This window comes from Opisthocomus hoazin, chromosome 6 (genome assembly GCF_030867145.1).
Source record: "Opisthocomus hoazin isolate bOpiHoa1 chromosome 6, bOpiHoa1.hap1, whole genome shotgun sequence".
In the NCBI taxonomy this organism is placed as follows: Eukaryota; Metazoa; Chordata; class Aves; order Opisthocomiformes; family Opisthocomidae; genus Opisthocomus; species Opisthocomus hoazin.
In genome coordinates, this window is record NC_134419.1 from 44,786,650 (window position 1) to 44,858,516 (window position 71,867).

The 71,867-nt window shown below is 40.7% G+C and overlaps 1 protein-coding gene across 2 annotated transcripts; it reads left to right on the forward strand.

Annotated features, from left to right (window-relative positions):
• The first annotated feature begins 682 nt into the window (after positions 1-682).
• BMS1 (BMS1 ribosome biogenesis factor) lies at positions 683-24,215 on the forward strand. 2 transcript variants are annotated; one of them, XM_075422965.1, is made up of 23 exons: positions 683-702; positions 1,599-1,835; positions 2,292-2,482; positions 3,815-3,894; positions 5,107-5,295; positions 5,808-5,950; positions 7,269-7,390; positions 8,088-8,284; positions 9,007-9,143; positions 9,709-10,526; positions 11,350-11,451; positions 12,608-12,765; positions 13,284-13,365; positions 14,363-14,439; positions 15,479-15,661; positions 17,365-17,553; positions 18,163-18,343; positions 18,872-18,930; positions 19,926-20,048; positions 21,142-21,289; positions 22,183-22,358; positions 22,831-22,992; positions 23,691-24,215. In XM_075422965.1, exons 2-23 carry the CDS (start codon positions 1,660-1,662, stop codon positions 23,925-23,927), a joined length of 3,930 nt encoding a protein of 1,309 aa, XP_075279080.1. In that variant the 5' UTR covers positions 683-702; positions 1,599-1,659; the 3' UTR covers positions 23,928-24,215. The 2 variants fall into 2 exon arrangements, with proteins under 2 accessions (XP_075279080.1, XP_075279079.1); XM_075422964.1 differs by lacking the exon at positions 683-702 and adding an exon at positions 1,173-1,218.
• Positions 24,216-71,867: the final 47,652 nt, after the last annotated feature.

Here is a 71,867-nt window from a genome sequence, read left to right on the forward strand (position 1 = left end):
TTCCCTTGGACTTGCATGCCAAAAGCATCTCTGCTGTGATAGGAGCAGGTGATGCTGAGGAAGAGGTGGGGCAGGAACCAAGTGTGTTCAGTGCCGGACTGTTTGTAAAATGCTCCTGTTTATAGAAGAAAGGAGGACTTCTGCATGCTGAATATTGAAAACTACCCCACTGCTAGGCGTCCTCGAGTTCCCCATTGCATGGGAGCCTGCAAAGCGCATTCCTTTCTCCTCAGCCACCTCCTCCAGCAGCAGCAGGACTAGAGTGACAGCCACGGCCCCTGCAGCTGCGAGTCCTGGCTGGAAGCCCAGCAGGATCAGGCCAGCGTCACGGAGACCCCAGTTCACGACCTGGACATCCCTTTGGCAGCTCTGCTCCTCGCTGTTCCTCAGCATGAGGCAAATTACCCTGGAGAAAGGGGCTCTTCGCTTAATTAAGCAGGGCCTGTACCCATAAATAACTTCAGGAGGACTCGCCTTAAGGTGTAGCCTGAGATAAACAACTCCTCCTCACTTCTTGCCTAGGGTACCTTGACTCCTGCATGCCGTCATGCCCTTAAGGGCGCGGGGGGGGGGGGGGGGGGGGGGCACAGACTCTGGCTGAAGAAAGACCCCATCCAAGTACTTTTCGTCCGCTTTCACAGCACTGGAAGGCCCTTCGCAGGTTTTTACCCTCCGACTTGTTTGCCCTCCCGTAGTCCTTTGGTAAGGATTTTTTTTTTTTTTTAAGAGAAAAAGACTGATTTCTGTGGGGAACAGCAGCCAGCCCGTAGAGGGCCAGCCCTGAGGGCTGCGCGGCAGCAGGCGGGAAGCCCTGACCCCTGCGAGAGACCCCGAGCCCTCAGAGGGACCCCGATCCCTCTGAGAGAGCCCCAAGCCCTCAGAGGGACCCCGACCCCTCAGTGGCCCGGGTCGGCGGGGCTCGGGGCCGCGCCCCTCCTCAGCCCCCGGTGCTGCGGAGCAGGCACCTCCGGGCAGCTACCGCGGACCCTCACAAGCGCTTGAGGGACCGCTATTCACTCCCAAACCGGGCGCGGCCGCGGGCAGCGTCTCACACTGCGGGCCCGCCCGGCCCCGCTGAGGGAGCGGACATCCCCGCCGACTGTGCGCCGGAAATAGCGCTCCGCTGCGGCCGCTTCTCCCGGAACTCCGTGCGCAGCCGCTGTTTCCGGGGGGGCCGCCTTAGCGGGCAGGTCGGTGCGGGCCCACGCGGCGGGCCGGGTGAGTGGCAGTGGCGGTGCTGGGCGGTGGGAGCAGCCCCCCGGGGGGATCCTCTCCTCCTCCTCCTCCTCCTCCTCCTCCTGGGGCGTGGGGCCGGCCTGCGGCGTGCTCCCTGCCGCGGGGGCGATGGGGGTCGGCTTTCCGTGGGGTCCGGTGGCGGCCCGCCCGGGGACCCGCGTCCTGCCGGGCCCTGCGGCCGCGGAGGCCCCGGCCAGCGCGCAGGGCCTGGGCTCAGCCCAGGCGCTGCTGTACCCCGGGCAGGCCGTGAATTAGCTGCTCTCGGAGGTGGTTGGGTCGCGTTTACGCGGTGCGGTTGTTCTCTCGCAGGTGTGCTGTGGACGTGTGCTGTACGTGCTAACTGCGCTTTCTTCCTATGTCAGCTGGGCACAGCGTCACGCAATCTACGTCCTATTGGTTGTAAGCGGTTGTTGAAAGAGCGAGATGGAGGAAAAAGAGAAGAAGAAGCATCGCGCAAAGCATAGTGGCCCAAAGGCAGAGAAGAAAAGGAAACGTTATCTCAGTGATCTCGGAATAGGAGACGAGGAGAATGCACGGAAGAGAAACCCCAAAGCCTTTACGGTACAGTCTGCTATGCGGATGGCCAGAACTTTCCATAGGTAAGCAGTGGGAATTGCTGACAGAGCACGCAAGGTCGGCTGGGTGGATAGACGTTGGCTGGGGTTTCTTTGTTAGTTTGTGTAGGCACGTACATGGTGTAATGCTTGCTGGTGTACTCAGATAGCTTTCATAGAATAGTTGGGGTTGGAAGGGACTGTTACAGGTCATCTAATACAGCCCCCCTGCAATGAGCAGGGACATCTTCAGCTCAGCCCGTGTTGTATTTTATGCGTGTGTCAGCAGTGTGTTACTTTGTACAGTTGTGTTGGTCTTAATGGAAATAATTGTGTATAGCTGTAGCTCCTTAGACTTGGTGGGAGTGCCGCATACGTGTTAATATCTGGGCTCTTGGTGAACCTGTGTGTCCAAACCCTTGAAATTACTGAAGACTTTCAAAGAATGAATGTCACTGTTTTTTAAGTTCTTGTATCTATTTACTGCAAATTTCTTCTCAGAACTCAGGATTTGAAGACTAAAAAGCATCACATTCCTGTGGTTGACCGTACTCCTTTGGAGCCACCTCCTGTGGTGGTGGTTGTAGTCGGCCCTCCCAAGGTTGGGAAGAGCACCGTGATAAAATGTCTCATTAAGAACTTCACAAGGCAAAAACTGGTTGAAATCCGGGGTCCTGTTACAATTGTTTCAGGTGAGAGCAAAGATATGAGAAATGGAAATGCCTGTCTTGCACTCGTATTTGTTTTGCTTTTAGAGCTGGGACATGTTCATGGTCTCATAATTAGTGGTCATTTTTAAGGAATCATTTGGATGTGTTGCGAGGCATACATATTAACAGTAAGACAATAGTGAGATTTAGGCTCTTGGGGGACTTGTCCCTCTAAACTTGTTTTCCACCCTGCTGGGAGCCAAATTCTGGAGTTGTTTTCCTTTCTGGCTTTTTTTCCCCAGTTTCTTCCATCCTCCAGACTTTTCCCAAGTTTTCCTTTTCCACTGGGTTCTGTTTTCCCTTTTGAACTGTTTTTCTCTGGCCTCATCCTAACCGCTACACGTGTTTCTCATTCTTTCACGTTCCTTGTCATATAATCCCATCTTTGTGTCCCTTTCTTTCTTAAGCCAAGAATTAATTTGCCTAGCCATTTCCAATTATGTTTTCCACCTCACCCCCTGGTCAGTTCCTTTTCTTTTTTGTTAAGTTTTCAGTCCCAGTTTCCACTTGTCTTCAGTCTTTTCCCTTCATACTTTTCCCTGAATATTGACAGGAGGTTCATTGAGGTTCTAGTGGGAGCACAGCCCACAGCAGCTCAAGGAACTGGTTTGTAAGGGCAATCTTGCCTGGATGCAGACAACTGTATGTTTGGTGCAGGTAGGCTCTTCAGAGACTTCAACTAATAGATCTTTCTGCAAGGAATAGCTGACAAATATGGGAAAGAAAAAATGAAAAGCACAATTCGTGTGTTAAATTTGATTTCCTGATTGGTCTGCTGGGACTCAAGGGTTGAATTTTCCAGTTAATAACCTGAAAAAAACCCCCACATGATACCTGTTTCTATAGTTTAAATTTAAAGTTGTTATTTCTGATGTGTGAAGCTCAGTTAGCTAACTCAAGTTAATCAAGCCAAGTTAACAGTGGGTACTTTTTTCTCATTTGGATGCATGTTACAAAATTTTTTGATATGTAAATCTACTCCCTTTTTTTTTTTAAAGGCTAGAACAGGATGTATTTTTCCTAATAATAACAAAGAACAAAAATGTGTGGTAAAATAAAATCCCCAAACATTCCCTTGGAAAACATGTACTCAACCTGATAATTTTAAACCAAACAGTTAAAATGTAGCAGAATTATAAATATATGAAAACAGGCACTTCTGCCATGGTGCGTATTGGATGATCTATATGCTAGACAAGGATTTGAGTCCCGGATACTCTTTAGGAACTTCAGGAATGTGACCTGAAAACAAAACAGTGGACCAATTAGTTTACTCCCTCTGTTTCAGTTTTTGATTCTTAATTCTGTTTTCAGGTAAAAAACGCAGACTAACTATTATTGAATGTGGATGTGACATTAACACAATGATTGACCTGGCTAAAGTTGCTGACTTGGTGAGTTAATAATGGCATGTGATTTCTACTATGATTTATCTTGGAAATACTGCGTTTGACTGGACTGCACCAATGTCTGATTTCTCTACCCATTGCTATCAAAGGCAAAACTGTCTTCGGTTTCAGAGAGAACAGGACTAAGCTCAAAAATAGGAATATGTATTAGTTTACTGGTTGGTTTTATTTGATGCACTCTGATGTCTCCATATTTGAAGATCGCTGTGTAGTAATGTGAGTGATTTCAGCGGAGTGTGGTCACTGTCATAGTTTGCTTGTAACTTTTGGTTCAGTGGATTGTGTCAAATGATCTTGAGGACCTAACGTGTGATCCATTTGTCTATTCAGATTTTTACTTCACATATGGGTTTGGAGTATATTATTCCTAGCTGATTGGAGTTTGGGATCCTTATCTAAATTTTAACTGTTTAAATACCTACATACATGTGTGCAATAATCCAGATATTGTTCTGCTTACATGCTTTGGGCATGAGGAAGGAAGTTGTATTAAAAAATGCAAAGATTTTCTGTTAGTAGATGTGACGGATGTTTGAGATTCTGCATGCATGTGATGCTGAGAATCTGTTTGGTTTTACTGATAGGAGGCTGGGATTACCTAATCTCTTGCAGATCTCTGTCATCAGTTGCCCTGCATTTCAAGTTCTGAATTGCCGAGGCCCTGATATGACTTTGCTTCTATTTTCGTGTGACCGTTGGGTGCTGTTTTCCTGTGTCAGTGCATTTTAGTGATGCATAACAGTAGTTGCAATGTGTGAAGTAAGTTTGTCTCATTTCACCAAAAGACTTGGCATTAGAGGCATTAGTGCCTCCAAGACAAAGATATAAAAACTTTATTTTCTCAGGCATTCCTGCCAATACTGGAAGATACTGAATTTTGCAGATTTTAAATTCACGAAGTAAACGCCTGTTCAGACCTGATTTTGATACTGTAGGTTATTGCATTCACAGGGCAGCCTTGTTCTTCTATAGTTTTCTCAGAGACAACAAGCAAATTGAAACCCCACTAACTTCTAAAGCAGCTAAGATCAATACTTTAGTTAGAAAGCCAAAGTTGATTTTCAGGTTGTGTGAAAGCAAAGAATAAATTTTTTTGCAAGATTTTGGTTCCCAAGAAGCTTAAAGTGTGGTCTTTGAAATTAGCTCCTGTGGGCACCGTGGTATTGTTATAGTGAAATGCTGATGTTGTGTTTTCAGGTTCTGATGCTTATTGATGCCAGCTTTGGATTTGAGATGGAAACATTTGAATTCCTGAACATTTGTCAGGTACATGGCTTTCCCAAAATTATGGGAGTTCTTACCCACCTGGATACATTCAAGAACAACAAACAATTAAGGAAAACTAAAAAAAAGTTAAAGCACAGATTCTGGACTGAAGTGTATCCGGTATGACATTCAACTTTCGTTTTTCCATATATTTTGCATGATGGAAGCTAGATTATAAGTGGAGCAATACTTACGTATTTATTATGTTCTTACATCTTGTGAATAATACCATAAATGGACAATGTTGATGTTGTATCAGATTATGTAATCTTTCTTCTATTTGCTAAATTGCTTGTGTAATTATTCTCTATCCCAGTGTGACTACCTACTAAATGTGTGATACCAGTAAAAAGGTCTGTTATGCAGGTGCTATGCAAGGAGGGTCTGCTTGTAGGTCGGAGAGACAAATTAACCTTTGTATGAGGTTTTCTGGATGTGAATTGTTTTCCCCCAGGATTTAGGGGGCAATTTTCACGTTGAAGGAAACTAGTTAGTTTGATCTTTTGGAGCCAGTTGTAACCTGCAATTTCCAATCATGATTTACACATTGGAATTGCATTGTTGGTTTTTTTTTTAGTTTTGTTGGTATTAAATTGATTTTTAAAGTTTTTATGTCTTTTTAATGCATTTAGGGTGCTAAGCTGTTCTATCTGTCTGGGATGGTTCATGGAGAATATCAAAAGCAGGAAATTCACAATTTGGGGCGTTTCATCTCAGTTATGAAATTCCGACCTCTTACTTGGCAAACGTCTCACCCGTATGTTCTCGCAGACAGGTGTGTACTTTTCTCTCTTGTTCAGTCTCAGCAGAGGTAGCACCTTGCTGTTTTAAAAACAATGTAATATTGGAGCCAGTCAGCTCTGTGTGTGAATGGGTATTTAGTGTTACCTAGATGGCTTTGGGGAAAGGAAAGCTTGCTCTTGAGGTTTGTGCCAGAAACTTCAGCCATTCAGCTTTCACTTGTATCACATCATGTAGGCCTTTGGTATATTGCAAATACTTTTGAAACACAGAAGAAAAAATCCTGCTTGTTGACGATAATATTGAATTTCTGTGGGGGGAAAAAACCAAACAAACTAGAATTCCAGCATTTTTAACAACAGCTGTTGAATTAGTTCTCTGAGTTCCCTGGAACATCCCTTCCGCTCCGTCTCCACATACAGGATTTGATTCATGGTCTCTGTGGAGTGCGAAAGCAATCTTGATGGTGGCTGTGCCTACCTGAGAAATTACCTCACCTTTCATATTTTATTGCCAAAATGCTTACGGTTACGACTAAGCTCCCACAAGAATCCAAGGTGCCTCAAACAAGTCTCTTTCAAAGCTCTAGTTCTTTAGAAAAAATTGTCAGAGAAGCAGGTAAGCATTGTGCAAAGTCCTGCAAAATACAGAAAGCAGAGAGAGGAGAAAATGAGAAAAAATATTCTGTAGTCTTTCAGTAACATTGATTTAGGCTGCTAGAAATGTTACAATTATTTTGGATTTGGGTCAGTTCTACGCTGATCTGCAGCTAGAAAGTGTGTCCCGTCCTCTTCCTTCACTGCATGTTTGTGTTGCCTCCCTTGTGCAGTGTAGAAGGGAGTTTGGGAAGGAGTTTCCCCTTCATCTGCCTGAGAACAGCCAATCTTTCCCCTTTCCTGTGGTCATATTTGTGTTGCTCACTGTTGTTATTAGGGAAAAGAAGGTATTGTGTGGCTGCAGGGATTGCGTCTTTCAGCTTTCTTAGGGTGGGTGTCTGCTTTCCCTCTAGTGGAAAGATTGATTTGAGGAGGGTTGTGTGTGGAAAGTGTATGAACAGTAAATAAAATGTGCTGACAGCAGTACTTGTTTAGTGAAATGCCAGTAAGTCTTCTGGAAATATGTTGATGAACCTGATTATATGAGTTTTAAAATAGAATTTAAAAATATTTCTGAAAGATCTTTTTTTCCACAGATTTTTTTCTTGTGATAGTTTTGTTTTGATTATTAGAGTCTGCAGAGCACGCAATGGCAGCCGTGATGCCGCAATCTTCTCTTCTTGAATTACTTTTTTTCAAAAGTTACTGTTGGGACTGCTGGATATATTCATACTTTTCTTTTTGACTGTTGGATAGAATGGAAGAGTTGACAAACCCAGAAGATGTTCGCATCAATCCCAAATGTGACAGGAAGATATCGCTTTATGGATACTTGAGAGGAGCACACCTGAAAAATAAAAGTCAAATTCATATGCCAGGTAATTTGTCAGATGCTTAAAACTGTTTTTGTACTGATCTATGAATAACGACATTGCTGTTGCTATTTTTGTTGTGCAGTGATGTGTATCTTTAAACGGTAGGTTGTAAAATAGATCTTTCACCTCTCTACGTCATGCTTTTGGAACTTACTTTTCATGTTTTTATAAAAATAAATCCTTGTAAATAGTTTTGCTTTTAATTATGCAGTTTTATTACAGTGTTAAACACGATATTGGCAGTGTCTGAAGTTTGTTTCAAAGATGTTTCTCTTTAAAAGGTGCTTGAAGTGCAAAACATACGAGCCCTAACAGTGAAAAGTAAATTTGGCTTATGTAAAATTTCTCATATTCATTGAATAAATTTAATATTTTAAGGGAATGATTTAAAAGCTTAAATTCAGAAATATTTTAATAATAAATTTACAGACTTAGTCAGAAAAGTGATATGCTGATTTTCTCATTTAAAAAGAAGCAAACAAACCCAAAGCTTTTCAGTGTTCTGGTGAACTTACGTACACTTTTCTAAGTTCAGTGGTAAGGCAGAACAATTAGGTATTTGATACAGATCTCGCTGTTGATGAATTACTGAATGCTACAGTGTTTGTTTGTTTGTTTTTTTCTCTTCATGATGAATTGTACAAATTCCAGAATGCAAACTTTGTGAAAACTTTATTGCTTCCCTTGTCTCTCATGCCAGGTGTCGGAGACTTTACTGTGAGTGATGTGAGTTTCCTACCAGACCCCTGTGCTCTACCCGAACAGCAGAAGAAGCGTTCGTTAAATGAGAAAGAGAAACTAGTCTATGCTCCTCTGTCAGGAGTTGGGGGAATTGTATATGATAAAGATGCTGTTTATATTGACCTTGGTGGAAGTCATGCTCATGAAAAAGAAGAGGTAAGGGAATGCTGTTGGTGATTTGAATTCTCTTGCAAAATGTAGTTTTTATCCTCAAAGTCAAAATAAGTGTTTAAAAATAAGCTTCTTTAAAACAACCAATCCTTATATATCTCTGGTGGATAATTTCTTTTTCTCCTCCAGTAATTTCAGATGAGGCATATTTTTATTATCTCTGTGTAAAAATATTGTGCAAAATATTCGAAGGATCAGTTATTAATAAGTACCTAAAGTTAGTTTCATAAACTTTACAAATATTGACTTAAAATTTATAAAAGCTCCTGGTACTGGGGTATTATCACTCTTATTTTGCAGGGCAGGGTGATTGTGGGAGAACACTTAACATTTGACTGGTCAAAGGGACCTGTGGAAATAATTTGCATATGAACAGATTGAATTCAGCTGTTTTCCCCTGTGTTGTGCTAAATGTTAAATACATTTGGGTCTGTGATTGCGTGCTTGCACTTATTTACGGTAGTGGTTGCATACTGCGAAGGAGGCCCTCTGATTTTCTGTGGGTGAATATTGTACGCATTTGGGAGATGTGAAGAGGGGAAGGGAGACCTTGCTATTCTGAGAAAATGTTTATTTAAAATGTTTTGGATTTTTTTCTTGCATATGCGTATTTCTTCTGTTTTAGGCAGATCAATGGCTCTGTTAGCTGTTCATTAAACATTTGTTTATTCATTTTAATTGAAAAGTGAAAAATCTTGGCTTTCCAGGAGGAAGTGAGACCAAATCATGAACTAGTTCAGAGCCTCATCTCCACACATTCGGCCATTGATGTTAAGATGGCGTCAAGCAAGGTCTCTGTCTTCATGGACTCTAACCCCTTAGGTTCGGAAGATGTAGGACAAGAGTAAGTTTTGAATGCTGAGCAGTGTTTGATCATGAATGAATTTCTGATTTCAGGCTCTAATTTAAGAAAAATTCTCAGTAGAGCACCGTTAGTGGAATGGCTTATTGCCCAATTCTTCCACTTCTGAGACTACTCCTATGCCACGTGGGTATTTTGAGATAGGAATAATTGATATTAGAAAAGTTTTTCAAGCAGTGTAGTCCTGCCTTCCAGGAATTCCTTGCTGATATAGCCCTAAGTAACATGTTTCTGTTTTTCTTCAGAGTTTTGGAGAATGGCAGTCATAATCTTCAGTAAAATTCATTGTACAACCTATTTTCATTCCATGAAAAATGAAGAATATTTTTGAATGATTTGTGGCTGTACCATAAGATGTATTCTTGAATCAAGAGGCATTCCATACTGAAAGAACTCGATTGCCTTTTTAATGTTCTCCATAACCTTACTCTGAAAATATGTTTTTAATTTTTTTTTTTTAAGAAATATTAACACGAAGCTTAATTGTTGCATTAAAATTTCCTTGTACTTTACCATCTTACTCCAGTTGTGATCTTTGGGAAAACAGGTTTGTGATGCCAAAAGAAGAGAGACAGATTGATTCCAAGACTGGAAGAGTACGTCGCAAGGCATTATTTGAAGAAGAGGAGAAAGAAAATGATGATGCAGTAAGTGATGAGGACGATGACCAAGATGAGGAAGAAGCAGCAATGTCCGAGGATGGAAGCAATGGTGATGCTGAGGAAGAAAGTGACAGAGAGCTATTAGGGGAAGAGGTGGCTCTTGGGAGAGCCAAACATCTGAAAGCAGAGGTTGCTAAAGAGGAAGCTGTGAATGAACTGCCAGCATTTGCAGACAGTGATGATGATCTTGAGATGAGTTCTGAAGGAGAAGAAGGAAAAACTGCCCTTGAAGAGAATGAGATGGAGGAAGATGATGACGATGAGGAGGAGGAGCAAAGGACTTATGAAAATGAAAGCTCAGATAGTGAATTTGAGGCTGCAAGCAAAAGAGTAGCTGAATCTAAGCCATATGAAATAAATAGTGAAAAGAGATCGCAAGACTTGGATCACAGTCTGAAAAGAAAAGCAGCACTCACGACAGATTCGGGAAACTGCACAGCAGAAGAGGCATCAGAAGAGGCATCAGAATCCGAGGTTGAAAACTCCTCCCTCGATGAGGGCGATGGTGAAGAAGGATCGCATGATGAATTAGATGTTGAAGAGTCAGACAGGAAGGGATTTCAGCACACTCAAACGAAGGAAGCTGATAGTAATAGACAGACTAAACTTAAAGCTGTAGAAGCTGAGGATGACGATGTGGAGAATCTACTGAGAGAGGAAGAGGACTATGAAGAAAAAATAGATTTTTCTGCTGACACGACAGGTAGACTATGAATGTTACAAACTTTTACTGTCCATTTTTAATTGGGTTCATTGTTAAAGGATATTATAATTAGTAAACATTATATAATGTTGTTTCTCAAATATATACATACAGTTGTTACATGGCACCTTCAAGTTAGGAGACCTGGGATTATGTGCTATTAAGCCTTTGATTTGCAATGTAGTATGCAGGTCTCAGGTTTCCTTCCTCTAAAATGGAGATGATTCATTTTATGAACTGCATTGATTCTGCATACATTTCTCTTTAATCTTTATGGCTACATGTGTAAAACAAATTATGATGCTCTATTACGTTTAGAAAGAATAAAACATTCTTGGGGGGAATGTTACTAAAATTTATGAACTACTTGCTGAGTGCTGGAACAGGTTGCCCAGAGAAGCTGTGGAATCTCAATCCTTGGAGATACTCAAAAGACATCTGGACATAGCGCTGGGCAACCTGCTCTAGGTCACCTTCCTTGAGCAGTGGGGCTGGACAAGATGACCTCCAGAAGTCCCTTCCAACCTCAACCATTCTGCGAGTCTGTGAGGAGGATGTGTATCGTCATGGAGATAATCAAATCTGTTACTATTGCTAATAATCTCTTATAATTTTGTCCTAATACAAGGAGTCATCAGAAAAAAAATCAATGATATGTTTTGTTAGCCACAATTTATATTTCTGGAGTATGAAAAAAAGAAAATGTGGGTTGTGTCTACACTTCTTAAGGCTGTTGTGGTCATGTTCGTATTTAAATTATTTGTGTAGCTTATAATTCTTATTCTTTTTTTGGAAATAGAATGCAAATCTTTCCCTTTTTCAGGTGCACTTAAGTGGAAGGAGGACCTTATACAAAAGGCAGCTCAGGCCTTTCTAAGACAGCAGCGTTCAACCCCCAGTCTTCGTAAACTCATATATGGAACAGGTACAAGTTGGTTTGGTAACTTGTACTGTCTTAATATATGGTAGCTTTTTAACTGTTAGAAAGTTTGCAAGTCTGAATCCTTGAGCACGGGCTTTTGGTGGGAGGCTTGAGAGGAGTTAATTGACTTTTTTTGTTGCGGATAGTCATTTTCACTAATAATTGTAATAAAGACAGTTTTTACGTTGCTGATAAAAAGCATTTTGAGCTAATTTTTCACACTATTTGGTTGTTATTCACATTTTCTGGTACAACTGTTTCCCCCCCAGACATTTAAAGTTTGGTCATTTATATAATTACGTGGTAAAATACTGTGCAAATCCATTGTGGTAATTGGTCTGTTTCATAAAGGGATGTCGTTTGTTGGCTGTTTTCAGGAATTTCTGTCTCACAATGACTGAGAGTGGAATATTGTCCTAGATGTGACTTAGTATTATCGTGTCTGTAATAAGGGTGTTTGTCAAGAAAAACAAGAAGCCAGCTGGCTTAAAAGGAAAATTGCTATGTATGTAATTTGTTGTGTTTAATTGATGGCTTTTCCAGTAGTTGTCTGAGGGTACAAACCTCATCATGCAGAACCTCTGTAGAAGAAAATGAGAATTTGGCTTTTGTAAACCTTCCACAGCGCAGGAGCAGGAATATTTGCTGACAGATTCTCGAGTCCCGTATTCTTGTTTTACAGACTAGCTTAATGTAGTTTCTATTCACAGATTGTTTTGGTATTGTTTCTACTTAAGATATTGAGTGAACATCCTGTGTTTAATTATTGGGCAGTATTTTTTCAGATGGTTCCACTTATGTAAATAGAACCAGATTTCAGGTTGTTCAAAGAAATGAACTATGTGGAATTTGTAAAAGGAGTTACATGTTTCCATGTGGAACAACTGTCCAGCTGGAGTTCACTATGATCACAGTGTACAGCATCTCCCTGGTTGCTGCTCACCTTAAGTTGTCCTGGTGAGGATATTAATTTAGCTCTTACACTGGATCAGCGTACCTTTCTCTTGAGTCTTGTGTACTTTATTTTTAGTTTGCATCTTTTTTTCCTCAAACTACTACTGCAGCAGGTATTGTGAAGCGTAAGTCAGAAGAGAGGTTGTTAATGAATGTAATCCATGTACTGTGGGGGAAATAATCACAGCTTGTATGTTTCATTTAGCTGTCGAGGATGAGGACCATGAGAGTGAGGATGCAGGTGATGAACTTGGAGGTTTGTTTCGTGTCAGCCGTCCAGACAAAGCGTCCAAACAGAAGGCTAATGCTCTTGACTGCTCCAAATTTCTGATAGAAAAGCTGCAAGATTGGGATTTAGAAGAGGTAATACCACTGGATAATTGCTTCTGCATATCCTGTACTAGTTATGTCCTGGCTGTGTCTCATAAAGTACTGCTGAGTTGTCATTGAAACAGACCTGTGGGAGCTGTGGCCAGAGTGTCATATCTTCCGCTACTCGCTGTTGTTACAAGTATTTACTAGCTAGCAGATTCCAAGGTCTGTTCTTGCAGATATGGAAAGTTAGAATAAGTCAATTTAATGTTTGGCTCTCTTGACTATTTGGTGGGCCATGGTTTGCTATTTATTTACCGAAAAGTAAAAAACAAGGGGATCACGAGTGAAAATTTGATGTAGGGTAGAGACCGTGTTAGTGTAAAGAGCTTTGGGCAAGACCTGAGTTGGTTTCGCATTCCTGATTTTGCTGAGGCATTGTGTAGTTTTGGTAATGATGTCTTGATACGGAGCTGTGCATGAGAATATCAGATTGTCTGTGATGATACTGGAGAGTTTCTGTTGGTGACAAGCTGAAACCGTACGAGGCAATGACGCTTGTTTTGCAGGTTATGAGCAGTATTCGAGACTGCTTTGTTACTGGAAAGTGGGAAGATGATAAAGATGCAGCAAAGTTGTTGGAGGAAGATGGTACGTGTAAGACTTTTCAAAATGATTAATGTATACATGATATTTAAGAAAAGTACAGGTTTGTGGTTATGTATGTGAAATGTTTTGCATTAGTGGTGTACCTGAAATTTTTTTCAAACTATTACCTGAAGTATTATACAAGTACTAATATAATTAAACATTGCTGTAAATCTCTGCACAAACAGAAGGCAAGTAGCACATTCTGAAACTTTACCCTCTGAAAAATAGGGTATATATTTTAATTTAGGAAATGGAGTCCTTGGTCAACACTTGGCCATGCCAACTTTGAGTTATGTATGGGAGTGTTGCTACTCATCCTCTATGTATGGTTTATTCTTTTGGGTAGTCTCAGTAGAAATAAGCATAAATTCTCTTTTAATGAGAAGGCAAACTGGTCATTCACATTTGGCTGAAAAGCGAGATCTGTCTTCAGGTGGTTTGGAGGTGGTGGTGGTTTTGTTTTGTTTTTTTTTTTTTAATTAGGAAATATTTAGAAAATTTTAATAATATGGCCTATCTTATATGCAAAATGATTTTTGGTTTGACAGGCTTCTGTAAGTATTTGTTTTTAACTTAAAAATTGTCTGCTATATTTACCTTTTTAATTAATTTTATCTTTTTAAATTAAAGATAGGAGCTCGATTGCTTTGCTGGTGTCTTGTGTCATTAGAGTGCTAACAAGTGTGCTGTGTGGTCCTTTGGAATGATCTAAACTTTATTTACATTTTTGAAATCATAAAGGTATTGAAAGCAAAAAGAGGAGCCACTGGAGTTCAGCTGAGAATTTTCAGCTGAAACTACAGAGAGGGCAGAGCAGACTTATAAAACTGTTGATGGGAAGAAGAAATATTTGGGCTGAAACAAATCTACAAAGCAGTACTGAGAAATACACAATACTGAAAACGGGAGAAATTGTGTGGAACAACACAACAGAATGCTTAACAGCAATATAACAGAATAGTTAACTGTTGGGTACCTTGGGTGCTTCTTGTTACAGAAGAACTCTATGGAGATTTTGAAGATCTTGAAACCGGTGTTGTGCACAAAGGAAAGCCTGCTGCTGAAGATGATGAGGTCTGGCCTGTATGTTTATGTTCTTTAGCAACAGACATGTGTATGAGTTTCTGATCAAGTGATAGGCGTCTTGTGTAATGAATTTAGTTTTCCTGAATCAATAGGGAAGAAATCAGTGGGAACAACGAAGAAAAGGTAGATGTATTATGAATTTTGGAACCTGTAAATATCTAGAATAGCATAGTTTAGTCTCAAATTGAATTGTTGTTTGAAGTTAATTATATAGGAGAAGTCACCTCACTTACTTAACAGTAGGTGTCAGGCTTAATCAAGAGCTGGAGGATCTGGAGGTACGAGAGAAGTGCTTTAAAACCAAATGTGATCGTAACTGTTGGTACTATGTCATTTCATCTGATGCAGAATAGAGCTCTGTTTAAACACAGCAAATAGTGGAAACTGACACAGCTTCCTAGTCATTCCTCATATCTGTGTAAAAGAGGCTGGTGGAAGCAATTTTATGCTGTGACTTTGATATCTTCCAAGGACAGAGCTGTAGTTGTCTGTGACGATACAGATTGGAAAAAATCAAATTTTGGAGGGACTGAGCAACTTGATGGCTTTGCATTTCATTATAAAATGGAGGGTAACGGCATCATTTTGGCAGTTTTCAAATGGTCTGTGAACAAACTTCCTCCTCTCTGGCTTCTACAGTGCTGCCTTCCAGAGCAGTGTTACTCAGTGCTGTCAACAGTTACTTTTTTTTCTTCTTTTGTTGTGTGTGCTTATTTTAGCTGTAGAATGTTAACAGATAAGTCAATTCTAGGATCCGTTCCCTGACGTTAAAATAAAAGTTAAGTCAAGAAGTTTTCTCAGTGAAAAGGGATGTGATTAGATCATGAAATGTTTTGGTCATTGCTGAAGTTACATCTTCTTGTCTGAATAACTTACTAATTTCTGCCTAAAGCATAAATATTTTTAAGATGTCTAATAATCTGCATTATGACAAATTATTACTTAATAATATACATTAAACTGTTAATAAGAGTGGATTGTTTTTCAGTGAATGATTTTACATGTTTGATAACTTACTGTTGATTAGTCTGGAAGTGAAGAAGAGGAGGAAGATAGAAAAACGTCCAAACCAGAACCTGAGGAGGAGGAAAAGAAAAAGGAGCGCATGGACAAGAAACGGAAACTGAAAGAAATGTTTGATGCAGAGTATGATGAAGGGGATACCACATACTTTGATGATCTTAAAGAAGAAATGCATAGGCAAGCGCAGGTACAAGCTGTTAACTTGGCAATTTATCTGGTTATGCATTTTCAAAAATACCCCACAGGGTTTGCCCAAAGGTTTTTTCCTGGGAACACACGTGACATTGAGGAGCTACTTCAGAGAGTACACACAAAGAAATACATGCTTGCGATTTTTTTATGGTTGAACTTTTTGATTTCTGGAAAGAAAAAAGACAAACAAATCAAACAACTGAAAGCTTAAGTTAAATTGATTGAAGTAGTTAACCATATTCTAAATCGCTGAAGAAGTCAGGATGTGTCATCTAAATTTTATCTACTTCAAAATTTTTAACAGTTATCCATTTGTCCCTTAGTGATCAAACTAGCACGACAGGTCTCAAAAAAACCCCAAACCAGTTCCCTTCCAGGAAGGGGGGGAGTGTGGAGGGGAGATTTAAAATAAACCACCAAAATATCCTTTTATATGTAGGGAGGTGAAAATCTTTCTCATGCTAAATTGTGTCAAGTATTTTCCTGGTATTGTTTTTAGTGTGATTTTTGCAATGTTATTAACGGAAAAGTAGGTTCTGTGTGGCAGTCCTTTTCATCAAACTGTGAAGTTACTTTGAGGAAAAACTAATTGATGACCGTTGCTCTGCAGATGTGGTAGGAGTCTTCAGGGTAATCAGAATCCAGAATTGGAGGTGCTGATTTTGTTCCAGGCTTTGGTATTTTAGATACAATCTTGTAAGCTTATAAGTAGCTTCTTTCTTTGGCTGACTTGAAAGAACGTTGCCTTACATTACTAATAACTTCACTGTCTTCTCTTCTGACAAAATCTTGCCCTAAATAGTCATTAAATTAATCGTTACCTTCTTGCATTAGCCTCTGTCATAAGTGATCATGTGAGCTCTGATATGCTGATGTGCTTACTAAGAGCACTTAAAGCGTAAAGAAGGACGTTCCAGCAAAAGAACATGAGACAACTTAGAACAGTTTCACTTGAGGTCTGTTACAGAAATATATATTGGCAATACTGCTGCTGCAGGTTGGAAGGGCAAGGGTCTCAGACTTCGGATGTGTAAAGGCTTCTAGAAAAATAAACTTCAACCAGAAGATTTGTGCCACATCTCAATACCTTGAGAAATTAAATTAATAATTAGTTTGTTTAAACGTGGCTTCCTATAGGTAGCTGAACATCAGGAGCTAGAACGGGAGGGTGTGGCTTCTGTTATTTGCAAGGATATCTTGTTAAATATTTACCCAATATCTACATTCATGTGGTATAGAAGAGCTGTAAAAGACCGTTTTGATGATATACAGTGTGAGGAGGCACAGAAATATTTTTAAGCTGCTGAGTAAGATTGGAGCCCACCCCCCTCGTAAAGTGACACCTTAAAGATCAGGAAGTTGACTTTAAAAGGCACTTGGGCTCCTAAATCAAAAGCGTACTTCTGACAGTTGTGTCTTTAAAATCCAAAGTCACCATGATGAAAGGTGTATTAGAAGTCACTCGGTCATTTGCTTCTGTTGGGTACTGTCTTTCAAGCAGACTAACTGGCCCACTTGGGATTTCAAATTGGAAGGAATTCATGGTGGCAGAGATCTTGCTCTGAATAAAAATCAGATCTTTCAGGAAAGACTTTTATATAAATGTTAGCATGTTTTAAATAGATGTGGCACGTCATGAGCAAGTTGTTAATGCATAAATTTTCTAAAAAACATGGTGACTTTCTCTTTGTCGCATAGCTTAATCGAGCGGAATTCGAAGATCAAGGTGATGAGACCAGAGTGCAGTATGAGGGCTTCCGGCCTGGGATGTATGTTCGAATAGAGATTGAGAATGTCCCCTGTGAATTTGTCCTGAATTTTGACCCTCATTATCCTGTTATCCTTGGTGGTTTAGGCAACAGCGAAGGAAATGTCGGATATGTACAGGTACGTAGCCAAAGCTGTGCCTGCACTTTGTATCTGTACAGGTGCACTTCAGAGTGTCTGGAGTTATTATTTATTTTCTGTTTATTAAAGATACCGTAATCACAGAGAAACCTTTGTTTTTGTCTCTTGAATTAGGGGATTTGCTTTTGACACAGTTAACTGTACAGTGGCAGGCACTGGATTTTTACAGGCTTAATTGGATGACTGGAAGAAGTAGTTATTGTTGTTTAATGTTCATCTGCAGACATGTCTCAGGACTAAGGTCTGATATCGTGACTGCTAAATTGCAAACAGAAATTGTACTCTGAGGTTCGTGGTCTATGGACAAGTGGCTGTGGAAAAGTTAGTAGCACATACATATATACATTTTAGTGTGATATTTGCTCTTATGCATACAAACATGACTTCAAAGTGAGTGAAATACTGATTAGCTTTATCTTTCTAGTCAACCTACTTTTAATGAGAATGTTCAAAGATATAAAGCTTACCAAATGAAAAATTCTATTGCAGATGGAAGTTGCTTTCAATCATTCCCAAGAATTAAGGCTTGAATTTCAGAATTAGTGTTGTTATCCTGTAATACCATTGTTCATATTTTCTTCTAATTAGTTGCGCTTGAAGAAGCACCGATGGTATAAGAAGATACTGAAGACACGTGATCCTTTAATCCTCTCATTAGGGTGGAGGCGATTTCAGACTATCCCCATGTTCTACATCGAAGATCACAATGGGCGTCATAGGCTTCTGAAGTACACACCACAACATATGCATTGTGGAGCAACTTTCTGGGGTGAGGGTCTTTTGCTTACTATCCTGTGTCACTTAATCATTATAAAATTCTCAAGCTTTACAGGATCTGAAAGGAAATACAGCCAGTAGCTTTTGGAATAAGAAAACTTTAAAAAGTTGTGTTCACCGTGGAATATATGGTAATAGCAAATAGTGTAGGACAATAGGCAGTTGCCTATTATTTCTGAAATACCTGAATGGTTTGTGAATTATTTGGCTCTTAATCAAATTCTGAGGAATCGAGGAGGATCAGAGGAACCCAATTTGTTGGCTGTGTGCAGAGGCACTTGCACACGTTCTGGGCCAGGCCCTGCAGATGGTTCGGTACATGAGTAACTTCTTGTTTAACCATTCCTTTAACTCTTGTAGGGCTATATATGTCAGTAATGGGTTGTATGCTTTAAATTTTTCTTTGGTTTTATTCACTGAGAATATTTAGCACATGTTTCTAAGCGTTCTGACTTGAAATAGAGGCTAGATGTTGTGTAGTCAAGCTTTTCACAAATTTTTAAATTGAATTTTCTTGTAGGGCCTATCACTCCTCAGGGGACAGGATTTTTGGCAGTTCAGTCTGTCAGTGGCACAACGGTAGGTTTATTATAAAAAATGTTGATTACAACTTTCCTTGGGTCTTTGGTTAAAATATATAGATTTGGGGAATAAAGTTTGCATGTGGTAAAGCAGTGATGTTGTAGGAACGAGAAAGTAGGTGGACTCAAGCTTTTGAAAGGTGTATTGTGATGAGATAGGAAACTGGGTGGAGGCCGTTTTTTTTTTTTTTTTTTTAAACAATTTTCATCTGCTACACTGCAAGACAAATACTACTCTATTTTCTGTGGAGGGATTTATACCTACTTGATTTTCAGGTTTTAAGTATTTAGATAACTTTTAAGACCTTTTTCAGATGAGATACTGGTGTTCCTGTTGCCCTCAGTGTGATTTTGCTGTATCTTGTTAGAATGTTTATGGGTATCTGAATTAATTTAAATAGTGTTAAATTGGTATTTATCAAATATGACCTTTGTTGCATATATATTACCCATAGGTAGATTTATATTTACATACAACGTATAATAAAAGCTTTGCATGGTATTGTAACGAGCACAACAATTATTAGAGTGGTGATTATTAGCTCCTTCCTAAAATACGACTTGTTTAAGTCCTATTGCACAGTCATCTTGTTATATGTATTAAAAAGCTATTTTTGTCATGTGTCCCTAGCATAATATAGTGACTTGCATCAGTGCACAAAGCACTTCTCCTTTGAGACTTTGTCTGAGTAAGATCCTGTCTTATAAAGAGGACACAGTGAGGTAGATAACAAGGACTCGTAGATTGCTTCCAAGGTAATTAGAATGGCAGTTCTGAAAATCTCATTAGTGAATGGTGGGAATGTTATGTCAGCAGCACCTCAACTAGTCTGTATTAAGTCAGTTTGCATTTGTTGTGCTGCCATACTCCTGTAAAGGTTGTAAATTCTGAACTCAAACTCTAAAAAGCAGTGAAGTTGTATCAGTGAAATGGTTTCTTCACTGTCTGGTAAATACACGCTTAGCAGTGTCTTTCATTTCTGTATGTTTCAGCCTGATTTCCGGATTGCTGCGACAGGAGTTGTGCTCGATTTAGATAAATCCATAACTATTGTAAAGAAATTAAAGCTAACTGGTTTTCCATTCAAAATTTTTAAGAACACTTCTTTTATTAAGGTAGGTGTGTAGGTATGTATACTGTAAAACCCCGTGTACCGATGTTAGGAAGAAATGCACCCTGGGACTCCATCTGTCTTTCCCAAGGCAGAAATTCCACATAACTGTTCCATAGTGTTCTGGATCTCCATAGCAGCTTGGGTTTTTTTGAGCTCACTTCAGTGTGTTAGCTAAAGGTACTGATCATTAGCCAAGGAATATGAATTACTGCTAACCAGACAAAAAATCTGGAACAGTCTCCTGGCTCACATTCAGTGTGTTGTTTGTTGTTTTTTTTTTTTCTTCTTTGTTTTCTTTTTTTCCCCTTCCTTCTTCACACCCACTGATTAACTTCCCACAGTGGCAGATTACCTCTGGAGAATGTGAACCTGGCCCCAGTGTCGTTCAGGCAGTTTGATCCCACTGAATTTCAGCTCTGGGATCAGCGATGACTTCCAGCGGTGCATAGGACTTCATGATCACAGTTACAAAAGTGTTTGGGGCACCAAGTGTTGCAGAAATGAATTTTCACTGACCTTCCAGTGGTCTGTAGTTGGGCGTTCAGGCTCAGGAAGAGTTTAGGTTATTCTGCGTTTGCGACAGTAAGCAGCTAAGCGCTGGTCCCAGCAGCGAAGCACTCAAGTACTCGTGATAAGCCTACACAGAATTTTTCCAGACTTCCTTGGGATTTATGAAAGAAGCACAGGTCTTGGAGAGCTATATTGTGTTAGAGTCTCACAGCTAGCAACTTGAGGGAGCTGACTTGCTTTTAAGGTATGCTGTGTTCCAGCAAGAACTAGACTACTGAAGTCAGACAACTGAACAGATTCTCTTAAATATGCTTTGTTTTAGAATTATAAATGTATGTATTTACTGCTAAGAAGCCTTGCTTGTAGTATATGACTAAGTAGATTACTTTCAGTAGCTTACCATCAAGTCAGCTCGGTAGGTTTTTGGTATGATCAGCACTCAGTATAAACACAGTGTTATGTTATGTTATTCCTATATCTTTATAAGGTACTCTTTTGGGAATTATTTATGTTTTTTGTGGCCTTCATAGGCCACAGAGAGAGACTTAGCATCTTGAATGATGGTGGGAAATTCACACTTTCAGGGAATGTTTAACTCTCAGTTGGAAGTGGCTAAATTTGAAGGTGCGGCGATTCGTACTGTGAGTGGTATCCGAGGACAGATCAAAAAGGCCCTCCGAACTCCAGTGGGTGCTTTCAGAGCCACATTTGAAGACAAGTTGCTGATGAGTGGTAAGTTGCACTTTCCATGTAAGTTATCACACAACTTTCATCCTGCTTCACAGATTGAAAAGCCGTGTCTCAGAATCTCTGGAATCTGATAATTGAGATGTGAATTCAAAGAGCATGAAATATCTGCTGAGATACCGAATGAAATTAAAAAGAAAGTACATTTTAGGTTGGATTTCTTTTGGTTATACTCAGAAGTCACATGGTATGCAGATGCAAAGGTTTGGCTTAGAGACCTGTTTACACAGAACGGTATGCTTTTCTCCTTCAATGTGAAGATGAATTGTACTTAGTGGTACAAGTGCTACATGGACATTTTTTTGAGAAATGCAAAGAGTGGCATTGTAACTCTAGTTACCTTTTTTCCCTAACCTTTTGAGGAAATTAGGCAGGGGATAGGGGTAGGTGATCTCCTGTGTTTGTTGAGTGTTACTGGGATATTGAGAATACGAGTTTATGCTTATTTGGGTTTGTGTGACCTTTGTTTTCGTAAACCCACCAAAATTATGAGTAGTGCAAAATAAAAGTAAGTTAGTTCTTTTACAGAAATAGGCAGAGGAGAAGCAAATCATTTTTGTCAGTAATAGTAGAGGCACAGATAAATATACAAACTCTGTTGCTAGTTCTTTAATTAAATAGGAATAATGAATGAGGCGGTATGCAGCTGGCTGAACTTGAGGACTATCTACTGTTTATGGGATTTTGCAGACTCCAAGTGTGCAAATAGTTACACTGCTTTTGCCTGATGTTAAAGAGATTTGGTGTATATACCAAACACCATACCAGCATGTGCTCTAGATGTTAGTTACCTGTTCTATGTAGGCAGTCTTTGTTTAGAGTGTGGATGTGATGAACTGTGTTGTTACAGAGCCAAGTAATGTTTCCTTTTCTTTCAGATATTGTCTTTGTGAGGACTTGGTATCCTGTTTCTATCCCAACGTTTTATAACCCTGTCACATCCTTGCTGAAGGCAGCAGGTGAGAAGGATAGTTGGAGTGGAATGAAGACAACAGGCCAGCTGAGGCATGAGCGAGGCATCAAACTGAAACAAAACAAAGATTCTCTCTATAAGGTACATTTGATATGTCATATTTTTATTTTTTTTAAACCAGTGATCACAATCACATTTTCCCTCTACCTCAGACTCTGTGTGGACCGAGAGTAGTGTAAATACCTGTTCATATATATGCATGTATGTTTTCATATTTTTATCTACAAGGCACAGTCTTTCCTGGCGTGAGACGGGAGTAAAGCGGTGGAAGGCAGATGGTTGCAGGTCAATGAGAGTTTGTAAAGTAATCTGCAGGGGAGAAGTCTTCTCCAAAAGGTTACTGAAACTCCTGTTATAGTGGAATAGGGATAAACATAGCATTCACAGTTGGGTGCAAGGACATTGGAGAATGTTTTTTGAGTGTTTGGTGGGATTTTTTGTTTTGTTTTGGGTTTTTTTGTGTGTGTTTGTGGTGTTTTGGATTTTTTCCCCCTGAAAGATGGGGCTTTTTAAGATCATGAATCTCATATGTGTTCTATATCCATTCTTTTAGCCTATTGTGAGGGAGAAAAGGCATTTCAATAAGCTCCACATTCCTAAAGCACTGCAGAAGGCACTGCCTTTTAAGAACAAGCCTAAGAATGTTGAGAAGAAAGGCAAAACTCCAAAAGACCAGTGGAGACCAGCTGTTATCAGGGAGCCTCATGAAAAGAAGGTAATTAGCACTTACTCTCAAACAAGGACTCCCGAAGGGTAAATGTGTTGCTTAGACCATTTCTAACTATTGTTTTAGCACTTGAGTCTGCTGCTAGTGCTAAAGACATATATACTCCTAGTGAAAAATAATCACCTGCAATTTGTTTTGTTCCTGTTTGGCAAGCGGTATGTATATGGAACTGGCTCTGAGTGGACGGTGTCTACTTTTTAAATGAGTAGGTCACCTGAAGCCTATATACGACTTTTGTCCTTGTCATGGGACTTGCAAGGTATTTCGCCTGGATGTAGTGCTCTCGCATTATGGGTGACTTAAATTGGCGCCTGCAGTCTTTTATTTGACTTGTCATTGCTATGCATTATTAACAAAGACGGGACTTGAAGCAAATACTCTGCTTCAAAAATAAGAGAATTAGAGTGCTTGCAAAGACAAGAAGATCCAAACTTCAGTGTTCTGTAGTAGCAGTTGGGCATAGCCTTTTAAGTAGTATCTTAACAAAAAATCAGAGTTCACAAAAATTAGGCCTTTGATTAACTTCCCAATAAGATAAATGATTAAACCATTTTAGAAATTGGGCAATAGGTGCAGAAATAATTAGGAACTTCTCTGGAATCTCCGATTCACTATATGGCTCTCTGAACTGTTTCTTGCTTAGCAGAACTGAACTGCGTGTATTGATTCTCTGTTTTCTGTTTTAGATATCAGCCCTACTCAGTGCTTTGAGTACAGTGAATAATTACAAGATAAGGAAAGCCAAAGTGAAACGTCGGGAGCAGCTTAAAGAATATCTCAAAGTTAAGCAGAAGGAGGATGAACAGAAATTCAAGAGGCAAAAGGAGGCTAAGAAGAAAGTCTATCGCATATTGGGACAAAGGGAGAAAAAGAGGCAGAAGTCAAGCTTGAAAGGTTCTGGCAAGGGAGAGAAGAATATGTAAAAATTTCATCAGATTTTAGGCCAAATGAGGAAAGAGGGTAGCTGTGCAATTTTCTGTTGAAGAAACAAAAAGGCCTTGGACTACACTAGACACACACTCAAGTAAAAAAAAATGCAGATGTGACCTTACTCAAGCTCTTCAATACATTTGGCAATGTATATAAATAAGATGTAGAAGTATGGATTGTGGTTTTTCTACATGGTATTTCAGAGGGCTTTGTATTTCAGTGTATTTCTATCCATACTGCACATTCTATCTAGACAATAAAGTATTTTAATGTCAATTGCAGATTATTGTTTGTAAGTGTTTTGTCTTAGTCCTAATGGACTGCTGGGGGGGGGAGAACTCCTTTGGATGTCTCTGAATGTGATTCTGTGTTGGTGGTACTTTAAAGGGTTGCCTACATTTTGCCCTTGGCAAGTCTTCCATTAAAAGGCATGAAGATCAGCTGTTACTGGGCAGGAGTTTTGGATTCTCAAGCTTTGATGGGCTAGCAGATGCCACCACAGTAGCTCACTCCTGCGCTTAGATCATCTGGTCCTGCATGAAGGCATCTCAGTTTTTTTCTACTTCAGCAGATCTTCAAAATAGCATTCCATCCAGATCTTCTGTTACTCGACCAGTTTTGCCACACAGACTATCAGTAGATCCCTCAATGATTGCAGCTTTCTAAGCAAGCAGTATCAGACCCTTCCCAAAAGTGTGTAACTATACTGGGCGATTTTCTGTGAGGTAAGCATAGGTGGAGTAACTTGCTTCCTTCAGGAACATCTTCTTAGCATCCAGCCAGCTTGGTCTGGTGGTAAGGTGTTAGACTTTCTTAAGATGAGTGGAGAGGAGAGGTAGTAGATTGTTTCACTCCTCTTAAATTAACTGAGAGTTAAAATCTATCTTGGCATGACAAGAGGCTTTGAACAGTCATTTTGTTGGAAGAGCAGAGGAATTTATTTTTGTTATGCCGTATATGGCATCAAATAGTTACTGTGATGTATATATTTTTCACGCTTCATCTTTGAACAGGCAGTGGGTCAGATAACATCAGTAATTTCATGGTCTCCTTCCTGAATGAGTTCACTGTTTATCATCAGGCCAAAATTCATTATTATTATTATTACATGGTAGTAATATTTGCTATCTCAGATGGGAGATCCCGTGTGGGATCACGCTGCCTTGCACAAAAACCATCTGCTGAATGGGTTTGTAGACTTCTTGTGAACTTTTAGCATTTCAAGATTTTCTTAATTAACCTCGTAATGTCCTGTGTACTGATACTGAAATTCTGATGCATCTGTCTTTGCCTATATGCTGAAGCCTGACTGAAATTAATTTGTCAGTAATTTTTTCCGCCCGTGAGATCCAGCTGAGGTCTCGTGAATATGAAAACATGATTTATGCTTAAATAATTGAAGATCCTCTGCTGAATAGACAACCGCTGCCTTCAGAGGTTTGTAACAAAGCTGTTGGCTTTTTTTGCCCCGCACAGTGGCACTGGGTGGTCCACCGTGGTGTTGTTCTGCAGGGTTGTTTCCTCTTCCATCACACTGTGCGAGGCTAGGTCTGACCTAAACCATCAAGGAAGTGTTTCCTATTAATCGCGTTTTTATGCTGTTGTGAGCAAACTTCCATTTTATGTGCTGTTGTTTGCATCTTCCGTGTACTCACGTGTGACAAGTAGGTTTTTTGAGCGCCTGAGAAGTCACCACTTGACTAAAATAGCAGGTGTGAAAGCTTATATGTAATGAAAAATAATTTTGATTTAGTTTGATGTCTGCCAAAGATGAAAGTGTGGAGATGATGGTCTTCAGTCTTGTTTTTGTTGGGGAGAGAACCACTCAGAGAGCCAACCGAGCATTAACATGTTTCACCTGCAAGACTATGGAAGAGAATTGTTTTGGATTATACTCTTTTTCCTGGGCCGTGACTCGCAGCCCTGCGGGTCAGACCGCTGTAAATGCTCTGCTCCGGCGTGAGGGGAGCGCCGCACAACGTACAGGTGGAAACCACTGCTGGATTTGCCTGGAAATGGCCCCTGGGCGTAGCGGGGAGAGACATTTATGCCGTACATGAGGAGAGATACCACCGTCCTGGCAACAACGGTGTTTGGGTTTTGTCCAGAAAGGCTAAAACTTTGGTTTTGGTAGTAGCAACGACCTCTCAGAAACCCAATTGCTGCCGCTGAGCCAGGCAAACATGAAAACATGAAAAACTGTGAGAAAAGCAAAGCCTTTTGTTCAATGATTTCCATGTTAAAGTAGAAAAAAAAGTAGTAGCCTGCTGCTAGGAGGCACCGTATGGGTCTTCCAGGCGGGATATTGCAAAACGAACTCTTTCCCAAAATATTTAACTCAGGAGAGGATGCTGATTGCCCGTGTGAGGAAGGGCGTTTTGACAGCAATGATTCAACCTACAAGGCTGCAGAAGTGTGCAACCTGAGAGAGAAACTGCAGTGGCAAAGAAACAGGCCATACACGGCTTTGAATTAGAATTAAAAACAGGTGAGATGTGAGGGTGTGATGGGGCACGAGGAAGCGGGCAGTTGTGTTGCTGACACGGGTCTGTTGCCCACAGTGCTGTCTGCAAAGGGTTAGCAAAGGTTAATGCTAGGCGAAGAGCAGCTAGGAGCTGACTTTTTAAATAAAACCTTTCCTAGGAAGCAGAAAGCTGGATGAAGAATATTTTCCATTTTGGACTACCTACCTGAATTAATTTTACAAGGATTAGACCTCATTCCTGCTAACTCTTAGTGTCGCTTCGGTGTGATTCAAAGCTGGAGTTGGTGATACACGTACTGGAGCAGATGCAGTCTCGTGGCCTGTCCTAGAGCCTGGGTTGTGGGTTGGGTACCCGGCAAATGCCCGCTCCGGCGGTTTGCAAAGTGTCTGTCTGGGCATCCCCATCCCCTGGCTTCGGTTGCTCATTCTGTGTTCCAGGCTTCGCCCCACAACCTTGTCGGGTCACCGTGTTCTTTACTTGTGGTGGAAAACTCCTCTCTGATTGATTTAAGAGGTGGTATAAAATATATGTGAAGGTAGCTGGCTGTATAACTGTGGGAGGAGGTACGAATCATACCAGGGCTAACTAGCTTTGAGAGAATTATTTTATATCATTTGCTATTTTAAAATGGAATTACATCTTTGTAATTGTTTGCAAATAAAACCTCCGTTCACATTGTATTGCAAGCTAAATTAATGTGATATTGTGGCATAGTTATTGGATCCAATTGATATAATTAAAATAACTACGTTAGACTGTCAGAATACTTTTGTGCTGTGCATAGTGCTCAATGAGGCTTGCATATACAAAGCTAAGGCCTGTCTTGACTTCATCGCTCAAACTAGGCTGTGTCTCTGCTAGAGGATGCAGCTAAATCCTGTTCTTTTCACAACCGTTATGGACTCGCAGCTCTAAAAGAATTCATTGACATCTGCACATGGCCATCACTGTTTCACGTCAGGAGTGGAATCTATTCCTGGCCACCGACAAATTGCTTGCAAAGAGTCTCAGGGTGTTGTAGCATTGACACAAACGAATGCAATTAGACATATTGGACACTGGTTTCTCTGCAACCAATTTTAAACAGCATCCTTGCTGTAGCTTAAAAGGTCGCTGTTGATGGAGCCTCGCATTCGCAAACACCAAGCTTAATTTGTTGTCTATTTTAATGTATTGTCCTGAAGTTACTGGGTTTTGAAAACACAGAATCTATTAAGAAGCTTAATAGAGTAGCTCATTCCAATTATAAGAAATGTATAGGTGGAGAAAATGGAAATGCATGGAAGATCAATGGATTAAGCAGTTGCCCAAATGGAGGAAACAGAGGAAATAGGTTAAAATTAGTTCTCTTTAGTACAAAAAATATATTTGCTTCTATATAGTACTAAAAATGTTGAGTTGCTTATAATGTAGGGGATGATAAAGAATTTCTATGTTGATTGTATAAAAACAGATAAAGAACTATCCACAACTTTTTCCTTTATCTATTTCTTTTTCCCCAAGATATTGCTGGGTATAGTTGGATTCATTTTGTCTTTGCATTTTTTTTTTCCTCTGGGTGATTTTTTCCTATGTTGGAGGTTCTTAAATTCCTACACTGGAAGACTATTGTACTGGAAGCCTGCTTGGTGGCAAGATAACTTAGCAGTGAACCCAAGACGGGTCATCTGTGATGATGCGGTCTGGAGCGCCTGGCTCTTTGGCTTTGAATTGCTGTTGGTATATGCCAGATTTCCGCGGTGCGAAATCAGGGTTTCAGACTGTGGCCTCAGGACATGGGCATTTGCATAGTAATCCCAAGAGAATGCTGCTGGATTCCTTCATCAGTGGTGTCTGAAGGGAAAAACAGGGGAGGTACTTTTGACTCAGTTCAGTTCTCTGCTCCAGTTTGCAGTGTGGCGCAACTCAGGGTGTCATCTGCTTTAGCGAAAACTCATGGGGAGGCAGAGGAGTGGGGAAAACACCAGTTTTAGCTTTTACTACCTCATTAAACTGTGGCCGCAGCCCCTCATGCTCAGTGCAATCACTGTTCAAACACAGATGTCTGAAGAATGCTATTATAATTATTTTTTACTTACTATTAAGGGCAGATTTCATAGGAACTACAAAACAAACTTATGATCCATAGAAATTAAATATTAAAAGCTAGTTGAATAATTTACAGTATCATCCACTTGCTAATTTCACCTTTTGCGGTATAAACAAGTTGCCATTTAAGCTTCTTTTTAAATTATCTGTGGATAATATCTGTGAAAGAGTTCCCAAGAGTTTTTTCATGTAGGAGAAAATTATAGCCTGAATGTAAGCAAAACAAGGTAAAGACTGGCTAAGTCAAAAGTTAACTCCAATACAAATTGTGTATTTGCAGTAGGTTTTTACTTTGAATTGTCTGAACAAGTATTTTTCTTGTTTCCCCAGGAGAAACAGTCGGTAGGACCTCGAGACAGAAGTCCCACTGCCATGTCGTGGGAGAGAGCTACAAGAGTGATCATGAACCCATTCCTGTACCTTGCTGGAGCTCCTTCCATATGGATAGGGGAAGGGGTAGATCCACTGTGCCAGAGACGAAGCGGGCTAGGAAGTGGATATGTTATGGTTGGGGCTGAGTTGAAACATGCTCGTATTTTCCCTCTGGGATTTGCACCAAAGCAAAGGTGTTTCAGTGCCTGAGGAAAAATGTGGCTTTTGTGCCACAACGAGGTTTAGTGATACAAAGGTAGGTTAAAAAAACGTTGTCTGTGGCTGAACATCAGTTCAGTCTTATCAGGCCTGCTAAGATTGTCTCGGGTCTTCTCTTGCTCTGGTTTGGCTGTAAGACCATAAGTTCCTTGCTTTGCTTTTGTTTGCTTTTTTCTTTTTCTTTTTTTTTTTTTTTTTTTTTAATATATATCAGATGCCAGACAAAACCACAGCTATGTTACAGGAATTCTCCTTTACACACAAGTTTTCAGCACGTGTTCGTAGTGCTATATGCCCTTTCAAAAATTAGCAAGAGAGACTGCAAATCTTACAAGGCTGCAGACTGCTGAAGATTCAGAAGTCTTTGGGTCATGCAATAATTTCTAGAGCACATTGTTCATTACAGACAGTAATCAACGCAGGTAAAGAGATGGATGATTGAGAATCTTGATAGATGATTCTGTGATCTGACACTGGTCATAGCTTGAAAAGATTTAGATCTTTATTCCTGAAAATATTAAAATCCTGACTTTGATGGGATTGCTTGTGTGATTTAAATTAAAAACATTGTTTTGGAAGAGAATTAATTTCCAGCCTACTGGAATGTGTGTATTTTTAAATTATTTTATCAAAATTTTCCTGCTTATTCATCTTGTTTCCAATGTTCATTGTTTAAGTAATTTTAAAAAATCTAATTGTCAATAAGTTGTTTATCCCAGTGCTATATAAAGCAATTTAATTCACTTGGATTTACAAAAAAGCTTTTACAAAGTTCATTACAAAAGACTCTTCAGGAAACAAACAGATCTTGAGCTCAGTCCGCCTCCCCCCATGATGCTCCATCTGTCTAGACTGTGTCTGTTCTAGACACATAATAACCTTTGCTCACATCCAGGAAGGAACAGACTTTCAAAAATTACTCCCAGAGTTGAGCTGCATATGTTTTGGGGTAGTTTTATATTCTATAAGGTGTCCTTTCTGGCAATAATGCGGTGAAAACATATGTAGATGTGTCAGGAAGATTCCCATAACAATTTTGCTTTGCAGAATCCATTTACAAATGTTGGACGTTGTGCTACTATTGACCTTACTTGTATTGTAGCTTTTGGTTAATGGGGGCCAGTCCCTGAGGACAGGGTACCGCATGTGTTTGGAGAGCCGTAGCGCCTGCTAGGTCTCTTCTGTCTCTCGAGAGGTGGTCTCTGCAAGCTCCACAAAAATCGGAGGTTGGCTTAAAAAGCATCTTTCCAAAATGCGAAAGTGATTTGTACAGCTTTAGCGTTGGCATTTAGGGAGGAACAGCAAACTGCTGAGACTTCCAGCACTGAGTTTTGTCTTGCCCCATTTGGGAAGGTGTAAAAGCGTTTCCACGTGTTGGCTGTTTGGGTGCCTGGGAGATGAGAGCCTCCCTCCCTCCCTCCCTCCCTCCCTCCCGCCTGCCCTGCAGCGGTGCTGGCTGGCACAAGGCTGGCAGGAGCCAGGTCTGGTGAGGTCATAACCTCCCCGACGCCTCCCAAAGCCTCAGCCCTGCTCTGACTTCTCCCCCTTGCCTTGTGCTTGGGCGGTTATGAACCAGCGTGACCCTGAGAGCTCTAAAGCAGATTCTGCACTAGCTCTGAGCGCGCCAGAGGCTTCACCTTGTGCCACCGGCTTTCGGACTGCTGGACTTGTAGGGCTGGGACTCAGAGATGAACAAATATAGGATGTGCTCGTTGTCCCATGCACAAAGTTGAGGTCGGCTTTTGTTTTTAATCTTTCTGTTGGGGAAGTGAAGTTTTGCTCTTGCTGCTTATACTAGCAGCATGATTTTTTTAAGTTCTAGCTGTTCCCAAAATACGGGAAGAAACTCTGTGAAAGTAGGTGTAGAATCTTTACTGTAACAGCAAGTCGTCACTCTGTGCACAGTAATGCTCTATTTATAAGCTTGCTGTATGTAATGATGAAAAAAACATGTGTACCAGTGTAGATTTACCTAAGTGTTAGCAGCTGGAATGAAAAGCTTAGGAGTCAAACCAGACATATATATGTCTCAACAGTCACAGGGTTCAAAGGAGAGTTGCTGTGAAATAATGTTTCTGAGTAAACATATTTTTTGAAACTTTCTTGTAATACTGATTAAGGCAACTGCTGTTTTTCGAGAACCACTCAGGTCCAGGTGCTGTTGTGTCCCTGGCAGTGAATGGTATCAGATCCCTTGGCCCTCGTTCCCTCAGCTCTCCTTCCTGTTGTAAATCACCTGATGGCAGGTGCCTATCCTACACAAAGGACCTGCCTTCTGCTCCATTTTGGCTGTATTCTATAAAAACGATTCCAGGACATGTTTTGTATAAGCGAAGAAGGACAAGGACACACAGGAGACGTAAAACAGTAACATATGAAAATACTTGTGACTGTGTGGTTTAATTCACAGTGCACTGGGTTATGCTGATGATTTTCAAGGAAGGAAAGAAAAGAGGTAATGGAAAGAAACCCTTAGTTTTTTAGAGATGTCTAGGAGATACCTTGTCTCTGAATAGGCCTCTCCTGTATTGAAGAAAACAAAGACACATAAAAACCTTATAGAACCCATTAGTGTCCCAGGAAAATATTTTATAGCATAGTTATCAAAGGCAGAATAATTAACAAGGATCAGGAGTGGTGGCCTGAGACAGGCACCTACAGACTTCTGCTTGTACAGGTGGAGAAGCAATTAATTTGCTGCTGAACTCTATTCAAAGCTCACCAGGGGAAACTGCAGTAGGACACAGTGGAAAGCCTTGATTTAGGATATGTGGCTGTGGTGGGAGGAGGGGGGAGGTGAGGAGGACTAAAGGCCAGATCTCAGAGAATCGTTGCTGCTTTGAGAGAGAAAGCCAAAGGACCCACTTTTCTCCCGAGAGTCAGGTTTGAATCCTGCCATTGGTGTCTTTGCTGGTAGTTCAGTTTTCCTTTCCGCAAGCCTGATGTTGGTGTACATCCGCAGGCACCGATCTGCACCGTTACGGCTCTGCCTTGCCTGGCTCGACTCCCCCAGTGCGGGGCTGCTGGGCAGGAGGTGCCGTTCAGCTCTGTCGCTGCGGGCAGGTGGTAGTGAGGATCAGGCACTGACACGCACTGTGGTAATTGCCTGCCTCCGCATTTGTTGTGAAGTTTCATGTCTTTTTGCAAAGTGCTTTCAGAGCTGTGGACAAGAGCCGGTCGCTGCTGGAGGGACAGCATGAATTAAGGCCGTCATTGACCCATGAGTGGCATTGCCAAACTGTAACGGCAGAGTAGAAAGCGTAAATCCTTGGGCAGTGCAGGCAAGCCTCATCCTAAGGGTCCTGTGCAACCTGCTGTAGGAGACCCTGCTTTGGCAGGGGGGTTGGACTGGATGACCCGCAGAGGTCCCTTCCGACCCCTATCATTCTGTGATTCTGTAAGCTGAAGCAATTCTAAGTTCAGATATTTAGAAGGTCCCACAGTGCTTTATAAACCTTGTACGGCACTCCCCAAAATCTGGAAGCTCTATCTCCTCTTGCTTTGAAGCCAAGAACACTTACAGCTAATTCTCTCTTCTTTGCCCTTGCCATTGACCTCATTTAGGGAGATGAAAGAAGTAAAAACAATTAGCTCACTGGGAAATTCTATTATGTCGAAAGGAGGAGGACATTTGTTCAATACTTCGGGTTATAGTCTCAGCTGGAAGCGCAGATTTTTGTCTCCCAGATGGAGTGATGCCTGATAGTCCCAGAGGCTTTGCAAGTGGGAAAGATAAGCGAACCAGCCTTTCACTTCTGGAAAACTAAAAGATGCCGTTTTAATCTTCTTAAGTGGTGAACTGAAATATATCTTAAACATAATTCATCACGTTGTTACAGGGGTGAAAGGCCTCATTAGGGAAATACGCCCTTCATTTAGCTATACCTAATTGAGTAAAGCAGGGCCCAACCCAGCCTCTTGCACCCCCAGCGCAGAAGTGATTTCTCTTTGAGTGTTTCACAGCATCACGTAACTCACTCCGTTCAAACTTGTAACACGTTCTCTGGGAGCCTTCCCTGCTCCTTCACGTCGCTGGTGTGAGTGGGCCCCCAAACGCAGGTCCGTGCCACGGGCTGGAGCATACTCCGGCGACGGAGGGCAGCTGGTGGGACCAGGCGTTCTGCTGGGACTGCGCAGCAGCCCCTCCACTGCATTGGAGCAGGTGAAGCAGATCTGGCTACTCTTGGATGATAATATTCTCACTGAGGCAAATGAGCATATATTAGGAGAGGGAAGGATAAGTGGACTTTTGCCTTTGAAGCTACCGTTGCATGATTTGAATAGGTGGGTTTTTTTCCTAACCACTACAGGAAAGTATTAGTTTATCTCATTTAAGGTTTGTTATTATGAAATGGCAGAGATGCCAATATTTTAGGGTTCAAGGTTAAATTTCTAGCGATCGAACTGTTGATAAGCTTTAGAAAGGTATGGCTAATCTGCTGTAAACTTCAGAGCATAAACTAGCACTGTTAATGGTAGGAAATTCTTGCACCTCTGCTAATGCCCTCTAACATTCACTTATTATTTTCGTGCCACTAGTTACCTTTTGGAATGGATAATTTGCCATCCTGAGTAAAACAATTACACTGCTAAGCCTCCTATTTTCCTTCCAGCCATAGCTAATGTGGGGAGTTAATATATTTTGCATTTTCATTCTACCTGCGCTCTAAGAGTCTTGATGTTTTTTTACACGCTAGTGTAAGAAGCATCTAAGCTGCTCTGATGGCAGAGGGATCATAAATTATCTCCTTTTGCCAAGGTGGGAAACAGAGCAATGGCATGACAATGTGCTTTACTGTTCCTGATACTGGATTAGAACATTGTAGTTGTCAGACGCAAAGGAGTAATTCAATATATCTTTATCCTATCAGTGAAAATGTGTGTGTAGGGGGGGAGGGGTAAATCACGATGATTTAACTTTATTTTGGCAGGTTTTATTCAGTTCACGTATCTTTTTTGTTCTCCAGTATACAACCAGACCTTCCACCAATATTGTTACAAGTCACTTTTTGCTCTCTTGTGCTTGTTTTGGCTGAGGAGCTCAGCTGGTGTGCTGTCACCTCACACAGGCAGGCTCTGCATGTTCCTGACAGCCCCCTGGCTCCCCTCCCCATCGTTATGCCGGGGCTAGATAATGTGCTAGGCCTCTGGGATCTAACAGGTGAGAAGCTGGCTTTTCTAATTCAGGTGAGTGATAGCTGATCTGCTACACCTTGTTTTGCAGGTGTTCAGCATCAAAGCTGTGTTGGCTGGCTGAAGCTGGTCTATATAAAGGTTGAGCACGGTCATGAAAGCTGCTGCCCTTGGAGAATGGTGGTGAAACCAGAGAACTAAGAAGGTTCCTTTGCACTGCTGAGTCCCTAGTGTTGCTGGAAGGCTCCTTAGGAACCACTGGCTACGTAAGAAAAAGGTTTCCTAACCCAGGTATGTTGCTGTTGTAATGAATTTTGCATCAGTCCTGGTACTTGCTATGTGCAGTGCCAGGGGAGGGGTGGGCTGGGCCCGTTCTGTACATAGTGCTGCTTGCTGAGCCTTGTGTTCTAGCGTGGGCTCCAGCTGGCTGTGTGTCCCTGGGGGGTGGCAAGGGCTGGAACATCAGGTACTGTATGCTGTGTCCCTGTGAGGGCTCCTGGAGGGGCCCTGGCCGAGACTTGCAGCCTCTGTTCATTTTTCTTTAGCCCTCACCGTTGGAGCTTTGTGCTGTCAGTTTTAACGAAGATAAATAGCAATGCAGAGCTGCCTGTGTGCAGCAATGGTGGTAACCTGTTCTTGTTAAAACAGGTTTCTGTGGGGAAGCTGGGCTGGGCCCTTGCATGATTCTCCTCTGCTCATCAACATAGATCAGACATCTGACCTTTTTGGGTACACAGCTGATCATTTCATGATACGCACTTACAAAATTATCTGTAGCTAAATATAGCAACAGAGCTTCCCCTGGGTAGTCTCTGGCGTAGCAAAGTTGCTCACATTTGAGAAGTTCTGTTTCTTTGTCGGATGATACAGAACAAGACGCCCTCAACTCGGCAGACAGCAGGTCTTGCTAAGGTGTGTGCTGGGCATGGTCTGGGTATGGTCCACTTCACAGGCTGGCCACAACTGGGAACAACGAGCTGATGCATAAACTGGCTCAACAGGGGAGAAAAGCAGATGGTCTGCAGGAGTTATTTATCTGTTGAGCTGTGAGGGCACGATGACCACCTTCACTGCTTTTCTGGTGGAGAACTGATGCTCAATGCTGTGTGCAGTGAAGTTGCGATAGCGCTGAAGCAGCAAGGAGAAGCTGGTCTGCGCAGAAGCACGTGTGCTGTTTTGGAGTGGGGGTGTTCGCTGTGGATTGTGTCCAGGGGGGGTATAGCTGCTTTCATGGAGCAGAATGGGCATGAGAAAGTAGTCCTGGGCATAAGAACGAGCGCAGTGTCGGGAGCATTGGTCAGTCGGCAGGCTAAAATAGTGTACAGCTCTTGCAGTGCCGAGATGCAAATGAAGGTCTGATCCAGCCAAGCAGCCTTTCTGCAAGGCTGTTTCTTGGAATTGTGGGTGACCTTGGAAACAGAAGGGCTCTCCCTCCAAGAGGGCTGCTCAGAAAGCCTTGCAGTGCTGCAGAAGAGGCATTTTGCAATGCACCAGGTGGTGGGGATCAGCACAGGCTGGGATCGGTGCAATCTGGAATACCAGGTGGCACGCTGAAGCCTGGTGCCAGCACAGACTTGCTGTCATTCTCATCCTATAATTCACTGGTGATCTTGCTAATTTGAAATCCGATCTGTGTTTTGTATTGGCTTAAATATGTTCTGCCAAAGGAGTGGCAGTGTGAAAAATCTAGCATTAATTGTTTGTCAAGTCAGAGCTGAAGCCACAGTCAAAGTGAGTATGACTCACTTTAAAGAAGAGTTTTTCACCTTTGTTTCCCCTTCTCCTCCCTCCCTGCTCACCCCACCACCCTCAACTCTGTAGTGTGATGCTTTAGGACTTTGGCATTGAGAACTGTGCAAAGTTACTGCTGAGGCTGCTGGAGCTGCTGAAATACTCTGAGGAGCAGATGAATGTGTTTTTCATCACCGCTGCATTTCTGGTGCTCCGTATCCTTTCCTGAATGTATATAGCGGCATTTCACAGCTGGGCCAGGTTCAGTGACCTTTTGATGGGTCATCAGCGCCCGGTTTTTTTCTCGCTTTTGACACAGTTGCGAAGCAAACGCTGCTGGCACAGTTTGCAGGTAAGACTGCGCTGCAGAAGAATCTGATGTGATGGGACTGCTGCAGCCTTGAGGGATGAGTGTATGGCAATCTCTAAAGCCAGGCGACTTCTCAGGTCTGGCTTGTGATATGGCAAAACAAGGTTAGATATTTTTGGGTGCTTAGTTTAAATAGGTGGAGTGTTGTGCCTTCTCCTTGTTACACTTTTTTCTATTTTTTTTGGGGGGGGAAAGAAATAGCTTTAAAAATGTGGGTGTGTCTATGGCAGAAGTAGTGCTGAATAGAAACAGTGTGAAGAAGATAGTAGTGTTTGCAAGCTGTCAGAGAAGCTTCCCTCCTCATTGACCCTCCGGGTTAACAGGGTGCGACAACCTATAGCAACAGAAGTGAACAAGCATGGAAGAATATACAAGGTCTGATTAAAAAATTACAAAGTTGAACTCCAAAACCTCAGAAGGATATTTGTGTTGGGATTTTTTTTTTTTTTTTCTGCTTAGCAGTGTTTCTAAACAGTCTGGAGTGAATTAGGCCCCTACAATTGGAAATTTAATTTGGGGTCATCTTTAAATGAACTCTAAAAGCATTAGACTCTGTTTGGCCAGGATCTTTGCTTTGGGCCTAAGCCCAGTATGTCATCTCCAAATCAATTCCAAGGTCCCTTTCCAGCCCAAGCTACTATTGATTTTTTTTTTTTTTCCTTTTAACGAAAAGTCATCTCTGTGGTGATCACATTATATATCTTCATCAGTAAATCAGTAAAGGTGATTTCAGACTGAAGGAAGCTGCCGCACAAGGAAGCGCTGTGGCTTGTGTTTGGCAGTGGTGCAGCAGCCGGCGTGCATGCCCAGGTTGATTGGTGTCCTCCCAGCAAGGCCACATCTTGGGCTCTAAAGCTGCAGCTGCTCAGAAGCCATGCGAAAAGGAGCATGTATACATATTTTAGGCACCTGCCCTTCCCCATCTCGAGTCTTGGAGACAGGCTGGTTTACCATTTGATTCACTTTGGAAGTGGAGTGCTGTTCTGGAGGAAGGGTGCTGCAATTCAGTTCTGACGAGCTGGTGCACGTCGAAGGTGCTGGGGTGGGTGCTGTGTCACCTCTGTAGTGACAGGCTGCGATGCACGTGGCAGGAGGTCTCATTCTTGGCCCAGATGTGGTTGTTCCTCTGCTGTATTTAGACAGAGGTCTTGTTTGATTCATTTGCAAGTCTTTTTGTCGGGAGAACATGAGACAACAAGGAGCATTTTAACACGATGCTGAAGGTAGCAGTGCAGATGAAGTATTCCCTTTTGAGAACTGCTGTTTGCAATCAAGAGGTTCATACAAAGCAACACACAGTCACAGTGAACTGTTTTGGGTATTTTTAAACCACGTTTTAAGCCTCTCTTACTAAAGTTTTGTACATGGATTCATAAATTGTTATTGAATAGACTTCATTTCTTTCCCTGCTTTAAACTGATAAGTGGGTCCTACAGACATTGTTTTAACTAAATGAAGGTCATTGAACTAGTGCTTCCCTGCATGCAGGTGATCTCAGTGCTTCTGCTAAAGAGCTGAAGTTTAGTAAGCTTATTGCATCATGGTGTAATGGGCATGTATATTATACTCTCAGTAACGCTTCACAGATGTGCCTTTCTCTCCAGTCAGCTCTTTTACAAATGGCAAGATAGTACTAGTGCAGCATTTCTTCCATCAGTGTCTTGATGTAATGTTTAAAGGTAGAGAAGGCAGAATGGTGCTATGATAAGGTTGGAAAACTAGAAGGTTTGTGTAGTATGAGCTTTTATAGGCTTAATTAAAATCCGTAAAGCAACAGGTTTGTTTTTTTTTAGGTGAAAAAATACTACTTTTTTAGTGCAAATTGTCACGGGATTCCACTGGAAAATAGCCGTAAATAAAAGACTGATGTGAATAGTTTTACTCAAGACATGTGAAATTAGAAGAAATCCCTTAAAAATAGAGGCCAGGTGGCAATACAAGCCAAAGCAATGATGTCCTGTGGGCTACTAACTTAGTTAGTGCAGTTACCAATAATTACTACATCCTTAAATGACCATATTGTACTCGGTAGTGTCAGTAAGGTCAACTCACAGTCATAGGATAAAAGGGGACACTCCAATAGCTCCTAATGTGCATCAAAATGGGAAGATTGATATTGACAAGGTGACCTCGGGTCTGAAGGGGCAGTTTGTTTTGAATGTCTATGGTTTTTCTTGCTTATGATTGACGAACTCGACAGTATGACTATTTCCTTTCTTTCTGCGTGTGTTTTTTTTTCCTCCCTCCCACCCCCCCACCAAGGAGCACCACAGTTCATGCTAGCTATTTCAAATAACACAAGAATAGTACGAGTAAGTACACACTAGTAAGATTCTCTGTAGAAAGTTGCTGCACCCCAGTGCCCAATGTCCCCCAAGTGCCCTTTGATCATTCTCTGAATGACCTCAGCTCTGTGTTAATGTCTGGCATGCAGTTCCGCAATTAAAATATGTGGCCTGACATCAGTTCCGAATTTGTCTTTCCTTCAATTTCTCATGTCCACCCAATTCATTCTTTTGTCCTCTGAACCTTCTTTGTGTCAGATAATTGTGCTTCATTCTACAGTTGCCATTAGTGGAAAGTTTGCATGCAATTTACTTTTTCAATCTTTTTCAATTCTGCTTTTTTTACCTTGAGTTTTGTACTGAAAAGAATTTATACTAATATTCTGTAAAATTTGGAACCATCCACTCTTCTACCCCATGACTTTTTTTCTGTTCCAAGTAAAGTGATTGGAGTTATATGTGCTGTAAAATTTTTGGAGGAAGAACTGCATAGTGTTCTTCTTTGCCTGAAGAACACCAAAGTGCATGCAAATTTGTAAGCTTAGTTAACTAGAAGTAGGCCTTGAAGACTGTTCCCTGATTATATTGGGTCATTAAGAGTTCAGTCATAGTAAGCACTGTTACTGCCAGGAGAAAGAGAAAACATTTTAAATAAAACCAGTGGATACCTCCAGGATTTGACCGTTTGACAGTACGGAGGGAGGTTATGATATTACAGCTTGAATAATTGATGCAACTCTTCTGAGATGTGGAGAAGCAAACTTGTGAGAAAACACAGGTTTCAGTAGAGGGCTCTTTAACCTAAGCTTCCTTGGAGGCTGAGAATACTTCTACTGCCTTTCTTCTTTCAGAATATGGTGCTGCAACTGTAGAAAACACTATGCACTGAATAAAATGTACGAACAGAATGGTGCACCCCCCCACACTCCCTCCATTTCTTCTTTCTAAGCTTGTTGGTTTGGTATAACACAGTGTGAAAAATACATTGTAGGAGTTAAGGATGAGTATTTCTGAGGAGGCCAAGTTGTTTCTGGTCAGAGGTTTCTTTCTTTTTGTTTTTGTTACAAATATGGTGCAGCTCTGAAGTGCTTTCTGATGCAGAAATTGCTGCATTTGCCTTGGATAACAGGCATCCCTCTGGCATCCGTTTAGGAGGAAAATCTAGAAATATGGCTGGAAGAGCTGTAACTGTGCTCAGATCTGCAAGTGGTTCTCCTCTTTACCTGGTTGAGGCTCGCTTCTCCACACCAAACCTCTGGTGATCCCCGAGCAGCAACGCAGGGTGCCTGGTGCCTCTTGCCAGAGTGCTGGGGCAGGAATGGTGCCTCTCGTGGCATGTAAGGTAGTAAGGAAAAGCTGTGGCTTATGGTTATTCCTCCATCAGTATCTGTGTTGCACCTTCAACTGTGTGTCTGTGAAAGTTTGGAATAAATATTGTGACTAGTAAATAGCGGGCAAATATAACTCTTTCACATAAGAAATAACAATACTGTTAATTCTTTTGCAATATTCAGGAAATAATTTGCCTTACTAAAGCTCTTATGTCAGAAAGAAGGATGTACTCTTTTGACTAACTTTACTGTCTTCTCTGATTTCTTGTTAGTGGAATCACTGGCATATTTGGGGTGAAAAAAGGAAACAACTTAACCAAGAAAAGGGCTCTGATACTTTGACCAACTTCTAAAACTAAGTTCATAAACCATACGATTGTAATGAGTTTACATTGATTCTTTTTTTTCTTACATATTAAGATTTATTCTCCCTAGAGTGTAATAAATCTGAGGTGGAAACAGGCCAGCATACGCTCATGCGTTGCTTCTTGGGAAATGGCATTTGCAGAGTGATGACTGGCCTGGAGCCTCGCACCATCAGTCTGAACCTCTCCTTCAGAAAAAGCTTAAGGCTCCAGAGCGAGTCACCCGCTCAGCAGCGTGGAAGAGAGGTGGTTTTGTCAAACAGTTTGAGGAATGGCTCTGACTTCAGTGATGTATTTTGGCTGAGTGGGTGGATGTTGCTGAGCCCAGCCACTCCACATGCACTCCCTGTTTGAGGGAACACCTTTTCGTATTCACCTGGACAATACAGATTTGCTAAAATCTTTCTTTTAACTGATCTCTGTTAGAAAGTATTGTTTTAACATCAACATCATGTCTCTGCAGCTTTTTAGTTTGGACAGTGAAGCAGTTTCCTTCCATATGTCTGAGGCTGCAGTGAGCTCCCGTTCTGCTCCTTGGCCTTTGAGCAAAGCTCTGGGTGAGGGCCTGCTGGGCTTGCCTGGGAAGAGGGTTTGTGCGTAACAGGCTGAAAGCCTCGACCAGTTTTACACATTCCTTGAAAGGAGTTTGAGAGCTGGGCTGCAGCCGGTTTATTACTGATTGTTATTTTGCTAGATTTTTGTGTGATTTGTTTTAAATCCTCTCCATCTTCCTAAGTTGTCTCCATGACAAGTGTTAGCACAAGTAGATGTGATACAGCTCAGATCCATAGCTTGTTACAGGACACAGTATTAGGCGTTGTCTATGATATTCGGTCATGCTGGCGATAACATGTAATTTCTATTAAAGGCGTTTACCCTTAGCAGTATTTCATGAATGAAAAGAAATGAAGACGTCAGGTCTCCTCTCCTGTTAGGAAGTCTTCTGTCAGAAAGACAGTAACAGGGCCAAAAGAGGCAAAGGGTCCCTATTTTTCAGAGCAGCAGTTAAGTAATTGCTACAGACTTTACTGTAAACCCAGGCTGCTTGCTTGAATTGTGATCTGAGGGCGGAGGAGTGCTATGACAAGGCAAGCGCGCTGCTTCAGCTAAGTCCCTTTCTCCCTTTGGAGTTAAGAAAGTGGGAAATCTTGTTGATATATGTCAGTTTTTCAGCTTCATCCTGAGTTGGTAGCTGAAGTCCCGAATACCTGTTCCCCTGCTACCCTGCCAGTGGGAGCAGCAGGCTGGCTGGTCACTGGAGGCACGTGCAGTAAGTAAGCAGCACTGTTCTGTTTGTTACTGCACTGAACCTCCTGTCAGGATGCTGCAACAAGGACCCAACTTCAATTTTAGAGGTTGCTAACAAATGCTGGTTTAAGCTCCTACTCAGAAAAAATTTAAGCTAATTGCCCTTGTGTTGAGTAAGCTGCTCTTTGCCAGGTAACCTAATAAAGTGTTGCCTTATTGTAGGGTGGAAAGGAGATGGCATCAGGAAGGCAGTTGGGTTTTACACGCTCAAACAGGCCACTTCTTTCTCCATATGCTGCTGTTAGGTGATGTTCCCCTCTCTGGTGCTCAGGGAGACATCAGGCAGGGGCTGCCCATCCAGCAGCAGGGGCTGCTGGCAGCCCAGCGAGCCTGGGTGTTCCCATCCACTGCCACACGTGGGGCAGCGACAAGAGAGCTGACCTTCTGCTCCATAGCTTGCAGCATGTGTGGAGCTCTGGCCTGCTATAAGGACTATCACGGAACTCTTGGTAGCTCCTGTTTCCTGGTCCTGTGAATCAATCCTCCTCAAGACAGCAAGAGAAGTCAGGCTGATCCCTTTCTGTGAGAGGGAAGGGTCTTGTGACCTGCTGGGCACTGAGAAGTAGATCTAGAAATGCACTTTGCAGAGGTTATATATACTAGCAATTTGTTTTGGGTAATACTAGGTTTTTCTTGATCAAGCAGATGAGCAGTGACTTGTCACTTTACACATTGGGCTTGTTGCTGCTCTTTTGTTTTGCTTACTTGTGAAGCATGAAACCAGAGCATCAACCTGCTGAAGCATGTCCATGGTCAGCCGGATTAAGGTGCAAGGGGGGCTGACTGAAATAATACCTTTATTCCATGCTCTGGGAAGGAAACTCATGGTACGAAAGAACAAATGGTAGGTGTGAAGAGCAGCCAAAGGCAGGAGGGGCAGCTGAGCCTGGCTTCTGCCCCAGGCAAGCCCTCAGGCGCAGGGCTCTCCCGGCTGTGCCTGGCTTTCACCTCATCATGTTCACTCTCACTGGCCTCCATTACTGTACCAGGATGCCATGTGTTTTACTGATTATGGGGTGTGATCATATTTATCATGTTAATGGAGAAGTGGTAGAGATTTACTTGATTCTTGCAGATCCTACCAAAGTAAAATAGGAGTGGAGCATTTACTTTGTCTAAAACATGCTGGTGCTTATACTAAAGGTAATAGAAAGTGCATGTGATCCGTCAGTTCTAGCATTTTATTAATTTGTTTCTTTTCTTATTGAGACAAGGGTTTTAACCTTTCCACTATGTTAGAAGAGCCAAGACTGATTTCTTTCCACAAAATTTATACATGTGTAGGCAGGAAGGGTAGGAAAAGTATAAAACACTTTAATTCCCACAAAAAATAATTGAAAGTTTTTGGTCTCTAGAAACTCCAGTATAATTTTATTTCTGCAATCAAATAGCAAGTATATCTTCTAAATGTGTTCTTTGGTCTCACAGTTTTTCAACAGTTTTGCGTGGAGTGTGGCTGTATGTTGGTAATGAATATTATAAAAGGAAGGGAAGAAAGATGTGCTTTATGCTGGCAACTAAATATGAGATTTCTACAAATTCATAGTTTGAGTACGTTTTGGACTTAAATGTTCCTGAATGGTACAAAATAGTATGAAAAAAAGCGCTTTTATCTGAGCAATCTAATTTTACTGGGCTGGAGCTGAAAAGCCTTTTAGAAAGGTATTCTCCTCATGCTGTCAGATTTAAGCTAATGCTTTGTCGCTGCTGAAGCTGGTGATATGTGTCCTGAAGAGGGCTTCAGACCATGAGATTTTTGCCTTGGTTCTTAGGGTGCACAGAACTAACCTGTACAGAGCGTGTGTGCTGTCACAGCGCTGAGACACCCAGCTTTGAGTTGCGTTCTCCGAGTCGTAGCTCGCCGCTCTGAGGCCATCCCTGCCCAGCGAGCTCATGCTATGTGTCTCTGCTACCCCACCACAGGACATTTTGCCTTTTTCTACGTGGCAATGTTGAAGCTGAAAAATGCTGTGTGTGTTTTTTGTTTTGTTTTGCCTTTTTATTTTCACTATGGCAGACTGGACGCCAGACGAGAATTATGGTAAACACTTGCGAATTCGGCTAGATGTCAGATACAGCAAGGAATGCTGGCATCAGGCAGTAGCAGCTCTGATGAAGAATTTATGCTGTAACAAACTTTTTGATTATTGAGTTCTTTAGCCCCATAAATATAAGTAGAAAGGGAAAAGAGAGAGCAAACATTGTATGACATACATCTAGCCTGCCAACTTGCAGATTGATAGGAAAGAGAAACCTCTATTCAGTTGAATTCTCCATGATGGAGGTTGTTGCAAGTATCCAGTATTTCTTACTCTGCACAACCTGGTTTCATGATGCAGCACAGTAGGAACCTGGTCGTAGGTTTCTTCTGCCTTTTCTCCTTCTCATTTGCAGCAAATAAGGTTAATGTACCCTAATACTTAGGTGCAGCTTTCTGAAAAATATTAGCTACAATAATTTTTGAATTGTAATTATAGGTAGATACAAAAAAATTAGTCATTGTCCAAAGTTCATAGCTGGGATATTTTCCTTCCATTTTTGAGAGGCACCTGAGGCTTCCTTTCTGAGCTTAGGTTTCAAAACTGATAAAACTCAGAGCGTTTTTTCTTGCTGCAGTATTAATTTCATTTATGAAGAAAGCCAAGATATCAAATATTGACCTGACCTAGGGAAAATATTGACATTAGAACTTTAAGGTGCAGGATGAGAACAGAAATCTCTTGCCCAGGATGTTCTGAGAGCTTAGAGGCAGCTCGAGGCTAATGCGAAGAGACAGGTTGCCTGGGTTAATGCCGGCTGGGGAAGGACTCTGCAAAACCGGAAGGGAAGCGGATGCAGGATATCCTTCTAAATTTTATTAGGCTTTGGGGATCTAGTCTCTGCTTTATAACATATAGCAAAGTGATTGATAGGCTTGCAATAAGAGACTATTAAAGAGGATTGATAATCCTCTCCCCCTTCCAAACTTTAAGCTATCCATGTTGCTTTCAGAGGGCAAGGTATGACCCGTTGCATATACAATTTGTTATAATTCACTAGTTTCCTTAAATATGATTGACATTGTGACCAGTAAGGTCCTAGACAATTCTGTGACTTTATTTACTGGTCTTGTGGTGTTCAAATGCTTGATGATTTCTAGGTTCTTTTTATTTTTTTAAAATGTCATTATTCCAGTTTCTGCAGTACTGTATATTCCAGTATTGCAGTACTGACCATTGGATATTTTGTGTTGCTTTGAATTGGTCTTCAAAAGGATGTTAGAGGCATCTCGGGTCTTTTCAAAAGACTGAGTAGGAGGAGATGATAGTTGCTGCTTGTCGTTATTCATCCTTTACCCTCTGTAAAGGATGAAACAGAAAGCGAACAACCTCAGGCATCAGCCATTAGGCCACTGAAACTGCACCAGGTGAAGAAGGCTTCGTAGCCCAGTGAACATGGAAATGCCTAGAAACAGGGCGATCTGGATGCTATGCCTTGCTTGACCAGTATGGCTGGGGCAGTCCTGCTTCTTGGATTTCTTTCTCACTTGCTGTCTGCCTGTTCGCTTCTCGCTCCTCGCTGTGCACGTGTGTGGCACCCAGCAAACCAGGTCCTGGGTTTTCTTCTCTGTTCCGCTTTATCTTGTCAGAAGAGCTGAGACATCTTCTATCTCATTTGCTACTAAACTGGAGGCAACATAAAATGGCGAACAGTACTATGCGAGTATTGCATTACAAGATCTTTTGGCTATCAGTTTCTTGTAGCGCAGTAACTAGTAGCTAAAACAGATCTGCCTGGGGACACAAAGCCAGGAACAGAGCACGTCTCTCCTGGTCCAGTGATGCAGCTGTTAATTCATGCAATTTCTACTTCACTTCATTAAAAATCTTTGCCCGCAGCTCTGCCTCCCTTGGCAGCCAAAAATTCTCCTTTTAGTAGAAGAAAGGAGCTTCCTTTGGGACGGTAATTCCCCCACAGTGAAAGAACTTATCCAGCTGAGAGTATACGCTACCTTTTGAAGTCCTTCTAGCCCTTTCTGACCTGCGAAATGAGAGGGGAACTGTGCTCTAAGCTTGGAAAGCGCATCTAATACAGTCAAGGCGTGCGTGCTAGACACTTCTTTTCATGTCTGAATGCTGCAGATAAGGTGTTTTAAAAGTTCTCTGAGATGAAAACTTGATTTATCATAATGAAGATGATGCCCACTCCCCCTCCTAAGCTAACTAAACTGTTAAATAGAGCTGCAGAATGGCAAAATGAGTCAAGTGTGGGGTGTGTGGCATTTTTATTTTGTTTGTATCTTGTTTTTGTGATTTAGTTTATTTTTTTTTTCTTTAGTGGAATAGATTTTGATGACAGCAGGGACCATTATGGTCTGATCTGCTGTAAAAGTCAGTGATACAGAACTTCATCCTGCAATTTCTTTGTTGAGCCTATAATGTGTGGTTGAGCATATTTTTTAGGTAGGTATCAGTTCTTGATCTATTTGAAGTAGTCTTTTATGAGGACTAACTCACCTTTTGACATGTCAAGTTGTTCCAACTCTTCAATACTAGTTTTAATGCTAATGGCTAAGAAATGGAGATGTATGTACCTTCAGAAGAGAGCAAACATATTTCACTACAACCAGGCTGCTCAGAACATGAGTTGGCATGCCGTTTGGTAGCAAGCTGGGTTATACTTGTATCTCGCTTCAGATAATGCGTCAGTTTAGAACTGTTTAAATTGGAGTTCCATGATATTAGTTTACTTCCATGCTTGCAATGCTTCACAAAGTCATTTTGGGGAGAGTTGGAGCTATTGAGAAGTTGTTCCAGTGTACGTTGTTATTCACAAAAGATGAATCCTGTATGTTTCTGGATGAAGCCCTATGTATGTTTTAAAAATAGTGGTGTAAGACCTCTTTCTAGTGTAGCATACTAGCTATATAGCTATAGAAAAGACTCTGTGTTAGCGTTTTCAATTACATATAACAACACTTGTAATGGAAATTGGTGTTAGATACATTCAGCTTGACTCTGGATCATCTTAAACCACTTTAGAAACACAATGCAGGTTTTATATTCTGTAGCCTTTGCCAAAGCTTTAATTTCAACAGTGAAAAATGGCCAGTTATATATAATAAAATCTTAGGTGAATGCTTTTTTTTTTTCCCTTCCTTAGGATCAAATAGTTTCTGGGGTTTTTTGTAAAAGGTTTTTAAATATATTCTGTGAGTTTTCAGTATAATGCTATGAAAAGCTGCTACAGAAACTTAATGTTATGAGCTAAAACTAAATAAATAACTGGGACTTTTTGTTGTCAGATTTAAGTCTGTATTGCAGTATGGCATACACACAAATGTATAATTGTAGTTGAAAGTGGCCGAGAAGTGGGAGAAAGGAAAGGGGAAAGAAGAGTAAATCCTCTTATTATTCCTGCAGATGTTTGAGCTATGGGAGACAATAGTACTTTAACAGAGTGTTCTTCCCCTCTGTTCCAGGAGCGATGCCAGCGCTTGCAGGAACAGGAAACTTGGCAGTCGCAGATGTCTGTCTTTATTAGCGCACTGTGTCTCTTAAACTTTGTCTCACCTACCTCCGAGAGAGGCAGAATGGGGGAGTTTCTCAGAACTGAGGGACTCTGGGTGCCCTAGAAATTGGATTGAGTTAGGGTGATGTGTGTTTTGTTGCTGCTCCTCCTTGAGGCATTTCCTATTACATGATGTAAAATGTCAATGGTTAGTGATGTAAAAGGCTAACTAAAGATAGCTATCAAAAGCTTAAAGCCTGTCTTTTCCTGGTGCCTTTGACTTGTGTGAAAGGCATAGAAAGGAGACTGTGAAATGCATAGAAAATAGCATACAATTGCCAGAGACTCTAATTTCTTTTTTGCTTTTTTTTTACCTTTTTTTTTTTCTTTCTGGTGTGCCCTTGCTAGTGACAGGTGTGGATTTTTTTTTTTTAATTACAGTTTCAAATCTCATACTAAATTTTTAAAGGGGTTCACAGTATGCAGTGGGCTCTGCACAGAACCCATAGAAATCCAGCCCAAATCATTGATCAAGCAAAATTCCTATTTCCCTGATAGTTATTTAAACTGCCTAGGTGAAGGAGACAAACCCCAATTTAATTTCAAGCATAGGGTTTAAATTAAGCATGTGCTATGTGCATATGCTCAACTGGAATCATACAAGAATGGTGCCAGAGTAATTTCTGTTGAGCACATGTATGTATAAACGTATATGCACTACAAAACTGCCAGTTTATTGATGATTGCAATATAACATGAAGATTGTATGCTGCCTTCCTGGAACAATGTTAGTCAAAGGAATCAATAAGGGAAAGGATATACATGTAGGACATTCTTAGTCTTGTTGCACTGCCTGTAACTTCTGATGATGGACAGAATTCCTTTTCTTGTGCATCCTATCTGTACTTTTGCCAACTTCTTTCAAGACAGCAGTGATCAAATTTAACAGTGGTCCTACCTAGTGAATGGGAAGCCATGCTCAGGACTTTTAAACACACATTTTTCACTGTATGTGTATATAGATCCTGTGTGTGAGTACAGGCATATATGCATGTGTATATCTAGCAGAATATTTTATATGTATATGCATTTATTTCTATATTAACTTAATGTTGCTTCACTGTTTTTCCTTTAAAAATTTTTCTGATGAAGCAGAATGGCATCCTGCCTCTGTGTTGCTAATCTTCTCGTGAAGGGAACTGTCAGTCACTCTTTGATTCCTCCTGTCTAATTGTGTCAAAGAGTTTGTACCCCGTTTAATTTCTGGCAATGAAAGAATGAAAACTGTTAGTTTTTCTGTAAATACATATGAATTAAAATGGAAACCGGCTGACTTATGAGGATTCTTTTCTGCTTTTCTTCTTATTCTTCTTTGAAATGCTTAGAGACCACTGTCAATCTGTATTCTGAGGTGTTAAATATTGGACATCAGCAAATGCAGAACACTCTAAGCCTCAAAATTGCTCAAAAATAGAATAACCATATGGGCAATGTCATTATTCTCACTTTATAGATAAGAAAGTTGTGGCTGAAGGATTAATTAATTTTACCTAAGCTTATAAGAGACTCCTCGCTGAGTCTGCAACTAAATGCAGGTCTTGTGTATCCTATTCGAACGTCTTCACTATGAAACCATGCTTACCTTAACTCACAGTTCACCTACAGGTACAATATATGGTTGTTGAAGTAAGACTTGTGTGTGTATCATTTTTAACACTGTATGGTAATAGGTTAGGAAAGTTTCATCAGCAAATGTGAGTGGAGGGAGGGAGGAAGAAGAGGAGAGAGGCATCTCCGTCTGTTGCAATGATACAGCATCTAGGAGGACGTGCATTGCTTGGAAAAAGAATCCATTAAGAGCAGCAGGCTTGAAAGCCAAAACAAATGACAGGATATGTGAAGTATTAGTTGGATGGAGCATCTGTTATTAATACTGAACGGTGCTTTTTGAAAACGAACGTGAAGCATTAGCATGGTGGTGAGAATTAATTTTAATGCTTTTCCATGGAAGCTAGCATGAATGAGATTCATGTTTTTCTTTATTTAGAAGTAATGCTTTCATTTCTTGCTTTATCTGAAGTCTGAATGCAAATTCAATTCTAAGTGGAGAAGTGATGCCTGGAATGCTCCTTCTGATCCCCTGGAGGAAAGCGCGTCTTCTGTGGCATAGAAGATGACTTCTTTTAGGGGAAGTTAACTACATGCTCGATCAAGGAGAGTCGGGCTGGCTAATGCTCATCTATTGAGTGGTAAGCAGTGGAAAATTAGCAAGAAACAGTGGCACATTTTGAGGGCTTTATTGATCTGATTTCCCTGCAGATCTGAATTCTCCATGAAAACATGCTCTGAGGACCCAAGGCATATATGCTGAAGTTTAGCTGAGTTGTGGCAGTTGTGATAAATACAGATTGTTCTCGGTATTCGTTTTGAGGTGACACCGAAGAACAAATGCACCATGATCTTATGCTTGTTCTTTTTTTCCTCTCTCTTTTTTTTTTTTTTTTGGATGTTATTTTTTACTTATTACTGCTTTTCTGTAGCAGACTGGGATTTGAAGGACTTAGAGTACTACTACAAAATCTGCAATAACAATCCATTCCTTTTTTGTTAGGACTTATTTGACAGTGACAGTTGTGAATGTCATTGTTTGTAGCTGTAGTAAGCATTAAAGGTTGAGTACATCTTGTACTGAGGTCTGTGCAGTTTTCCCTCTGCTACAAACACAAATTTATCAACAGATAGCATGTACAGAAAGGCTCAAGCTTGGCCATGCGCTGCAGAGGTGTTAATTGCTACAGCCTTCGCTCAGATGATGCTTTATGCAATTTTATAGCAGCAGCTTCCATGGAAGGATGATAGAATGCAATGGTTATGCATATTTCATAAATATACTTGAGTATATGTATCATTTATAAATATATGCTTACTGTATGTTGAACACACTCCAATACCCCTAGCCTTTATATCCATTTTAGGCATACGGTGAGGGTGAAAGGATACATCTCAGCAGGAACACCAGAGATTGGCTTCCATTTTTTTATTCTGTCAAGAAGCTTGTGTGCCTGCCTCCCTCTTTTGCTGAGCTCTGTTTAGACTGTAAATTGGCACTAAGGAGGAAAGGTACCTTTCTGTGTGCTAATACAGAGGAAGAAGCGACAAGGGTTTATTTGGCTTACAATGTAAGACTTCTCTGCTAAAAAATGCTTAATAAAAAAGCATCTTCCTGCTTGACTTCATGCCTTGCATTATTGAAATGCACTTGTAGATCACACATTTTGCTCAAGTCTCTGGCTGTCCTTACGTGAAGTGAGCAGCAATTCTAACTTGTTAACTTGCAAGTGGAGTGGTCGCCTCTCTGTTTCTGACTAGATGACAGGTAAATGGGAAAGATGGATTGTTGATGTGCGACAGGAAATACCAAGTAGTACGTCTTAGCTGCTCGTAGGCAGGCAGTTGTATATGCAGAGCTGTTAACTGGATTGCCTGGGTTTAGTCATATTGCTTCTGATTCTTGCAACATGGCAAAATCCTAGTTCTGCTGAAGTCCCTGTCTATGTGAACCTAAATGGATATGAGATATTACTTAAGGAAATGAATTTGGATAATTTTCAGTAATATTAGTATGAAAAACATTGTTCTCTTGTTCATGATCTAACAATTCTTATCTGAATACAGAAAATGTTAGCCTAAAGGACTGAATTTAAAGGATTACAAACAACTTAAGAGGTTTTGTCTTTCCAATATTTCATTCCAACCAGTATCTGGCAATTGTTCTGCTAACTGAAATTTCAGTGAACAAATTATTTTGCAAAAATCTATCATCATTCATATTGATATTTTCATTTCCAGAAAGAGCAAGGATAGAACCGTGGGCTTTGTACATTTGAAATGGTTAGTTTGTGTGGCTAGATGTTGTACAGAAAATTGCTTACTTGTGCTGTCAAATTTTATGTCGATACCTAACCAATTTCAGACTATATAATGTAGCACTAGTTGGCCGGAGTACAGGAACAAGCAACATTTTCAGATAAACTAAAGCTGAAAGGGGGTGAGCTGCAGATTCTGCTTCTCCATTAATTAGTGGGCTTTAACATCAGCTGTGCTAGAAAGTACTCCCCCCTGAAAAAAAAAAAGTATCTTAGCTTCAATTACAAAACAATAGTGGGTTATCTGCAGTGACTTTTTTGATCTTAAAGCTACAGAATCCTCCACCGTGAGACACTCTGTAGTAATTTCCGACAAAAACTGGAGTAGATTTGGGGTAATCTCAGACAGCACCTGCCTAGCTGCTGCTGGGCTTTCTGGTCTGGTGGGTGCTGGCTGGGTCCACTGTCCTCCTCAGCAAGCAGAACCCACTGGGAGGGTAACTGGGTGGTGGGAAAAGCACTTGCTTCCACAGGGTTCCCGAGGGTGTGTTTTAGGAATCACCATTGGGGTTTTGATTGGGAATAGAGTTTTTTCTTCGTATGAAGCCATCTGTCTCCAGAGGCACCATTTCCTCACCCATAGCAGCACTACTGGTGCTGCGGGGGGATGCCCTCCCTTCCAGTAGCTCTGTTCCCGAGATCAGGATTGCCTCACGCAATCCCGCAGCAGTCCCGCTGAACTACCCAGCCACAATTTCAGCGTCAAGGGACTGTGCAGCCAAGGATCCAGGGCATTTGCACACCTTGTTTCACATGGCATTGTAGTCTCTGCGAGTCCTAACACAGCTAGATGAATGGGATGGTGAGGAAAGTTTGTCTGTTAATGGTCCAGGTTGTTTCTTAGGTGAGTAATCTGGGGATATTACTTGACAGGCTTTATATGGAGGTATGTATGAGCGCTCTGTTTGTTAAAACCTACTAGTTCAAGTCTAGATTTGTGTATTGCACCTATACATAGGTTTTCTTAAGCAAAAGCACTAATGTTTCCTAGTGTTCTATAGAGCAGAGGAACATGCCATAAAAGGAAATTAGAGACTGTTTTGTGTTACCCTTGGAACCTTTTTGAAGGGGAGACTGTATAACTACTCTTTTAAAATGAAAGTCATCACTGATGTTCTCCTATTGTCCCATTTTTGTTTGTGTGTGCCCCTTCCACTTGAGTTGTTTGGTTTTTTTGACCCTATTTACCGGGCTTGATCCTGTAAATCCTCGTGTTTCTACTGACTTCACCAGGGTACTCTGCATGGGAACTTTGCAGAATTGCATGCTTTGTATCTGTTGAATTATAGATGAAGCAAATTGAAAATAGCATTCTCTCTTTTAAGTATTTCTCAGTTGTCGAGTTTCAGCATCCATGCAGGGGCAGGAATGACTCTCACACATTGATACAATGCACAGCCGATTCACCTTTATTGGTCTGCTTGCGTGGTTATATACATTTTTCATATCTGCACACGCGATCACGCTTATTCAGATAGGCTACAGACATAAATCACGCGCTGTTCACGCACCCCATATTCCCTTATGATTGGTAACTATGCACTAATGCCAATAGCAACAGACCGCCTCCACGTCCTTGAACACATCTTGTTTTTGCTAACCCACACCATGTTTATTCTTAGCTGTCCTTTCCAGCGGCCTGTCCAGCTATGCTAACTGTTTTACTTAAACGGCCTAGTCGTGCTAACTCTCAAGCTACATTGACCCCAACACTCAGTGTCCTGGGTTCGACCAGGACAGGGTTAATTTTCACCGGAATCCAGGAAGGGACACAGCCGGTGGGGCTGACCCCACCTGGCCAAACAGAGCCGGGCATTACATACCACGTGCCTCATGCTGGGTTCCGGTGGGGGGGAGCTGGGCGCAGGGAACTCTGTCGTGGCTGGGGAGGGCACAGCGGCGGTGCGGTCCGAGAGAGCGGGTCTGTTCTGTGGGCTCTGTTCTGCGGGTTTGTTTTGTGTATTCCCCTTTTCTGTATCGTTGTTGTTATAGTTCCCTTTGTCTGCTGTTCTGTTAAACTGCCCTTATCCCGACCCACCGGTTTCTGCCTGTTCCTTTCCATTCTCCTCCGCACCCCGGTGGGGGGAGGGGCAGCCACGTGGCGCTTTTGTTACCGGCTGCAGCCGAACCAGAACACTCAGACACTAATTTTTCCCTTTGGCTACTTCTTGTGGCTTATTCTGCCACCAGTTAAGAAATAAATGCGGGCAGCTACTATCAGATCACTTACACAAAGAGGGATGTAAAAGATGGTTATTTCAGGATACATTCAACAATTTAGCTAGTATACTGGTTTTGGTTTATATTGCAATGACTAGAACAAAGTTATTATAAAGAGACATAAAGGAAAGACTCATGTCCTGTCTCAAAGAACTCTCTATGTAAGGGGGGTGTGTGTTACTTTCCTAACTTCTCCATGTTGTTCTGTTGTCCAATGTTTATCATCTTGAAATCTTAAGAAGTGCTTCTCTGTAAATTCAACGTTTCCTCTTTCTGAATACATTTGAATAAGCTGGGTTTATCTGTACCTCAGCTTTTTATACGTGGGCTTTAGGCCCACATAGATCAGGCAAAATATTTTTAGCAGTACATCAGTTGTGATTAAGTGTTGAAGGAGTAAGGATTGGTTGCTTGTTAGGTGAAGAAGTGTTTTGAATCATCAGGACAACGTACGCTTTGAATTAATCTAAGCCAATGTACTGTTCCCGAACTTCTCATTTTCAAGCAAAAACCTTAAAGCTTCTATTTGAGTAACACATGGAGAAAGCAGTTAAGTGTGCTTATGCAAGATTTTTGCAAGGCAAACCCACTAGTTTCCCAGCTGGGATCTGCTTTCAAAACATAAATTTATCAGAGACACACAGAAAAGCATTTCTTGTTTGACAGCAGTAGCAAGCGGGGGGTCTCAGACCATTTGCTGGTGAACAAGATTACATATCATAAAACTGTCATGAGTTGGCACTAATTTGACAGTTTGTTGGCTCAAGAGACTCCAGCACTGTGAATGCAGGGGATAGAAATGTCTCTGTGATGCCATGAGGTTCATGTGGAGGGCATTGATGAATGGCAGACAAATTGGATGCTTAAGTAAAGTTGTCTTATGATGGGGGTGGGGGCAGCATGTTAAACCTGACAAATTTTGGTTGTAAAATGTGTAGAAGACGACAATGGGAGGCTGAAGATTCCTTAAAAGTTGAAATATCTGGAGTTTTGTTGTTCTATGTCTCTTTGCGCCAATTTAAAATATTTTAACCTGGGATTCATCTGCATACTCTTTCCCACTTTACACAACTGTTCCCCTTGGAGTTTTTTATACCAGTCAGAACTTATTAATGAGAAGCTAATAATCTTTGGGCAATATGCAGGCTACTTTTGGTGTCACAGGACAAAGAGAGAGAGAGAGAGAGAAAGTGTGTGGGAAAGAAAGTACATGAATAGAGATTAAGGACACTATTCTGGGGAAAAAGTGAATGGGTAGACAAGAAGGGGGATAAATGGGGGTGGAAAGAAATGTTCATGGACAAACCTTTGAAAAACAAAACTTTTTTTGGTTACAACCATGTTTTCAAGGAATATCAATAGAATGTTTCAAAAGCCATTATACCATGTTTTCCTGCCTGTTAGTGAAATTATCGCTAAAATATTGGCTGATTAATTTGTTGCATTTTACCTCAAGATGCCTCATCCATTTTACTGTTGGGCTTGTTCTCAGTCTTGCTTACTAATCCATATGGAATACCAGGAACATTCAGCATGAATTTCTCATTTTTTTTTTCAGGTGCATAGAGAACTGGGGTTTATTTTTGAAAACAAAAAACCCCAAACTGGCTCAAACTTGTTCTGTAGCTCCTGTGTACCTTAACTGAAGTTATTCAGATGATATTTTTGCAGAGAATATTTTCTTTGGGTTCCACATGCTCGACATTGGGTGTAATACAAGCTTAGCATGGCTGGAGACACATTTATTAAGCAAGGAGTGTGTGTCTCAGTTTGGTCATTTTTCTTTGCATGTATTGATATTTTTTTTTGTTAATAATTCAGCCAGACAAGCAAGAAACTAAACTATCTGTTTTTAAAGAGCTGATTTTTTTTTTCTTTTGCTTTCCTTGTGCTGGGTGCTCTTGTATATCATTTGCCTACAGCTATTGGGCAAACAATCAGTCTGCTCTGCATTGTTGTCTGCTCTAAATTAAATATTGACCAGATGTGGTGGTTTAACAGCATAAACTTGCTCTGGGAACAAGACAAACTCATTTGTACACTAAAACTCACTCTCACATAGATTAAGGCACCTGTATAAAGTCTAATAACATGTATGGACTTATTTTAGGCACAAGTCTTCCATGTACAGCCAGAGTAAAGTTCGGCTTGCAACATAATTCTTAGCAAAGACAAATGCTTAGATATCCGAATTATTCTAGTGGACAGTATCTTGACAGAATATTTATTTTTGTCTTCTAGAGAATTAAATAGACTTATAGTGCTGAGATATTTCAAGGTCAGTGATTGTGCTCGCTTTCAAACACAGTCAGTGTGAGTAACTGAATTTTTATAGTAAATCCATATGTTATTTCAAGAGTGGTTATGTAACTGAAGCAAATGGAAAAACTGCTGAGTGACTGGAGAGGTCTAATGCAGACTCAGGGAAAGTTCCACCTCCACTGAAGCTGCTGAACTTTCTCTCCTAGCAGCCTGAAATAGCATATAATATCCAGGCTGTGAGGCTTGTAATCCACAGAAGATGAAGGAATCGTAATAAAATGCATTTAAGCAGGTTTAGTAGCAAAGTAAATTGCCCAGTTTTATCTGTCCATATCTATACATAGTAAGACAGAGACTACTTAGGCTAGTCTAAGGAAACTGAGCCTTGGGCATAGCCATTGGGACCTTTCTGTCATTAGTCTCTGGGGGTTATATGTCTCTATGTAGTTGAGAATCAGCTTGACACTTGGATCAGAAAGAAACCTTCAGCCCAGGCGCAGGCGTGGGGGTTGCCTGCATTCAGCAGGAAAATTCTATGCAGTTATTGTCGATGTCTCGCGCTTTCAGTGTCTGTTGTGCTGCAGAGGAACATAAAAAGGACAATTGTTTGTGCCCATCCAGTGCCGAAGACAATCTGTGTCTAAGGTGCAGTGAAGTGCTACCAAGATTAAGAAATACTGGAAGTTAAAAATCAATTTGTTGCTTAATTTGGATTCCCCTAACTTTCTCTGAATCACTGAAGTGAATGAAGAGACTGCTCTTTCACCAGGAGTGGTTGCTCCCTTTAACTTTTCTCATCCATCTTTGGGTGCTTGGTTCCAATAACCATGAGGTGAAGTTAACAGTTAAAATACACCTATTTAGTAATGCCATAGACATTAATTTACAATTTGACATATGTAACTAATTATTAGAGAAAAGCTAAAATGTAACTGTATTTTGAGGCATGCATGGTCCTTCTAGAGTAAAGGAACAAAACAATAAGAGAACTGACTCTGTTTCCATTCTCACTAGAGACAGACATGCCTAATCTTAAAAACAATCTTGGTTCAAGTGTCTCTAGGTTAAACTTGAACGATAAAACCTCAAGCCTATAATAATAATAGAACAGTTCAGGACTATGGGTTCCAAGACAAAGGACAAAAGAAGTTATATAATGTTTGCTAAGAGAGTCCTGAAAAAAATACAAGATTGCGTTTTAGTCACGCTGCAGGATGTCTTGGGCCAAGATTATGTCAATAACAAAAATCACTGGTTATGGGAAGTGAAACAATAGTTATAAAATCCTAAAGGCAGGCTGCTGCTTATTTGCTGACAAGCTTGTACCTCATTGTTTGTCTGTGTTGCAAGATAGCTGAGCTCCAAATGGAAAAAACACAGTAGTTTCTAGGTGACAGCTGAAGTAAACATGGCCACATGCTGACAGTTGGTCACTTGGTAGTAATAGGATGTGAATGACACCCTGTGGAAAATGCCCTATTACTTAGTTAAATGTTGTGAGCCATAAAAAACAAAAGGCAGAACAATCTATTGTAGACAATGCATGGTGAATGACCTTCCTTTGGAAGCAATTGGAGGTTAAAAATCCTCTGTACTCCTGAAAGTTGCAGAGCTGCGGTTGGGGGCATCTCCACCTTCACAAACCTGGCTTTGGACTCTTATCTTCTGCAGTATTGTAGATCTGCAACCAGACACCGAAACTGGTTCCAGGCGGAGGCAGTTGTTTCAACACCATCTGGACAAGTGTCTGGATCGAGAGCTGAAGCTGGACTGTCACAGCTGGGTATGGTGAACTGGTTCCCAAACTGGTAAGGGACTCTTGCCTAGACAGGCCAGCTGGATACACTTAACTGGGACAAAAAGTACAAGAACCTACAACAGAAGGAGCAGGACAATAGTACTCTGAGGAAATGCTTGAAAGTCAGTATTTGAGCTTTGAATATACAGTTTTGGAAGCTGCCCTTGTCTTGGACATGGGCATATAGGTCACAGCCCCAGTGCCTTTAAGAGAGGATGTATGCAAGTTACCAAGAGCAAATAAGAGATGGGAATTCATCGACTCATTGCTTTGGCCCTTCTTTTTCTAGCAGGGAAATTTATAGTCCTAACCTTTCTGTGCAAAATTACAGAAGAAACCTTGGTTTCTCAGCAAGACACACAAAATTCAACAGATGGAGATGGATGCCTACTGCGACACTCTATGAACGGAGACAGTAAGCCAGATATGCTGCACAAGTGCATGCTAAATCTGATTTCCATCCCAGAATCTGCCCACCCATTTGGATTTTGGAACTGGGAGTCCTTTTGCGAATAGTGCAGTGATTTTTTTTTTTTTTTTTTTTTTTTTTTGGACCAAGCACGAAGTTACTTAATAGTTTTCTTTGGTGGAACAGGGGTGATGAGAGATGTGCATAGTATGTGGGTTACTGGAGCTATCCTCTGGCCCACTGTCTGGCGAGGGATCGGCCCCCACCCTCCCTGGAGCTGTGCTTTGTCTGACTGGAGGCTGTTTTGTGCAGAGGTGTTATCCATCTCTCCTGCTGAAGTTGGTCTGTTTCCTAGGAATTCAAAAGGGACTCTTGAGTAAATGGAAAAGGAATGGGGGGAATGCCGTGTGCTGTAGGAGGAAATCTGTCCTCGTGCTGATGACTCTTATAAAATCACTTCTAAATATAATGCATTCAGAACAAGAGCTTTGCTCTTTCCTGGGTGAGTGCTGTCATCACTAGGATATCCTGTAAAAGAACAAATGAGGCATGTCATTGGGGTTGAAGTTGATAGATGAACCTTACTTTTATTATGGAGTTAAACTTGTTCAGTGTACTGTGGGAATGCCTGCTAGACCACCCCCTCAGCTAAAATATGTGGAAGTACTTTGCTTTATGTGTCTTAACAAGATACAGATGCAAAGTTCTGAATTCCTCAGCCTTCCTCACCTGCGTGACTTGGATGTGCAGAAGCCAAGCTCTAGGCAGATGGGGAATTTGAAATGTTGAAAACTAATATATCGGAGGAATTTAGGCTGTAAGTGAACATGGGTTTTGAAGACTATATTTTTGGATTTGGTTCCTACATTCCAATAACTCAAATTTTCAATTCAAAAATCCCTCTTGGATCTTGGACTTGGCTTGTTTTGTACCTCAGTTTTTCTGTGTGTGAAAAGGACGTGAATGATTAAGTAGTATGCAGATTTCCAGGTGTCTGCAGCCATGCAAGAAGGAAGCTGTGATAAAATTCTTCAGCCAAAAGGTTCTTGCTTAAATGATGGAAGGGAACAGATTTAAAAGGTTATCTATAACGGCAAATCTTTGCAAGGCCTTTGATTCGATAGGGAAATATTGACTCTCTGTTATGCCCATCTACCCCAAACCAATAATGAAGTCATAGAACAACAGCAGTAACAACACACTATTAAAATAGAATTTGGGCCAACTAGTGACTTGCACCACAACTTTAAATTATATTTGTAACCTGGTTCCTTGGAATTAGTTATGGAGTAAAGTCTTCACTGGCTCTGAGGGGCGATCAGTGGAGGAGCAGGGAATTACGCCGTTATCACAGCAAATGCATGGGTGGGGCATTGGGAGGAAGCAATTTTGCTTAATCTACTGATGATATTCTCATCCACTTCCTAGTGAGTAAACATGCAGCTCACACACACGCTCCCTCTCGCTTTTCCTAGTTAGCTCCACCTACATCTATGCTTGGTGTTATTAAGAGTCTGCTATGGGTGTTATCTGCTCTTAGGTTGCACAGGATCAAACCTTGAAAGTGCAAGGCGTTCCATCTGCCTTCTATTAATTACTGCTTTTATTCCTTGTGATTCTGCTTCCTTCTAGGGGATATTATTTTATATTGCTTCTAAAGGACAATTTCCTATAGTAAGATATGTAAGCATAAGGCATGTATTGATCTTTTCATGACCTTTTCTAGTAATAACATGTAAGATGTACTGCTACCTTCAAAGAACAGAGTGCATCTTCTTGACACCATGGAAGATTAAATATTGCCATGTGGAACATCTAATTCATTTAAAGGCATGTAAATACTCTTTACATCTCTTAAGAACTTTATACAAAGATCCAGGGATCAGGAAGTAAAGGAAACATCATACATTTAAAAAACCCCAAAACAAACCACAAATAAAAAACCCAAACCAACTAAAAAAGAAATCCAACACCCCACCCTAAACCTCAACCAATCACTCCCCCCTCCCTAAATCTCTGAAAATACGAATATTTCAAGATTGGAAGATTTGTATAAAATGGAAAGCACCAGGAAATAAACTTGTGCATCTGTTCTATGAGACACTGTGCTGCATCCCGTCACTTATAACACAGTTTTAACTGAGTGTGCTTGCCAATAAAATCTAACAGTAATTATATTATTAATTAATAATGCTAATAAGTTTAGTAGGGTTACAAATACTGTACTTCTGTGTAGTGTTCTGCCAAAGAACACATGCCTATTTTTGCTTGTTGTCCACACCTCTTCTCCAAGAAGAAAACCAGGAGCAGGCAAGGGAAGTGTTTTGCTTGGCAGGTGAACGCCGCGTGCAGTCTGCTGGGTTGCAGTTCGGGGTGCTCTCTAACGGCAGCACTAGCCTCTCCGTTACCTCTGTCCACACCACATCAACTCTTTTCCTTTACTGATGACTCCCCTGTGCTGATGTTAAGCAGTGTATGGTATATGGCGAGACAGCTGTGGGCTTACTACAGAACTGGAAGCCACCAGTGGAAAGCTGAGGGGCATGTCTGCGCTGTGGCTTTGCTGGTGTGCTCTGTCGTGTGTTGGTGATGCTACAGAGCTAGGTTAAAACTGCTGGGTTGTTGCAGGAGCACTGCATTCATGCTAGAAAACGTGGTATGAATAGTCGAGCATGCTCCCCGGCAATTATCATCTGCATTTCCTTACCTCAGCAGCCGCGCATCTTGGAGATGTGAACTCCAGTCGCACTAGTGGACACAGCTAGGCAGAAGTGAAGGTTGTCATTCTCCTGCATGTCTGTTCTTTCTTGCTCTTTGCACCTGATTCCCATCCCTTTTCAGCCACCAGCCTCAGGGATTAATTCAAAGCTGAGAGCAATGAGCCAGCAGGAAGGGTATGCTGCCTTAGAGGCAAGTCTGGACTTTATTTTAGAGTTTTCTGTGAAAACTGCAATCTCCACGAGCGCAGGAAAGGAGGACAGCGCCTTCAGAAGAGGAAGTTGCTACACGTAACTTCTGTTCTACTGCCCTACTTCTAATCATACACTGCAATGTGTTAACCCCTCAGAAAGCCGAGCATCATCTTACTCTGCTTTGTGTCTGGTGTCTCCTTAGGCTATTGAATAGAAAAATGCTGAAGTCTCCAGCTGATGGAATACATATCTTTCAACCTCAGCACTTTGAGCTTCCTCTGGAAATAAATTAGGGAGACCTGTCTTGGTGAACAAACCCACAGCACAATAGTCACTGCTAAAGGTACAGATCTGATTAGGATGTAATATTAATTAGAATGCATTGGAAAAGTTGACCATATGGTGATGAAGGTGGATAAATTGTGAAACCTCACCTGGTGTAGAAAAGTACACTTTTATTTTTTTAACCATCTTTAGGGATTCCTGGCTGCCAAAGGCCTTTTTTGATTAGAAACGTAAGGAAGTACCACATTTTAAAGCTGAGGACACGCAGGACTTGGGAACACAGTGGCCTATGCCTGACCTGGAAGAGATGTGCTCCTTAACAAAGCAAAGCTGAGGAAATCGTAGAAACTTTTGTTTTTGTTTTGTTTCTAGGAGATGCTGTGACTGGCTGCACTTAATAACACTGCACCTGGAACCAGTCCAGGGAGAATCATGATAAAGCCACCTCCACCCTCCCTGTATGTGTAAGTATTTAAAACAAAAATATTTTAAAGGGACCACCATTTTGGTATACTTCTTTTCAGTTATCAGGCACCTACCACTCCCCTTTAGCTTTCAGTATGAATTGTTTCCTGTGGAAAGTCACAGCTTGTGTGTGAGTCTATTCATGTTCACAAAATGTTGCTTTGCTTTTCTTAAAGGACAAATAGCAGTGCAGTATGAAATCTTGATTAACATGAAGATCAATACCCAGGGATTCCTAGAAATTGTTATTTCTTTTACCCGGTTTAGTATGAGCCCTGTTTTTTCTTGGGACACAGCTATAACTAGTCCAATAAAAAATAATAACCAGAAATACACAGACAGGAATTACAGTATTTCACATCTGCCCCCAGAGAGCTGGAAGCAGCTTTAGCCAGACCTACTTTGTCCTAGCAGCTGCCTGCTGGCTGTTAGCTTTAAAAATACCCTCGTTACAGAAAATGAGGGTAACTGTCCTGAGACCGAGTTCATTTACTGCACTCGTTAAACTGCTGTAGAAATTGCAGTGTGAGGGCTACTAGAGGAGAAACACCCACCCAGAAGGGTTGTGTCAGAGCTTCGCTTGGTCTTCTTGACCTCAAAGGAGAGAAAAGAGCAATGTAAGTGATACCCAGTGGCTGGTTTTTGTATAGTTATCTCTCTGTGTTATGGACGTAATTTTTCTGGTTCTAAAGATGCTGCTGCTGCATCAAAGCAAGCTTTAGATCATTGCTTAAGTTAAACTTGTAGTCTGTGTGAAATAATGGTATTTTAATCAGAACAATTTTACAGACAAGTTAAATGAAGGGCTGAAGACCAGGTGACATGCTCAGTCAGCATGCCTGGAAATCCCACAGGATGGCTGGGATAAAAGAAAAATGGATTGCTGAGGAGCTGCAAGCAAGGACACAGGCACTTGCAGGTGTCCAGTATGATTTACCGGTCTTCCGCCGCTCGCTCCCTTCCCCTTGCTTTCATCATGTTACCTTTTATTAGGTATTTGATGCAACTACCAAAAGCAATCAATTTCCAATGATTCGTGATAGGTTTGGGGATATTTCATACAAATATCCAAAGTTTGTACACAGCGAAGATAAATACACCAGTAAACTTTGTGAAATAGTCTTTAGTTGTCCTTCTACATTACGAAGAACACTTAAAAAAAAGTAATGTTAATGAACTAATTAGCTCTACTTTTAGACTTCCTGAACTAGTGATTAGAATTGCCATTTTCCTTCATTTTGATAGTGTATTTCACTTTGATTCCCCTGGACTAGTACAAGGCTTATCCATCTTGCTTTTCATTCCCCTAATGACACATTTAATAGAAAAGACAGTATAGTGTAAGCATTTATGTTTTGAAAAATGGTTCTCCCTCTTTATTTTCTCCTAAGACAATCATAAACATGACTGAACGACTGGAATTTCCTTCTGTAATAAATGAAGAAAAATAAATATGTGATAAAGACTGACCCAAATTAATCTGTTTGTAGCTCACTCGCTTCACTGACATTACTTCAGGGATGATGATGTCCCTAGAAAGCTACATGCACGTCAGCTTAGGGAATTTTAGTTTTATATATTCTCTAGAAAAGTGTATTAGTTTTGTTTCAAACATCTGTATTAATAAAATTAGATTACAATTATTAGATGTAGACTAGCATTTAATATGCATCTATTGAACCACTTGATTATTCATTTTAATGCCAGACATGTTTCTAAAAATCCTTTCTAATGTCATTGCTTAAAGTCTAGCCAAGAACAAACAGTATCACCCTTTTGACTAGAGTCTCTGAGTGTCCTTCAAAAGTTTCTTTTCTCTTGCCAAAAAATGTAGAAAATATATCATGGCAATAATTCAAAAACTTCTATGGTGTAGATAGCTTAGACAAACATTTAATTTGTAATGCAGACAGGCTAGTTGATGCACAGTTAATCTTGTTTGGGGACAGGAGCTGTTGCTTGTGTTTTGGCTTTTTGTAAGTGCTTATACGCTGCCTTCATTTTCAGTACTGTGGAGTCTGTTCTTACCTTCCAGCAATGTTCACTGGCTTTATACTCACTGATCTTCTTATTTAATATAGCCGGGAATAAATGGAGAATAAGAGTAAGAAAATATGAGTTTCTAGAGAAGAGATCTGTACCATACAGGTGGTTATGTACCATCCATAGCGTGGGGGCATGGATAACTTCCAGATAAAACTAGTTGAGTGTGGAATAGTGCAGACTCGTGACCTGACATAAACAGTCTGCATTGAATGCTGAAGTTAGTAGGTTCTTGGTATTTCCAGACTGTGTTGTACATTAGATTGCTTTGAAGGCTTCCTGTTTTCCTGCAAGTCCTCAACTGAGTTGAAAGGGCTTCTTCTAAGGGGTAAATTCAGTTGCATGATTGTCTTTCATTTTTCATTTGCATACGTTGAGATATTCCTAACTTGGAAAACAAGCAGGTGTATAATGATGAGGAGCACTGTTACTACTCCGTTTGCCAGGCACACAATCCAGAGCTAAATTCTTCTGCCAAGTAAAAGGTTTTTACAGGAACATAGGTGCTGTGTTCAGCAGTTTTACTTAGGTTAATTTAAAACCTGTTGTCAATCACAGCTAGGCTAACAGAGTCAAGTGTTTTATCCCATCCTGTTCCTTGCACACCTCATTTTTTCTCCAGGGCTCCCCTGTTAAAACAAAAAACCCCTTTTATCCCAAATTTATTTCTTGTACTTTAGTGAAGAAGCAAGAAAGTGTTGCTTTTTTGCATTTTTATGTGCTGCAGAAGCTGTTTGTCCTAGGAGGAAACTGAGCTTTAAAAGAACAGAAGACTGCTGCTTCTTGTAATGGAGTCGTAGTTTGTGGAGAGGAGCTGGTTAATTGAAATGATCCATCTTGGCTCCATCACTGTTTCCATTACGACAACTTTTTATTAAATGCTTGTAACCTTGATTGATAGTAAATATGGGGTCTCTCTTCACTGATTCGATGCGAGGCTGCAGCATGGGAGTTCTCCTGCAGCATGCAATTAACAAGAAAGCTCAAGCTCCTTTTCAATTATTGTAACCCATCAGTCTCTGATTCAGCACACCACACTTTGAATTACATTGCCTCTCTGAAATTTTAGTGAAGATAAATTCCTGTCCGAAAAAATTTCAGTAGAACTGTTAAAGTTTATACTCCCTTTTGGTGCCACTGATTTTCCTTTTACCCTTGGGGACAAAAGCAAGTGATGGCTCAGTGACTTCAACAAGAGAGATTCCCAGTCCCACTTGAAATTCAAAACTGCTCTAAACGCCTGCTGGAAGAGGACAGAGCTGATACTAGATGCCAGACAGCCCCGGAGTTGAAGAAAAAGGGAGGGTGCCAAGGAAAACGAGGTAGACAAGACTGCTTTCAGAGGGCCTTCAGAAGATTTTAGCCTTTTCCTTCTGCAGCTGAGGAACCTGAGAAAGGTCTGTGCTTTTGCACCACGAGTGGTGTGCTGACTGTGCAGAGCACTCTGTGGGGTGGGAGGAGAGGTTTTGCGTGGGTTTTGACAATGCCAGCATGCTAATCAACAAATCCAGTAGTTTTCCTACGTGGATTTGAAACAAGGAGAATTGGGTGCAATTTGTATTGGAATTCTAGTTGTTCTATTTACTGCTTAACTGTGTGTAGGGGCATAATGACTAACTATCTGGTTGCAGATTTGCCAGATGATTGTTAGGGACTCATTTGCTGACTGAAAATAAAAGGATTGAAGCCTTTTTGGGAAAGGGAATAGTTAGATGTGAAACTTTGCACAAGAAAAGGATTGTTTTGAAATTCAGATTTTTCAAAAAACTTCTAATAGTTGAAATATTTTTTCCGTATACAAGTACTTTTAAGTGTGTCTAATATTCATAAAATACTTTCACATATTCAGTGGTTCATATTTAATTATTTCAAGACATAAGTTACTCCTAGTTATGTTTAAACAGATTGAATCTAAATGATCCAGAACAATTTTGATGTCTGTCTTCTAACTTTGTCTCCAAAATTTAACTTTTCTGATCATAGGTATATTTGCCCCTCCAGCTCAGTTTTTGTGAGACAGGAATAGTAATTTTCAGTCAACCCAATTTACTTTGGTAAGGCCAGTGTCTGAAACCATCTCAGATAGCTGGTCTGCAAAAAAAATCAGAAGTATGCATATATTATAATTATGCTCATAAGTATGTATACATGTGCAGTTAGTTAAGTAGTAGAGCTCACCATACAATGAAAGAGGTTAATTCCAATAACAAAATTTATGGGAACTATTCACAAATAGAAAATTAGAGTATTATTCAATAACCCACAGATTTGGTTGAAAAATGGACGCTCCTCTCAGGAAAAACTTATTTGACGACACCACAGGGATATAGATCAACTCTGTTAGTGGTGAATATTAATAATTAGAGCTGAATTAATATGTTAAAGAGTTCAAGGCAACCACTTGTTTTCCAAGGGTGGTCTGTATTGACTATTGCCCTACTGACCTGTTCCATGTCAGGAAAAATGAGTGATCATTTGCAGTAAAATATGGTGAAAATACCTGCAATTCTGTTCAATTTCGCTCAGCCTTCTCGCTAAGGCTGTGCTTTCGTGCCACATTAATTCTGAACTTAATTGAATGCTGTCATCTGTGTGCTATTTCACTGCAGGGATTTAGCTTGAAAAAAATGAAGAGCTTTAGTTGGTGGAGAAAGGGACCGCATTGGCAATTTCTTCTTGAAATGAAGAAGTATGCTTCTTTAACAAGTATGTGCACATGCCACCTGATTGGGCTAATTGTGCAAGTTGAAGTAAAAGCAGCTAAAATTACCTTTTATTGTTAATTCGGCTATGCCATTAAATTATCCAAGTATTAACAAGTGTTATATGTAAAAAGCATTTGAAAGGCACATTTCTCTGAATTTCCAGGTCCTATTGTATCTCTTTTCATATCCTGATCATAGGAATGGAGTTGTCAGTAGCAGGTGAACACAGATGTAAAACATGAACGTTTTGGGGCCTGAGTTGCTTTGTTTTGGTTTTGTTTCCAGTTCCTGTGGTTTGCCGTTTTCTTTATCGATCCTGAGAATGTTTAACCAGAATGTATGTGTGGGTGTATATATCTTCTTTCTGAATATTGAGAAGGCTTCAGGGTAACTTTAGAGCATGGCTTCTGAACAATTTCTGTTTGAGAGCAGCTGTGGAGCTTGTTAGAGAAAGGGTTCCTTTGCTGTCATACCAGGTCCACTTGGTCACCTAGGGCAGCTCTCTGTTGATGTGACGTGATCTGTGAACTCCTGCTTGGGAAGAAGAAAGCGTTTTATTAACTTAGCTTAGCAGGTGCAAATAGACATAAACCTGTGAAATGTGGCAGACTGTTGCTTCTGTGCTACTGCAAACTTTAAAGGAGTTATTTAAATCATGTTGAAGTCACGGTGAAACTCCCCTTGTGTAACGCATGAGTGATAGCGATTGCCTTGCCCTTCTGCAAAAAAGTATCTGTATATACAGCATGTTACAGGGCTCAAAATATCGATAAATAAGCCTTTTTTTTGCTGTTGTCTTGTTTTTTAAAAAAAAAAAAAGAGGGAAAAATAAAAGGCTCTTTTGGCAATGATGTCACACTCACTAGGGCGTAGAGACAATTCTCCGTGTTAAAAAAGCATAGCAATTTCCTTTTGAGTACAAAATTTGTTAAATTCAATGTTACACACATTAGTTAATAAATTGGCAAGTTGTGCTCTCAATACAGATAAGCACATTAATTATTTTGTTTTGCTGGAATAGACTGACATCTAACAATTCATTGTTGTGTGTAACTATTTAAAAAGCTGTGCGTTATAACAAATCACTAATGCTAGCATGCCTTTTTAAAAATAAATTTTCTTTAAGTAAAATTATCCAGTGATGAAGTTTATCTGTTGCTTAATTTATAATTTTATAGGATGGGTCTCCTAATCATGATTTAAATTTATACCTCACACATAGGATGCTATAGAATGTTTTCATTGAAGTACCTATGTTTAATGCACTTATTCTAGTGTATGAAACTTGAGATTCTGAAAAAGTTTTGTTCTGAACAGGTACAAAATATGCCACCTGATACTACAGTAATATAGATGACTTTTCACAGGGAGATTTTTACACTACTTTCATTTTTAATGACTCCTGTAGTTGAAACCGTGTTTTGTTCCTTATAAGCATGATCTCTGATGAAATCATTTGACACTGGCCTTTTCTAAGCTGTATTAATTTGCTCAGCAACTGTTGTGAATGCTGTACTTTGTTAAATGTTGTGTTTTCATGATAGCCTGGTTTTTAATTAACCAATGTTGAAATACTGCACCTGGTTAACTTTATCTTTTACAGCTTCCATCAGTAGATACTTTGTAGGTATACCTGGAAAAGAAATATTTATATACAATTAAATGCATTCTTCTCTATAGGTGCTGTAGTTACAGCAATAGAGAACAAGCCTGACAATATAAACATTCTTTAAATATTTTTTTAAATTTACACAGACTTTCTCTTTAGTGTAGTATCAATGAAATATTTTTATATACTTCTAAGTGCAATTTACTACAAGTATCATAATTTTTTCCAGAATCTATTTAGGCTTGCACCATTAGTATGCAATATTTGGTGTGTCCTCTTCTACCTGCTTCTCTCCCATTCTGCGGTTGTCCCTGATACTAGCTGCTATGTATTTTTTCACTTAGAGTTTGCAGCCCAAACTTTTGGCTAATGGGTGATATTTGTGGTTGTCTTTATGCTCATAAGGAAAGATTTTGTGATAACCAAGTACAGCACTTGAGGTCAGAATCCTCTGTTTTGTTCCTCTCTGTACTTATTCGGTAATTTCTAAGCTCTCTTCGTTTGCTTGAAATAAAACTGCTCCTGACACCACTTCTCAGAAGCCTTCTATGAAGACAGACCCTAATTCCAAAGACTTGGAATGTGTCACCTTTGCTGAAGTGGAGTCCAGCCTGAAATTAATCTCAGTGACGAAAACAGAGTTTGTCTGTGAGTTTCATTTTCTCATGAGCAAAATTTACAAAGAGTGGCTGAAAACTCATCATTGTAGACCAGACCTTGGTTCCAGAAAGAACAGAACTAGTCCTTGGTTTCAATTCCAGCTGGAATTTTCAGCAGAAAAGTAACTGTCCCTCATACTTATGCGAACAATATCTCCCAGAATAGGTTCTGCCAGCCCTTCTTAGGGAGTGCAAGTTTTATAGGCTTGAAATAGGTAATTTTTCCTTTCAATTGTACCCAGTGGAGCAGAAAATTCTGCAAAGCCATTAAATTAATAGGTTATATAACAGCCTTTGTATGCTTCTTAAACTCTGTTCTCACCCATGGCCGTTGAGCATTGCCCACATTCTGATACACCCCTGGGACTTCCACTTCAATCCGAGAGCTTGTAACAGAGAATCCTTAACTGGTAAGATTCAGGATACTCTTAAACAAACATAAGAAAACAAAACAACACCGCTTCTCCTTTTTTTTCTTTGAAGGGGGAGGGAGAGACATTGAGGATAGTTTTGGTTTTGAGGACATTCTTTCTGAGTCTTGGACTACAAACGTCTGTACTGTAATGAGAGGAGTTTAGTGAGTTGAGAAAAAGGACAAACCAGGTTACGCGTAGTAGGAGTGCCCAGGAAGGCAATTCTGGGTTTTATTATAAGGGAAAAGTAAAATTCTTTTTGATGCAGAAATGCACCAGGCAACTGAGGTTAGTAAAAATGTTCTGATATGCTTTTCTTAAGGTTGGGGTTTTTTTAACTATTGAGGGAGTTAGACAGGAGGCTTTGCAAATTTTCGTACCTGGGGTTTTAGGTCTAAAAGCTCTGTGCTCATCTCCCTTGCTATGAAGAGTGCGAACCAGGTATTTCTTGATTTCCTTGACTTCTCTTCAGTTCCCAGATTCTCATCTTTTCTGATTGTGGCTAGCCACGCTGTTGTGTTAGATGTGTGTTATTTATTTAGTATATTGAAGGAGGAATATACTATTTATTCTAATATTATAATTGTCTTGCAATTACATATGTCATTGAAAAATGCTAGATTTGGGCCAAAGCTCTACAGTATTAGAAAAGGTAGGAGCAACCAGTGTTGTCCTGAAGAACAGATTATGTCAACAAGAGGATACAAGTAGTTAGAGGAAAATGGGGCAATGCAAGTGTACAGTAAAATGTTACTGGTTAACAACACAGGCTACTATCTTTTTTATGCTGCCTTAAGGCAAGACTGGCTGGCTGCTCAGTTAACAAGCCAGAGTCTGGGGCAGTTGGTGGGTTGGAGATATTATCTGAAGGACAAATGGGTGGATGGGTGACAGAGCATGTTCAGAGGAATGTGCCACATGAGATTTTCAGAGTAGTGTCAGTATAAACAATACTTTCCCATTATGCAAATGGACTTTATAGTTCACTCAAATTTGGGTGAGAGAATTTTGGAATAAAAGTACTTGGATAGTTGGGACTCGCTTTAGATTCCAGTGCTTAAATTGGCTTTAGGGTTAAATGTCTTATTCATACCTAGAGTATGCAATTCTGACACTTTTACAGATATGGTGGCTTGAAACCTCTCAAACAGGTTGTCTGTATAGCAGCATCTCCGTTTCAAAGTTTAAGGAATTAAATGGTGATAGTTCTCCCTTTGTTTTTAGATTTCAGATTTTTAGATAGGTTCCTGCTCAACTGCTGGTACAGTGCAGCAATGGACAATATTCTCGGTTAAGACCTGGTTATTTTTAACGTCCTCTGGGCTGTGATTTGCACAGTTGTGATGCATGCTTTTTTTTACATGGCATTACACACATGCTCAAAGTGGCTATATCACTGGAAACTGTTGCCACATGCTTCTCCCCCTTCTCCCTCAGCCTTGCTGCCTTCTGAGTGATATGAATTTGTTCACTTCTTTAGATATTTCTTTCCAGAAAAATTTATTTTCTGATAGCTCAACTTGCCTTGTGCCTTTCACAGTGCAGAAAAGAGCTATCTTCTATGTAAACTGTACTTGATCTCTGTATTTCCTTAAACAGAAGAAATAGTCACAATAAAGAAATATAAATGCAGGAAATAATGTGTTAAGAGTCTCAATGATATCTCTTCCCCTTCCATGTGTGTGTCTTACAGAAACATATGGATATTATATAAAGAAGTCTATAATACTACCTTTACAACACAATCAATAATGAGAAATCCTGTGGCTGGGATTGTTCTGCGTGATTTGTTTCTGTGCATATGTCACTTTAAGGCATGCAGAGCTTCCTTACAAAGATATTTGGTCCATTGCTTCCCATGTGAAAATTTCTCTTACCGCTTCTCCCCACACAGATTGTTAAACAATCTTGGAAAAGGATTGTTTAGAGACAATCCTGGGGAAAAAAAAAGTCAATAAAATGTTAAAACAAGCAAACTCCATACTCTGCCTCTTGCAGAGACTTTAGTGGTTGGAATTGATGGCAGCTCTTGAGATCTACTGGAAGATTAATCATTCCTACTTCCTGTAGCAAAGGGGATCAGGTACTGTGGGATGAACAGCATTGCCAGGTTCCGTGTAGGTGCTTGTAGATAAGAGGGATAATATAGAGATGTAGGGCTTACTGAGGGTTAATTATTTGTATTATAGGTCTTTTATTATTCCATTTTCTACAACCTTCTACAAGGACTGTGGAATAAAAAGCATTCAACTATGTTGCTGCTTATAAACACATCCAACTGAGTCTTCTAATAGCAAAATGAGATAAAAGCAGATGAAACTTGCTTGGAAGGAGGGGAAGGTTGCAGAATCATGAATGACTAGGCATCGCTGATAAATGAGCTCTTGGGAACTGAGGGGAAGAGGAGGACTCAGACACTATGTGGATAATTTTATCCTAATGGGCTGAAGGTCAGATACTCTCTATGGCGGTAGTTAAAGTATTATGTTACACTACCGAGAATGGCAATCTGTTTTTCTAATCAATAAACAGTGTCAGACAGCTGAAGAGCTGCAAATTACAATTCCCTGATCACGTGTACGAGGCTATTACATTGCAACTGCATAGTTAATCAATTGATTAACATCTGTGAAATGTCTCTTCTGTTAGATGCTGTGAGATTTTCTGTTGGCTACATTCTTGAAGAAGACTGAATGCTAGTAAGCTTCAGCAAGGCTTTGAGAAGTGCTCATACAGTTTCTGTTTCTACTGGTTGGAAATTAGAGTTGAACAAGTAGCGGAGTTTGTGCTGTAATCTCAAGCCCAGTGTTGCGTGGGAAGGGGTCTGGATTTTTCCAGGAGAGGCGCAAACCAATCTAGGGAAAGAGGAGAGGTAAATTATATTATTCAAATGACTTTGTGGCCTTTTTTTCACCAGGGTATGGCCAAGCAAAAATATCAATTGCATCACTGGATATTGCTTGGGAAGTAAACATTATGGCTCAGCAATCCAATGTTTTTAAAATACATTGCCAAAGAGATTCACCTTCCAGCATACTCCCTTAAACTG

Bases quoted from the DNA above. Each gene is read 5' to 3' on its own strand.
- BMS1 (XM_075422965.1), top strand. From the start codon at position 1,660: ATGGAGGAAAAAGAGAAGAAGAAGCATCGCGCAAAGCATAGTGGCCCA. The intron at 3,895-5,106 runs GTGAGTTAATAA...TTGTGTTTTCAG, and splicing joins TGGCTAAAGTTGCTGACTTG to GTTCTGATGCTTATTGATGC. The intron at 5,296-5,807 runs GTATGACATTCA...TAATGCATTTAG, and splicing joins TCTGGACTGAAGTGTATCCG to GGTGCTAAGCTGTTCTATCT.